General features: G+C 43.1%; 3 protein-coding genes across 3 annotated transcripts; 1 reads left to right on the top strand and 2 right to left on the bottom strand.

Annotated features, from left to right (window-relative positions):
* The first annotated feature begins 2,407 nt into the window (after positions 1 to 2,407).
* Positions 2,408 to 6,988, top strand: LOC136521598 (aspartyl protease APCB1-like). The gene is made up of 9 exons (XM_066515346.1): positions 2,408 to 3,112; positions 4,339 to 4,456; positions 4,676 to 4,884; positions 4,995 to 5,234; positions 5,669 to 5,813; positions 5,885 to 5,967; positions 6,033 to 6,144; positions 6,257 to 6,329; positions 6,413 to 6,988. Exons 1-9 carry the CDS (start codon positions 2,664 to 2,666, stop codon positions 6,553 to 6,555), a joined length of 1,572 nt encoding a protein of 523 aa, XP_066371443.1. The 5' UTR covers positions 2,408 to 2,663; the 3' UTR covers positions 6,556 to 6,988.
* Positions 6,989 to 7,127: 139 nt separating this feature from the next.
* Positions 7,128 to 14,759, bottom strand: LOC136520750 (aluminum-activated malate transporter 4-like). Its single transcript, XM_066514403.1, has 6 exons — positions 14,242 to 14,759; positions 9,188 to 9,325; positions 8,823 to 9,092; positions 8,492 to 8,628; positions 8,257 to 8,403; positions 7,128 to 8,177 (listed from the first exon to the last, which is right to left on the bottom strand). The coding sequence occupies exons 1-6, from the start codon at positions 14,672 to 14,674 to the stop codon at positions 7,440 to 7,442; spliced, it is 1,863 nt and encodes a 620-aa protein (XP_066370500.1). The 5' UTR covers positions 14,675 to 14,759; the 3' UTR covers positions 7,128 to 7,439.
* A 1,674-nt stretch (positions 14,760 to 16,433) lies between these two features.
* Positions 16,434 to 17,798, bottom strand: LOC136520110 (uncharacterized). The gene is made up of 4 exons (XM_066513511.1): positions 17,687 to 17,798; positions 17,361 to 17,454; positions 16,959 to 17,131; positions 16,434 to 16,736 (listed from the first exon to the last, which is right to left on the bottom strand). The coding sequence occupies exons 1-4, from the start codon at positions 17,690 to 17,692 to the stop codon at positions 16,434 to 16,436; spliced, it is 576 nt and encodes a 191-aa protein (XP_066369608.1). The 5' UTR covers positions 17,693 to 17,798.
* Between the last annotated feature and the right edge of the window lie 37,839 nt (positions 17,799 to 55,637).

Genomic DNA, 55,637 nt, shown 5'->3' with positions numbered 1-55,637 from the left:
ATCTATGATGTTTCTTTTACTTTAGCCCAGAAGGTTTGTACCCAAAATTAAGTTTCCTAACCACATTTATGTACTTTGATGTTTGTACAAATTTGTAATTAGTTGAAAAGTGGTTGCTCGTGAAAGAGGTATCCTAAGACTATCACCGGGCACAACGACATCAGAAATTTTGCTAGAAAATTTTGGTTCGTTTCACTACCTAGTAGGTCATATTTCCTTGCCTACCAGCCCTTGCCTTAGTAGGTCATATTTCCTTGCCTACCAACCCAAGCCTGCTCCTATGTAATCTATTAACGATTCTAGAAAATAAAGCAGATGAAAACTAAAATTTGAACTCATGATCTCTAGTCCCACATGACACATCTCTATCACTACAATATACAATTACTTGTGAGAATGAGCATAAGATGTTATAGCTTTATACTGCCATTTCCTAATGTTGTATTAAATTTTTCGACCGATGAATGATATCAAATGAAAAAAATCAACTATAAAATTTTACATATTGTCAAGCACTACGACTTATGTATAGGGCATGTCTCCATCTAAGATTATTTGAAAAATTAAGTAAAAATATGGGAAATTAAATTGAATATTTTGGATTCTAAATGACTTTAACTAAAGAAACTCGGTGACTACAAAGTTGTAGCTCACCATCAACCACTACAAATTTGGTACTAACCATGTCAATATTTGAGGTCGACATTTGGAAATTTTAAAACTTGAATATCAAAATCTATAGTTTTGAACAAATATTTGGTGTCGCAGAACCGACCAATTTATAAGAGTACAAGTACAATGGCAGCTTGCAAGCGGTCGCACTGTCATACTTGAACCCATATAAACCCGGTAGTCCGTCGAGTACCACGACGGGTCTCGATAAACGATTTACAACAGCCAAGATCGTATATGATTCAACATACATGTCACATATTACATAAAGTTCACAGATACATTTTCATCATCAGAGTATGAAACAAAGTTATTACAAACCAAGTTTGATAATCAAAAGCGGAAGAAAATTAAGTTTGAAAGCAAAGTGCCAAAATACGATCACAATCCACAAAAGCATGTAGAGGGGTTAATAAAGAAGCCTGCCCAAGGCTTACTCCTCATCCACAACGGGATAGAAGCAACTCTTGTAATAACCATGATACACAGTGCCATCTGCAACAATGGAAAATAAAACCCTGAGTACGAGAAGGTACTCAGCTAGACTTACCCGCCATAAACCAGAAATAAAATGACTCCAAGGATCATGCAAGGCTGTATAAGTGGAGATAGCTTGACAACATTTTGCATAAAAGCGATTAGCTCAGTTATACCATTATGATTCTGTTATCAAGTTAATTTTAACTATCCATCTCTAGATTAGCAACTACCCTGTGCCAAACATGTGGTATATCATTTTAAAAGCATACAATAGTAACCATAGCCAGTATTGTAATTCCATATTCATTTGAACCATCATGTTCCATAACACAGTTACTACGATGTTGGGGCTAGCCAAGTTTCTCACTATCCGGGAGAGACGGCGATTCGAATCGATTTCAACCAGCTATGAATTTATTCCTAATACAAACCCAAGCAGACCAGATCATTAGTCGTCTGAGGTCACCTTTGGTACAACTCAGGTCCACATTTTGCGGGTTCGTACCGCGCTGCACAATCGGGGACACCAAATGCCAGGACGTTCAGGCCTAGCCTGCCCTTGGGCTCAGTCTGGCTCCTTGCAAGGAGCGCACAACAGAACGGGGCCCGACCTAAGTTGAGCTACTCGGCTTCGCGGTCGGAACGAGTTATCCGGCCAGCTAAGTGATAGGCATGCGTTCAATCTTGTCAGAAGTGCCAACAACGGTACGGTCCTTAACCGACACAGACGGAATCACATGAGTCAACCTACACATAGACTCTGTCCGACCTCGATTTACATCACCCCATGGTTCTGTTCCATGGTAGCAAATATAGCCAACCGTGCTCTGGTATCCACCTATATCTCGCAGGTGACAGGAAATCACCCGACTTCTACCGGTCTAAGTATGGCTAAGCATATATTCGATCCTAGACCTACACAGGGTTAACGGTGTATATATCAAGGAATTTATATGCATCAGGTGGTTCCATTTAATTCTTATAACCTAATGCATCAATTATAAGGACTTAAGTAATCATTTGTAAAATACTAGAAGACTTAGAATGCTCCGGGGCTTGCCTTTCAGGAAGGACATGAGGACGATGATCAGGACACTCCAGAAGCCTGTCACGCCGTGAAAACAACCTATATAGCATTGATTGAATCTAGAAACGGACGCAGGTAGCCCACGAGTCCACGACTGGATTACCGCACCACCGTACCATCCAGCCAAGAGACGGCACCGTATCCCCTGCGTGTCATGCCAGTTACAGGTGGCCACGACAAAGACAGGCCACACCACACCGCCGTTGAATCTTTTGGGCAACTGATGGATGAATCGCGCGCCGAAATCCCCGTCCTGCCCCCACCTCCTTCGGGGGCGGACCGGTGATTCATATACCAAACCCAGTCCGCGAAACAAACCAGTCGCCGCCCTGCCTTCCTCCTTCCCTCGCAGGCAGAGGCACGCAGCTCGCGTGGCATTGCGTTTGCCGCGCGGCCTGCTTCTCTTCTCTCCAGCGACAGCGACATGGCCGCCACGCCGGTGACGTCGCCGTCGCCGGGTCCACCGCCGGAGGAGGACGAGGGGAGAAAGCAGCAGCACCAGCGGGTTCCCAACGGGTACGTTATGATCGTCGTCCCCAACGCCGGCCACGAGTTGCCCGCCTCCTCTCTTCCTCATGACGCCGACGCCCCAGAGGACGAGGAGGAGCGGCCGCGGCCGCCGGGGGCGACGTCCTCACTGTGGCTCGCGGCGGTGCTGGCGCTCGCGGCGGTGGCAGTGGCGGGCTACGTCTGCCTGTACGCGGGGCGGCTCTTGGAGACGCGGGAGGACGATGGCGGCGACGACGACCCGGTGGGCGGCCGCAGGTCCTTCCTGCTGCCGCTCTACCCGAAGCCACGCCGCGGCGGGGCTACGAAGCGGGCCAGCGGCGACGACTGGCCGCAGAATTCCACCGGCAACCTCTTCCCGGAAGGGTGCGTGTAGCCTCTTCAAGAATTCGGTTCCGTAGTTCTGTCCAACAGTATCTGTTCTTCGTCTTCCATTCCGTCTGCTGTTACATTCTCGAACAAGCTGGGTTTCTAGGAATTTGTTCGTTCCTTGTTGTTAATTGCTTTCTGTGGGGGAAAGGTCTGCTGCCTTCTTTCTCGTTCAATGCGCTTCTTGTAGTATGCGTTGGTCCTTGGGTTTATCACTTTATCGGCTCTCTCGTTCGCGGACACTCCTTGACAAATTCCGGTTTGTCGGCTCCAAATTGCGGACACTTTTTGCTCTATCTTCGATGATTTTGAGCTCGCCGCCTGATAATTGCCCGCATTTCTGTACACTTTCGCATGATTTCGAGTCTCTTGTCATTTCTCCCTTTCCATTCAGTTGGCTATACCATGTTTCAGGGGGCTCCACCAAGTTATTACAACGAAGTCTAATCGCTCTGCTGTTTGTTTTCGGGGAGTAGTTGGAACTATCATTTGTTTAGCGCTAGTTGCAGAGTTTGTACTCTAGTCGTTCCTTTACAGAATTGTGAAGTACGCTTGACCATCATTCCGAACCGTAACTGTAACACCCCAGACACGGCACACGGCCCACGGTCCACTCTATCGAGGGTGAGTCTCATCTACGTAGTAACCCGTTTATATTTTCATGCTCGCTTCGTGCAAAACAGTTAACCAAAGGTTACAACATGTTTTTGGCCTAGCTATTTAAGTCGATCCGGCAGGATTCAATGTTTGACTAAAGGCTGATGGCCGTCCTAAGATACAGTAACTCGCTTGATACAGTACCGTTTTTTGCCGCGCTACAGTGTCCCCAGCTACAGCCTCGGACCCGTGCAGTTACAGTGCCTCGGCCCAGCCAAAATTCTGCTCATTTAGGTGGGGATGTTACGGTAACTCTCTCAATTATTTGGGATTTCATTCAGTAGGGCCTACGCTCTCGAAGTTGTCTATACTCAGATGTACAACTGTTTTTAAATTTTGGATTAACAGTGCACTTTCCAATAAATTAGAGCGATACTGCTTTGCTGGCTTCGAAGTCAACACTCTTGCCAACAAACGGACATACTGTATAATAACTATTTGATGATTTAGATCGTCTTTTCTTGTTTATATATACATCCAACCGCTGTCGGTTGGCCCTGATCACCGCTGTTGTTAACATCGCATTATTTTCCTTCTAAATGTTAATGTCCTTATTACCTGTGCAGGCTATACTACACTACTATCTCATTGGGCAATCCTCCAAGGCCTTATTTTCTTGATGTTGATACTGGGAGCCATGCAACATGGATACAGTGCGACGCGCCATGCACAAGCTGTGCAAAGGTATGTACACACCATTTCAGCTACATGCTCCGTTTTACTACAATGTTGCTGCATGATGATCTTAATTAATAATTAGTGGTGAATTCCATGTGGCTTAGTGGTTGAGGGGCTGAAGTCATGGGTTCAAAGTCCCCATTTGAAGCTCTTCTTTTTCATGATTAGCTGGATTGTCCCAAGTTCACTGGATTCTGTAATAAACATTATTCAATCTTGTTACAGGGAGCTCACCCTGTATATAGGCCTGCGCGGACGAACCTAGTTCCTGCCAGTGATCCACTTTGTGATCGAGTCCAACATGACAACCCAAATCAGTGCGACTATGATATCAGTTATGCCGACGGAAGCTCCTCTATGGGCGTTCATGTAAGGGATAATATGCAGTTCATCAGTGAAGGTGGTGAAAGGGAAAATGCGGACATTGTGTTTGGGTATGAGTCCACCTTCCAATAACTGATAACATCATGACATGTATGTATAATGATGATTGTTGTTAGCACATTGTCTAAGAAACTAACTGCCATTTGTCCATCACATACAGGTGTGGATACGATCAGCAAGGAATTCTTCTGAACAGACTAGAAAATACTGATGGCATTCTCGGCCTGAGCAACCAGGCACTAAGCCTTCCTACACAGTTAGCCAGCCGAGGTACTATTTCCAATGCTTTCGGTCACTGTGTGACGAGAGATCCCAGTGGTGGTGGTTATTTGTTTCTTGGCGATGATTACATTCCCAGATGGGGTATGACTTGGGTCCCTATCCGAGATGGTCCAGCAGAGTAAGTTGCCTCTGTCTTATGGAAAATTATTTTAGTTCGTGTGGCTATCATTCTTTCCTTGGATGTCATGCATCATTTTTAGACATTGCGATATGCTGTGTTGCAACGTATCCTCAGCAATCTTACCAGTTCATGTCACTCTCTGAGACTGAAACCATAAAAGGGAAAAATTACTCAACTGCTTTTCTATAGCTCGTTACTCTCTCCCTATTATCACAGTCACCACATGCATCAGGAAATGCCATGAAACTGACCTGCATGCTATGTCTCTACTCAAATCACAAATATTTAGTTGCAAAAACAGCCATATATATATATATATATATACCCCTTTCCTATGAAATAAAATTGCACATGAATACGCTGTTATATAAAGTTGAAATAATAACAGTTAGGTATTATAACTGAAACTTTCTCTTTCTTGTGAGCTTCAGTGATATACGCAGAGCCCAAGTTCAGCAAGTAAACCACGGGGATCAGCAGCTCAATGTGCAAGGGAAGTTGACTCAAGTGATCTTTGACAGTGGGTCCACATATACATATTTCCCAAATGAGGCTCTTATAAATTTGATATCTTCGGTGAGTGTCAATTCTTCGATAGATGTAATCACAAAACAGGTCAATTCTTATGTTTTCTTTTAATTTAACAGCTGAAGGCTGCATCCCCGCGATTTGTACAAGATGACTCAGACAAAACACTTCCTTTCTGCATGAAAGCTGATTTTCCAGTGAGGTAACATGATTGAAATCTCTTAATTGAATATGCCTTTTTTGCTAAATTGACAGACATTTTTTCAGATCTGTGGATGATGTGAAATATTTTTTCAAGCCCTTGAGTCTGCAATTCGAGAAACGATTTTTCTTCTCCAGAACCTTCAACATTCGTCCTGAAGATTACTTGATCATCAGTGTAGGTTCCCATGTGATGTTTCTTACATCTGATTAACACTGTATACTCCATTTCCTATTTGAAGTACAGTAGTACACATACAACATCATGGTTTTCCTGGGATTCATTTCAGGATAAGGGCAATGTCTGCCTGGGGGTGCTCGATGGAACAACGATCGGTTATGATTCAGTAATAATAGTCGGAGGTATTCGGTGGTCATTTTCTTGACAAATTTCGACTTCCCAATCCATTCCTGCTAAATTTATCCTTATCTCATATTTGTTGCAGATGTTTCTCTTCGTGGAAAATTGATTGCTTATGACAATGATGAGAATGAGGTCGGGTGGATCGATTCAGACTGCACCAACCCTCGCAGACCAAGCAGAATTCCTTCCTTCCTGCGACGAGCGTTGCACAACCAACTTCTGTAAATACTACAAAGATGCTACTGTGAAATCAGCTGACCATGCTTGTTCTTACAGACGTGCAATCCTGCGTCTGAATTCTGAAACTGCCATGGAACCCTCCTCTTCTTTGGTTATAATCGTGTGGAGAAATGTAACTACGAGATAGAAAAACGGTTACAAGACGGGGAAATAGGAAGTAAAGGTAGATAAGCATAGCTAGCATATTGTACTTTGTATTCCCGCTGCCTGTATATAGTCAAAAGCAGCAGTCATGTTTGCTATGTTGTAGAGATCTCTCACTTTGTAAGATTAAAGTGGGGAAGCATAACATAATCGATAGCAGCAGTTGTGGTATTTCATTTTTTGAAAAGTTGGCAGGACCACTGCCATGTCATATAGGTTGGGACACTTGTGATATTTCTGATTGGTATTCAGTTTCATCAACAGTTTTCTGATCGATGGAATACTGTGAAAGGATTCTAATTCGCAAGACAGTCTACACAACTTTCATCAATAATACATTAAAGACAACCAAAACTAACAAATAACAAGAAATCACAGTGATACAAAAACCAAGATCAAATTTTCTGGTGAGTGCAAAAAAGAATGAAAAACAGGCAATTCACAAAATATACTTTGAACCCTTGTGCAACCAGCCAGGTGTAACATTATTTACAAGGCGCTGAAAACACAATACAGGAGATGCAGAGATCAGCATTTTACCATATATATATTGATGATTTCTGTGGCTGTAAACTGAACTCCAGCAATACAGCTTGCAATCATCTGGTTGCACATTTACAAGTTCAGTGTACATTCCGTACCCCCAAAAACAGAAACTGGGTGCCAAAACAGGATTGCATGGTCATCTGAAACTGAAGCCTTGCAGGTTGTCATCAGTGTCAACTCTAGAATCCTACCAATTTGAGTATTTTTTCAAAAAACCTAACATCACTTGTGCTAATTGCAGTAGGCTCCTCCACAGGATCCTTAAAGTTAGCCTTCTCACTCAACTCTTCAAATGCATTAACTACATTCTGTAGTCTGGCAACAAATTCAATCAGAAGTGATGCAAATGTAGCCAAGGACAAGGCACTTGCACTTTCATATGTTTGGGAATCCTCATCTTCAAGTGGTATGTTTGGATGGAATGATCTACGAGCAGGCCAAGAAAGTAGTGGCTTAAAACCGTCAATTGTTGATGCTGAATCAAATCTGCTCAGAAATGAATTTCCAAGAAAGCTCTTTGACTGATGCACTAAAGTTTGATCAACCATGGTAGGTTCCACCCCTCCATTGTTGTTTTCTTTGGCTTTGTTTTCTTTTTCCACAGCACTGGTGCCATCATTCTTGTTTTCTTTGTTCTTGTTTTCCTTTTCCACAGCACGGGTGCCATTTAAAACTTCTTTGATTCCTTGAGCTTGCTTGCTAGCATCCCATCTTTCAGTGTTCACCAGAAGATATGATGTCTCATCAATCTTTTTTTGCAACACTTCAGCTGCCATGTGAACTTCGAACAGAATATCTGAAGAACTCAGCTTGGTCATTGTCTTAACTCTGCTTCCAAGCTCGCGCAACACTTTAGCTCCTTCCTGTCCCACTCTTTGAATCTCTGCAGCAAATACCCTTCTACTTTCTGGTGGAGCCTAATGTCCATAATATATTTGTTTAGAAAAAAAAGATGCAGAGTCTCAACAGTTTGTTGTTGACATTAAATGGACAAACCTGAATTTCTGAAAGAATGCAACCATGTAATGCCATGACTGCAAAGGAACAGTGCCTCAATGCTCCACTAACTTTGGTGAAACTCCTCCAAGGATAGTTCATTGTTTTGTAAGGGCCATGGGGTGGCTCCCATATAGCAAAACCAAGCTGAAAACACACTAGAAATTACCTAACCAAAATTCACCAAAATACACATGGCAGACTGTTGATTGTTGAATATAGAGCAAGCACAAACCAGGGTTTCTTCCTGTGCTGATGCCTCAACAGCTGCCCTGTACCCACTATATAGAGGATCATCAGATGCTTGATACACAAGTATTTTTGAAGGAATCCTTTCATATTCCATGCATCTCAGATATCCATCAACGCAACCTAGAGCAAATGTACAATGAACAGTATCAATCATATAACTTGATGTCATTAATTTGGCAGATTTGGCAAGAAATAAACAAATCAGAAGCATATATAATCAATAGCTACTAGTTGACCAAGGACACGAAACACCATATTTTAACTTCTCCAGCATTGGAAATACTCTGAAGTTTGAGCAGCATGCAAGGTCATACCTTCCAAGGATTTTGCAACACCAGTGAAATTCTTTGCTATCAAGTTGTGCAAATCCTCTCCCGCCCAGATTGGGTAGATGCCTATATTGATTCCAAGACTGACAGCAGCACCAATAGCAATCAATATAAATCTGCTTGTAGCTGTATCAGTGAATTTCCCAGTGTTGTACCCAGAGACCATAACATAACAGAATGTCAACAAGAACACACGGAATCCATACTCATACGGCTTCATCTTCGGATGCAGCTTTGTCAAGGTTGTGACAAAGGCTACCAATATAAACAAGGAAAATTGCACTTTAGATATATTCATAGGCCCCATTGAGAAAAAAAAAATCGAATGCTCTCAGAATGTAAGTGCTCACCAACAATAAGGATGCTTGTTATAAGAATTACTTCCTCCAGTTTTCCCAGATGTTTGGACAATTCTGCAACTGCTAGAGCAAAAGCTCCTGCAGTTAGTGTCCCCAATCCCCGATTAAAACCTTTGCTTAAGGTTGCACCTGCATCAACACTGATTAAAATCAATTACAGAATATGAACAAATGAATTTGCAGGTGTGCACAGCCAGTGGACCCATCTTCTCCAAGTTGAAAATTTTCCATCTAAGCAAAAAATGAAAAAGAAAAAAAAAACAAGCACCTTAATAGACCAGTGACAAAAACGAAAGGTATAAAAAAGAACAGCTTTCTTAGTGGCAAATAAAAAACCTTCCCTCGTGGTTAATTAGAGGTACACTTATTTAAGTCCCAAGTACTCAACGAAGCATTTATCTATGTTTTTTTTAACTTTCTGCATCACAGAAACAATACCTACAATATTTAACAACCAATCTTACTTTTTCTTCCAAATTGTATTTGTTTAGTCCATTTGAGTAGCCATTATTCTCTGAGCTCTTACATTAGACCTACACAAAAAGGGTTTCCAAATAAATTTGATGATACCCATACTTTAATAAGCAATTGTGCCCGGATTAAATTTTAAGGTATGATAGTTTGGACTTTGAAGATGTCTCAAGAAGCATCTGGCCTAAATTTTAAGAAGTTGTGGTCCATCACCATTGTGAATATAGTTTTAATAAAGTTACACATCCCACTGCACACAGGTTGAAATAAAATATGCCAGCCAACAACATAAACTATGCAAGCACCATTTCTTAATCCATCTACCACCGGATCTTCAGCAATGTCAAAAGCCGCTCTATCACCAGGTCTTCGAACGATGCCAAAAGCAGGGGCACGTTCAACAGTAGGGATGAAAACGGTACGGAAATATTCCGAACCGAACCGCATCGTTTTCTACATTTGAACCAATCGATTTCGCATTTTTGGACAAATTCGAATTCGGTTCGAAATTCAGACTATCAAATTCGAAAATGGTTTAGCTTTTTTCCAACCGTTTTCTACTTTTCTACGTTTAATTCGGAGTGTACCGTTTTCTAAATTCGGTTTAAACCGAATTTGGTCCACTACGCAGTACGCACAGCACAGCCCACAAAGCCCACTCTACAGCCCAGCCCAATGACAACCCTAATCTCCTCAGTCCTCCACTCTTCCGACTCCTCCCTGGACCCTATTCCTCCCTGGCTCCCTGCCGGCGCCCCTAATCCCCCCGTATCCCCTATCCTCGCCGCGCGGCGCGAGTGGCGACAGGCGACGCGACCGCGAGTCCGCGACGGCCGCCCGCGTCCCTAGCCCACTCCCCAGTCCCCAGCCCGCCAGCGCCACCGGCCGCCACCCAGCCACGAGGCAGCGCCGCCACCCCGGCCATCGATGGCACCCACCGGAGCTAGAGAAGGGGGTTCTGCTCCTGGATCGAAGATCAAGGGCAAGTCCAAGACCAAGAGCGTGCGCCACCTTCTAGCGCCGCCGGCAGCATCAGCAGCGGCATCGGCACCGGCAGCAACGACTTCTCCAGCAGCAGGTACTAATTTAGGACCGATTGCTTGATTATTGCTTTTGCTATTGATGAAGCTTGGCTATTGTGGACCTTTTGCTTGATTATTTGGGACCGGCATGCACTGATTTAGCAATGTTTCACTTGGCTCTTGGCAGGATCAAGGAGTAAAAGGCCTTCATCTCAAAGTATTAGCTCTAGTGGAACTTGTGAAAGTCCAGCTACAGCAGCATCAGTGATGGGTTCTTCTGCTCCAAATGTTGACACCAGTTGCAGTGGTAGTGGCGCTGGCGCACCAGCAACAACCACAACTCCAGCGACCACAACTCCAATTAATGTCGATGATGATGACCAGGATGACGAGGATGAAGAGCAGGCTCACCTTTCTTGAAAGAGGTTCAAGAAATGCACATCGTCTGTCTGGAAGTATTTCACCAAGAAAAAGGAGGTTGTCGAGGTGGAGGGAAAGCAGTTTGAGCAGCTGTGGGGATACTGCAATTTCGCTAACTGCAATCAGAGGTATAGAGCTGAGGGCGTATGTGGGACGACTGCATTCAAGAACCATTTGAAGTCAAAACAAAGTATTGTGGAGGGACAACAACAGCTTAAAGTTGGTAAGAACCCTGGTAGTGAAAATGCTCATGTTCAGCCTTTCAAATATGACCAAGAAGCTAGCTTGAAGAAATTGAATTTGGCAATAACCATGCATGAATATCCTTTCAATATAGTTGAGCATGAGTATCTTGTTGATTTCATAAAATCTCTCCGTCCTAGCTTTTCAATAAAGTCCCGTGTCACTGTTAGGAAAGAAATAATGGACAAATATCTTGAAGAAAAGGAAATTTTGTATGCACACTTGAAAACTATCAAGTGCCGCTTTAGTGCAACAATGGATATGTGGACCTCATGCCAAAATAAAGGATACATGTGTGTTACTATTCATTGGATAGATGATAATTGGCGTATACAAAAGAGAATTATTGGTTTCTTCAATGTAAAAGGAAGGCATACTGGTGCAAAGTTGTCTGAGTCATTCACTGAAGTTATGGTTAAATGGTACATTGAAAATAGACTGTTTGCTTTGACTTTGGATAATGCTAGTTCAAATGAAGTGGCTGTCAACGATATAATTTCAGATCTGAAAGAGAATGCTAATAGTTCCCTAGTTTGTGATGGGATGTTTTTTCATGTTCGATGTGCCTGCCATATTCTCAATTTGGTTGCTAGAGATGGGTTGAAAGTTATTTCAGGAACAATCAGCAAGGTCAAATCACTTGTACTAGCTGTGAAAGGGTCTCCATTGCAGTGGGAAGAGCTTATGATGTGTGCCACCGAAGCTGGGTTGGATACAAAGAGGGGTATCTCGATGGATGTTTCAACTAGGTGGAATTCTACCTACCTAATGCGGAGAGATGTCTTGTACTACAACTACAAGGATGTATTTATTAGGCTGAAGTCTTCAAATCGCCGTAGGTATGCCAAGATTTCTCCATCTTCTGCTGAATGGGACAATGCATTGACAAATTATGGTTGCTTGAAGAAATTTTATGATCTCACTGAAATTCTATCTGGCACTTCATATCCTACTGCAAACTTATTTTATAGAGGTTTTTGTGATATAAAGCTCTTGCTTGGAGACTGGTGCTGTAGTGGAGATGCTACAATTAGAGATATGGCAATTGCTATGAACGACAAATTTGACAAATATTGGCAGCAGTCCAACATTGCTCTAGCTGTAGCCTGTTTTCTTGATCCTAGGTATAAGAAAAGGCTGATATAGTACTACATGAAGAAGTTCTATGGTGATCATTATCAAGTTGAACTTGATGAGTTTGTTACTGTGGTAAAGAATCTGTACAACTTTTATGTTAATTCTGCTCCTGCATCATCAAAGAAAAATAGTAAAGGGGCTGCACCTGGACCTAGTAACACAGCTGATATATTAATGGGAAATGTAGACCATGACCTAGAAGAATTCTTCTATGATGCAAGTGAACCTGCTATGGTTGAGTCAAATGAGTTGGAGAGGTATATTACAGAACCACTTCTGAAAATTGTTGGTGAGTTTGACATCTTAGCATGTTGGAAAAACAAGAGAGAACAATATCCTATCCTTTCGCAAATTGTTCGTGATGTAATGGCCATACAGGTATCAACAGTAGCATCTGAGTCTGCTTTTAGTGCTGCTGGTCGTGTTGTTGATCCCTATCGTAGTCGTGTTGATCCTGAGATGGTACATGCATTAATTTGCACAAAGGATTGGGTTGCTGCAGCAAGAAAAGGTGCTCATTTTATCTGTTTTTTTTAGTTAGACACACTTATAATTGCAGTAGAATAATGCATTGATTATTTTCCTTTCTCATTTTTTGTTCAGATTCTAAAATGGTTGGATCAATTGTGAGTGATCTTGAGGTTGAGGCTTTGGCTAATGTTGTGGCTAAACTGAAAATTGAGGTATGTTTATTGACTGCGTGCTCTGAAATATGCTAGTTGCTACATCTAATTTGAATTCACTTTGCAAACTTGTAGGAAAAGGACAAGGAGGGGGGTGAGGAAGCAAAAGACATGGAAAGTGATCCTGACCTCATGGATGATGCTGATGACTGTAGATGTTTTGTTATCTGTTAGTGTTAATTGCTTGTTCTAGACTTGTATTTGTGTGTCAGGCTGTCAGCTATTGTGTTAATACTTAAGACCAAGGGTCATGCACTTGTTAATTATTATATGCGCTTGAACTTGATCATGCACTTGGTAATTGTTATGTGCTTGGGTCATGCACTTGTTAATTGTTATGGACTCTACGGGGCGGTATTCCATATTGAATTTTCGTATACCGACCGTGTTCAACATAATTCTGTTCGAATTGGTTCGTTTTCGATATTCCGTAGGTTCGTGTTCGTTTTCGTGTCCGGCTTTACCGTTTTCGCTTTCGTTTTCGTATTCAAATGTAAATGTAGAAAACGGTCGAGGGGTTTTTCGACCGTTTTCATCCCTATTCAACAGATGGGCCAAATGGAAGAGTTTTCCTGTCTCTGCACGGAACAACTGATTCACTTGGTCACCTAAAAGTGGACCCGTGTGGTACATTGCTGGGAGTACAAACCTAACATCTCTTTATCATTGCCCAAAAGAAGAGATCTCATAATGACATTTTTAAGATCAGATGTGTCGGAACAGAGACATTTTTAAGATCACTCGGTCAACTGATCTCATAATAGCAGGCCCGAGTGATTTTGAATGCAACGGCAGTTGCTAATCTGCAGATCAGATGAACATTGGACGGAAGTGTTTATTCATCGCTTCGATTTAATACTATATATGTGGCCATGCTCCAAGAACTGATGTGTCGGAACAGAGACAAGGGCAGGGCAGCACAAAGATCCCAAAAGAAGATGAAGGCACGCAAGAGATTTGACAAACGAAGGAATTTCAATCAAGACTGAACAGTAGAGGGACCATAGCTAAAGATGACACCTTGAATTGAACGCAAGTAAACCCAGGGAAAGTCAAAGGCGGCGCGCACCGATGCTGAACTCGAAGACGACGACAACGGTGAGGATCGCCCAGACGGAGTGGCTGACGATGTCGCGCGGCTCCCGGAGGAAGACGAGCAGCGAGATGAGCGCGAGCGCGAGCGCGACCTTCCCCGCGAACACGGGCTTCCGCGGGTCGGCCCGCGCGAACGCCCACAGCTCCGCCACCGCGCCGCACGCCGCCCCCCACCAGCCGGCCACGGCGCCGCCGGCCCGGCGGAGAAGGCCCTCCTTGGGCCGCTGCTCCTCCCCGTCCCCGTCCTGGGAGGTGGTCGGCAGGGTCCAGGCCGAGGAGAGCAGCGGGACCGCCGCCCCGCGCTGGTCCTCCAGCGTCGACCACAGCGACCCCAGCCGCGCCGGCGGCGCCGGTGTTGGCGTTGGCGGCCGCGCGGCCGAGGCCACGGCCATGGAAGCGGTCGGCATGGGATTGTTTGCTCTGGGCGCTCGGGTTTGGCTGCCCTGTCGTGTCCGGGAGGGAGGATGTGCAGACTTCAGAGAAGAGAGAAGAGTGCAGTGCGCTGCTGTCTGTACAGTACGGAGTACTTTGTAGACGACGAGATCAGTTTTTTTTTTTATAACTGGCTATGACTTCCTTTTTTGAGTAAGAGTATATTACTCCCTTGTTCTTAAAACATTATACCACCCACTATCCCAAACATCGTTTAGGCTTTTCTAAGTAATTAGTTTTTTTCATGCACCTAGATATACACTATGTTTAGATACGTAATAAAAGTTGAGTATCTAGAAAAGCTAAAATAACCTATAAATTAGAATGAAGGGGGTACAATTCTAGTTTAGTTCCGAGTCAAATAGTCTCGGCGTCTCTCTCCCGCAGCGGTCACAGGGCCGGGTGCTGTTTGGTTCAAAAATGCAAATGGAAACGTCAATGTAATCAGTACACACCGTTACCGGTTCCAAACTGGATGATTCCATGTTTTGTTTGGTTCAGCGTGGGAATGGAATGAGCAGCAACATTAACAAATAACTCTAACAGGGGGGCTGTATATCGTTTCCACGCGTCCGTATCGGATATCACCGTAACTGACTGCGAGGCCGCTTGAAACAAACAAAAAGCAACGCAAATGGATAACGATGGAATCAGATTACGTTACAGAAGCTCCAACCAAACGCGTCGTAAAACCAGTCCTCTCTGTGTTGCTATGTTGCTATGTGGCCAAGAAAGCGAACGAAGAAGCTCACCAGGAGAACAAAGCAGTTATGGATCATCTCAACATTATTCCACACTCCATTCACCGTTAGACTCCCACGTCCTACAATCCATTTGAGGGTGATGAATGATGATGACAGCGGAGCTGCTAGCTATAATATATCGACTTAGTTAGTACTCCGTTAAACTACTAAACGCGCTCGCTTCCGTCAGCAAGGTCATGAATTAAAAACTACTACCAGATCTTCCAAGTTGAAACTACTCGTACGGGCATGTCATCCGTTTTTTTTCATAAGTAAATAAAAAGAAGTCCTGATGCTCACTTAATTACTTGTGGGTGAAGATTACTGTAACATCCCAGCTTAAATGGGCTGAATTCCGGTTGGGCCGAGAGGCACTGTAACTGCACGCGTGGATTACTGTAACATCACGAAACACTGTGCAACAAGGGGTTTAGTCCCAAACTGTGAATTCAAGAACGACCGAACTGACTTAAATAGCCATGCCAAGGACGCGTGGTAACCTTTGGTTAACCGTTTTGCATAAAGTGAGGACGAAAGCGCAAACATGTTTCTACGTAGGTGGGGTTGAGTAGGTCTATGCCGTTACAATTACACATGTTTGTTTGCACTCAGAATGTGCAAGCAAGGCAAAATAAAAGTAGAGTAAAGCGAATAAGTGTTTTAACGCTCCTGCTGGTGTTCCAGTTTTCCCTGTCACGAAATGTTTGGGTAATGAAGTCGCGTATGTATCCTCCATCAAGCACAACAAAATGTCCAAAAAAAAACATACTCAAGACTCAAGTAGCATTTACACACGCGCGCAATACAAATTAAACCGACGGCCATCGGACACACACACATGTCCAGAAAGATACATGCATCTACGTCTCGCATACAAAACTGAGCAAAATTTTGCTGGGAAGGGAACAGCTAGTAGCAACCTTTAAATTTGTTTGTATCGCAATATCGAGGCCATGCATGCCCTGATCTTGATCATGCAATGCAAGCTAGGTTATATTAGGTCGATAAGGCGGGTGAGCGTGGTCCTGATGCTGTCCGGGACCGGGAGCAGCTCGGCCACCATGGCCAGTATCATCCTTCCCTTGTTCATCTGCTGCATGGCGTCGAGCTGCTCCTTGTAGCGCTGGACCTCGAGCTTCAGCTCCGCCACCTCCTTCTTCAGCTTCCTGAGCAGCTTCTTGTCCCGGCTCATGGCCGCCTCGATTGTCCTGACCTGCTCCATGACCCAGCAGTAGTCGTAGCCACCCCTGTTGGCTCCTCCTCCATCCCATGACGCTGCCGTCAATGGCATCTTCTGCGTGTGCGCATCAATACAATAGTTAATAGTAATAGGTTAGTTTTGAATCTTCTTCGGTTGTTATTATATATGCATGGAAGACGACCAGGCTATTATTATCCAATAGCCTGCGAGAGAGGAAACCTAATTTAATTTTCACGATGCCAGGACCAGGACGAACTGTTTAGATAACTACCTAGGTCAAAATGGAAGGGGCATGCATGATCACGGATCACCTACCTGAGTATCCTCGGGATACATCTGGATGATCTGATCATGGCGACCAGCAGTAGCAGAAGGCGTCTCAGCAGGCTGAATCCCACCCGGCACCACCTCGTAGTAGATCGGGGTCACCCGCACCGTCTTCGACCTCCGGCGCAGATGCATGGAAGGGTCGTCGTCCAGAGCTACATCTACATAGATAGTTATCGAGAAAAGTAAACATGTACTCCATATTAGCGTTAGCCACACATGTCTTCTCTATTAATACATGCTCAGAGATTTTCTCGTCTGTGGCTTTTCGAAAAGAAAAAAATGTTATTAGCCGCATGAACATGGCAGGACATACATGTAATACCTCATTAATCAAATCAAACAATCGGTCGTACATTAGGTAAGAGAAACAAAATGACTATTTAGAACCTGATGGTGACAGTGTTTTCATCACGGTCTGCTCGATGCAGCAACCCCTGTGCTTAACCATTGTTCTTGTCTTGCTCTGGATCCCTTCCTCTTCCTGGGATGAAATGGATCGGATCAGGTGGACAAGGTGATTTTTATTGATGAAGAAATCTATAAAAATAATACTCCTAGAACAATAACAACTTAGTAATTAATAAACTACTAACCAACAAAGTAACAAGCATGAAAATAACTACTAATCAACAAAGTAAAAGCATGAAAATAAGATAGTCAAAATAGATCGGTAGAGAAGGAGAAAAACACAAAGACAACTGAAGTTTCCTCACCTCCATCACGGCCTGAGCAAGCAGCTATCTTGGTTTGGCGCAAACACCTGAGCAGAGAAGTACGGTCGCCTTCTGATTTCCAAGCAGACAGCAATAGTAGTAGTGAGTGCTAGTGGACGATGGAGAATGAAGGGACAAGACAACCTAATGGAGGTTTAAAGAAGGGAACACATGCATACTTTGCAATTGTGCCCCTCACCACCCCAGGCAAGTTTTTCCGTGATGGCCAGATCCGTCAGCAGGGAAGATCATCCGTGACGATTACATATATATCCAAGATATAGAAAGATTGGTTTAAGTACAACCGCTTGTTGAAAGATACTGCAGCTTCCATACTAAGCATTTGCTTAGATATGATGAAACAAGGTGATGTTACAGACTTGCAGTACACGCAACATCAAGCAGTGTGCAAGTCTATGGTCGTTAAGTAAATCGCTTTCTCAACGAATTTCCTCGTAACTAAGACACGGTATCCCTCGGAGAAAACTATATACTGCGCCCGTTGACATAGTAGGCAGGATTTGTTGTTTGATTGGTTATGTCAATACAAAAACATGCTTTTGTCCACTATAGCATCGGAGTATTGCAGACCGGTTCCGATGTCCCTTGTTTGTTTTCTCTATGAAAAGGACCTGCAAGATACACTACGTAAAAAACGATTTTTAGCAACGGTTCGTTTATTTATAGGGACGGCTGGTGATGGAGCCGCTTCTATAGTGACGTGCTTGGGTGCCCAAACACCAGCCACCCCTACAAATGGAACAGCAGGAGCGGCTGGTGATACGAGCCGCCCCTACAAATGGGGTCTGATTTGTAGAGGCGACTCAATCACCAGTCGCCTCTGGCGTTGCTATTTGTAGGGGGCGCGGCTCAATCACCAGCCGCCCCTACAAATGACTCCCGTATACATAGCTCCGATTTGTTGGGGCGGCTCAATCACCAGCCGTCCCTACAAATGACCTACATATAAAACAGCTGCAACACCTTCTTCCTCCTCGGGTCACTCACTTCAACCCGTGAAACAAAGGTGGGGAGGCCTTGGGCACCTCCCAAAAATTGCTCTACTAAGGGGGGAAGGTTTTGGTCTCAAATCTTTTGGTGGAGAGGTTGTAGAAGGTAAGAAAATACTATTCCACACTTTTTTGTAGTTTTAATGGTTGGTTAGTGAGTAATTAGAGTTTTGTTTTTCTCTCTCTTCTATGGTGCTTGAGCTACTTATGAAGCAAATTAGACCCAAGTTTTAAATATACTAGGGTAAATTAGGATGGGAACAAGATCGTACCCATGTTTCTTGATTTTAGTGAATAATTAGTTAGTTTTATGGATGTTTCATGTGCATGTGGATCTAGATCTAGGGTTTGGTTTTTTTATTAATTTCGTTTTTATAAATTTATGTTTGATGAAATTGGACTAGGGTTTGTATGAAAGATATTGGATAAAGTATAATTGTTGCTAATTGTTGTCTTTGAAATTGTTTATTGTAATTAATAAATATATATTTTAATTATTTATGGATAAATAGGCCATTAATTAATTTTCCTCTATCATGGTGTGTTTGTATGCTTCATGTAATTATATTAGATTTATATTCATATATATCTGAAGTATATACAATTATTCTCAAGTAATTATTAATTTGATTCATTTTTATATATATCTGAATAAGTAGTCCTTTAATGTTTGTTTTGTTGTTGTTGTAAAAGATGGAGTACAGGAACTCTGGGATGTATGGTTCGTTAAGGTTCAAGGCAGGTTTCCGTGAAGAGGTGGATAAATTTATTGAAGCCGCAAAGAAGCATGCAACGACATTGAAAGAGAATAAGGATACAATTATTTGCCCCTGTAAAGATTGCAAGAATCGTATGGCATGGACAGATGTGACTATCATCAGATCACATTTGATTATGCGAGGATTTGTTGAGGACTGCATAGTGTGGATTCATCATGGTGAAACGGTTATTGTTAACGACGAGGATGAGGAGGAATACGACGACAAAACCATAGAATCCCTGTCCCAATATTCAGCAGAGCTTGATGCACGAATGGATTTTGAGTTTGGCAATGAACAAGGTGGTGATGCTGGTGGTTGGGATGGTAACGACGAAGGTGGTGCCAATAATGATGGTGGAGCACGTGTCGGGGATGAAGATGATTTGGAGGACATGATTCGAGCCCTTGGACCAGAGATTTTACTAAATAGCCCGAAAGGTTTAGAAAATTTGGAAAGGGTGATAAAAGCATCGAAGGAGACTGTGTATGGTGTTGAAAAGGGTTGTCCAACACATTGGACATTGCTACGTTTTGTGCTTGAGCTGCTCATCCTGAAGGCTAAGTACGGCTGGTCAGACTGTAGTTTCAATGATCTATTGCATCTCCTGTCATGGGTGCTGCCACAACCAAACTCAGTTCCCGCCAACACATACCAAGCGAAGAAGGTCATAAGTCCATTGACAATGGGGGTTGAAAAAATCCATGCATGCCCCAACTACTGTATACTTTTTCGTGGCGAAACGTTCAAGTCACTGGATAAATGTCTCCGGTGTGGGGCCAGCCGGTACAAGAACAATGACCTTTATGGTGGGGACGAACCCTCCACGGGGGAAAAGAGGAATAAGAAGGGTACAAAAAAGGTGGTACAAGAATCTCAGCCCCCAGAGGACACTCCATTAGGCAACGATGCAAAGCAGAGAAGAATTCCTGCCTTGATAATGTGGTACCTGCCAGTGATCGACCGCTTGAGACGTATCTTCCTAAACCCTAAAGAAGCCGCACTCATGACATGGTGGGATGATGAGCGCAAGGTGGATGATGATAAGATTGCACACCCGGCTGATTGTAGTCTGTGGCAAAGGTTTGATGAGAAGCACAAATAATTCAGCGATTACCCAAGAAATGTACAGTTTGGCTTGAGCACCGATGGAATGAATCCCTTCAATGAGGGGATGAGCGACCACATCACATGGCCAGTGATCTTGACTATGTACAACATCCCAACATGGTTGTGTCAGAAGAGAAAGTACCTTCTCCTCACTATTCTTATTTCTGGCCCTAAACAACTAGGCATTGATATAGACGTGTTCCTCAAGCCTTTGATGCAATAAATGGAGAGGCTATGGAGGCATGGGGAGCAGATGTATGATGCGTTCCGAAAGGAGGACTTCATATGTAGAGCAATAATATTTGTTACTACCAATGATTACCCTGCGCTGTTTGCTTTGTCTGGACAGATCAAAGGGAAGACATGATGCTTGGTTTGCTTGGATGATACTACATGGGTGTACCTGGATGCATCCAAGAAGATAGTTTACCTAAGGAACCAACGCTTCTTAAAGACAAGTCACAAGTACCACAGCAAATTGTTCTTTAGATTTTATGACAACGCCCCAGAGATTGAACCCCCTCCGGAAAGACGTCATAACGGAGAACACATGTACAGAATGGTGAAAAACATACACGTCATCTATGGAAAGAAGAATCCGGATGGGACAAACAAAGATAGAAGCACACCTCCTGTCGAAGGCGTGCCTTTCAAGAAACAATTGATCTTCTTTCAGTATCTGCCTTATTGGCCAGACTTGGAGGTCCCCCATGCCATTGATGCTATGCACGTGCAGAAGAATGTCTTTGAGAGTCTCATTGCTACCTTGATGGACACAGGCAAGTCAAAGGATGGTCTAAAAGCACGGAAATACATGGTGCAGCTAAACGTGATGCCACAGTGTCGATGAAGGAAAATACACTCGGTACCTAAGGCTAATGGAAAATACACTCTGCCCACAGTGTGCTTCAACCTAACACCAGATGAGAAGAGAGCTATATGCACTTTCCTGAGGGGGGTCAAAGTCCCGACTGGGTTTTCAGCAAATGTGAAGAAGCTAGTGTCGATGAAGGACTTATCAATAACACACTACAAGGCTCACGATTGCCATGTGATGCTGACAGTGTTTCTACCTATTGCAATCAAGGCTATAAAGCCAAAGTTCTTGAAAATGGCCATCACCCGCATGTGCTACTTCTTTTCGAAGATCTCACAGAAGACGATTGGCAAGCAAGAGCTGAGTGACCTACATGAATTTGTGGTGGAGACACAAAACCAACTGGAGATGTGTTTACCTCCTGCTTTTTTTGATATAATGCCACATCTCATGATTCACATGGTTCATCAAATACAGGCGCTAGGCCCTTGCTACTTGCATGAAATGTGGTCCTACGAGCGGTTCATGTTGGTTCTAAGTCGATATGTGCATAATCAAGCATACCCAGAGGGCTCCATGATAGAGGGTTACAGTACTAAAGAAGTCGCCGAGTGCTGTCAAGAGTACCTAAAAGTACAGAAAGGAATTCGTAAACCCGATTCTCGTCACAAGGGTAGGCTGGCTGGGAAGGGCACCAGTGCTCCTACTACTACTCCTTCTCTATTTTTTGCTTATATACTGCTAGTGTGTAGTGGCTGCTACTGCTGCTACTACTACTACTACTACTCCTCCTCCTACCACTACTCCTACTACTCCTCCTCCTCCTACTACTCCTACTCCTCCTCCTCTTACTACTCCTATTACTCCTCCTCCCTGTACTTGCTACTCCTACTGCTGCTCTTCTTTCAGTGATGCTCCTACTACTACTCCTAAGTGGCTGCTGCTCTTACTCTACTACTACCACTCTACTGCTACACTTACTCTACTCTACTACTTTCTACTTACTACTACTATTTGCTACTCCTAAGTGGCTGCTGCTCTTACTCTACTACTACCACTCCTTCTCTGTTTTTTGCTTATATACTGCTGGTGTGTAGTGGCTGTTGCTACTACTACTACTACTACTTAACTACTACTACTACTACTCCTACTCCTACCCCTACTCCTACTAGTACTCCTCCTGCTCCTACTACTACTCCTCTATTTTTTTGCTTATATACTACTGGTGTGTAGTGGCTGCTACTACTACTACTACTCCTCCTCCTCCTCCTCCTCTTACTACTCCTACTACTCCTCCTCCTCCTCTTACTACTCCTACTACTCCTCTTACTACTCCTATTACTCCTCCTCCCTGTACTTGCTACTCCTACTGCTGCTCTTCTTTTAGTGATGCTCCTACTACTACTCCTAAGTGGCTGCTGCTCTTACTCTACTACTACCACTCTACTGCTACACTTACTCTACTCTACTACTTTCTACTTACTACTACTACTTGCTACTCCTAAGTGGCTGCTGCTCTTACTCTACTACGACCACTCCTCTGTTTTTTGCTTATATACTGCTAGTGTGTAGTGGTTGTTGCTACTACTACTACTTAACTACTACTACTACTCCTACTAGTACTCCTCCTGCTCCTACTACTACTCCTTCTCTGTTTTTTTTGCTTATATACTGCTGGTGTGTAGTGGTTGCTGCTACTACTACTACTACTACTACTCCTCCTCCTACCACTACTCCTACTACTCCTCCTCCTCCTCCTCTTACTACTCCTACTACTCCTCTTACTACTCCTATTACTCCTCCTCCCTATACTTGCTACTCATACTGCTGCTCTTCTTTCAGTGATGCTCCTACTACTACTCCTAAGTGGCTGCTGCTCTTACTCTACTCTACTACTTTCTACTTACTACTACTACTTGCTACTCCTAAGTGGTTGCTGCTCTTACTCTACTACTACCACTCCTTCTCTGTTTTTTGCTTATATACTGCTGGTGTGTAGTGGCTGTTGCTACTACTACTACTCCTACCACTACTCCTACTAGTACTCCTCTTGCTCCTAGTACTACTCCTTCTCTATTTTTTTTGCTTATATACTGCTGGTGTGTAGTGGCTGCTGCTGCTGCTGCTACTACTACTACTTCTACTACTCCTACCACTACTCCTACCACTACTCCTACTACTACTCCTCCTCCTCCTCCTCCTCCTCTTACTACTCCTCCTACTCCTACTCCTCCTCTTACTACTCCTACTACTCCTCTTACTACTCCTATTACTCCGCCTCCCTATACTTGCTACTCCTACTGCTGCTCTTCTTTTAGTGATGCTCCTACTACTACTCCTAAGTGGCTGCTGCTCTTACTCTACTACTACCACTCTACTGCTACACTTACTCTACTCTACTACTTTCTACTTACTACTACTACTTGCTACTCCTAAGTGGCTGCTGCTCTTACTCTACTACTACCACTCCTTCTCTGTTTTTTTGCTTATATATTGCTGGTGTGTAGTGGCTATTGCTACTACTACTACTCCTCCTCCTACCACTACTCCTACTAGTACTCCTCCTGCTCCTACCACTCCTCCTCCTCCTCCTACCACTATTTCAGTGCCTTGTCGAGCAAGAGGATCAGCTACTGCGGTTAGAAGAATTCTTGTGACATCACCTGAGTTTCTCACCATGATCACAGAGCTGTTCTAGTGTTTGCAAGGGTTAAAATATGTAGACATCTTTCCCTTGTTACTCTATCAAATGCTCATCGAGGGAAACCATAGACTTCTTTCCCATGGTTTCCCAGCCACTGAGAAATCGGTTGGATATATGGGCATCTTTTTAGCAGGCGGCCTTTTCTCTCCCCTGATGCCACTCCTATCAGCAGGCCGATATGACTTGGTCCATGATGACCTTTGGCCTTGTGGGGATCCAGACTCCCTTCAATCCAAAGAAGTCTTAGTGGGTTGATCATCGGTTAATGTAAACCTTTTGTATTAATACCACGATATCTTGTAATTATGGGAAGCAATAAGTCCAAATCTGTTGTCTTTTCATGATCCGTTCCTTGAATTTTTGGAGTGTTGATCCGTTTCCATGACTAACTTCAATTCCATAACCCCGATGAAGCCTATCTTCTCACCTCCCAGGCTATATATACGGGCCATGGCTGTGGATTGGAAAAACAACCTGCTTTGTCCCAAACCTTCTGTGTATTTGGTGCGATTTCGCTTTTCAATAGGTTCAAAGACATGGAAAACGACAAGAGGTCTACTGAAGAGGCCCTTGATGAGCCTGTGCCACCGCACCAGTGTCTTCATCATCAGGAGGATGCAACCCGTGATCTTGGGCGGACAGACCTTCATCTGAATGTGCTGTAGGATGCTCTCACCATCTCGGAACATAGGACCGACTCCACTCAAGCGAGACTGGCCGAGGCCAAGGCCAGGATCATAGGTGAGATATCCACCATAATTTTCTGTTTTCTTAGTTTTGTCTTCAAGATCTTGACTATCCCTTCCTTGAATCTTTTTAGACTTGTCAGCCCAGTTGGAAAGCCTTCGATCAGCTGTAGAGTATGCGATAGGATTCGTCAATGCCAGGGGCGTCGTGCTGGTGGTTCGCCTGTATGACATCCCAAACCGCGTCAGAGAGGTTGCCCTTCACGGTGTTTGTCATGGTGCTACCATGGCATTGGCTGTTGCGCAAGCTCGCTCTGGCCATGAGCTTTGACTTCTTCCCCATGGTTTCCCAGCCACCGAACACCCTGAGGACCACGAGCGTCTAGTCAGGGACTTCTTCAACATCGCCAACTCCGTAGCCCTTGCTTCCTAGGCCGAAGACATAGTGAACAAAGTGTTCTTCGACCCTTAGTTTGTAATATGATAAGTTAGCAAACAATTTCTTCATTTTAAGTGACTCCTCTTTTACCCTGTGCTCATGTCCCATGTACCAATTTGTAAGCAGTTATCTGGCCTATTGCGTGTCTCCTTGAGGCTCAGTAGAATAGCCGTTTCAGATTAGCTGATTTTGACTTGTGATTTGATCTGACTCGATTAAATCTGAAATGGCTCTCATGGTAAAACTCTTCAAATTCCTCCCTGGTCATTAACCGCCGCATTTTTCCTCGGTACTGGTAGAACGATGCTCCCTCTTCCATTAATTGGGCTTGCCTTTGTATGTTCCGAGATATCAACCATCCCGTCTCCATGGCTATAAACACCGGCTAAGGGCTTTGGCTTCTAGCACATCTACACCTACAATTGCCTTTGCTCTCTATACTTCTTCGCCTTCACAAACCCCATAGCAATTTCCTTTTTTCTTCTACGATCTAGGCTAGCATCCATGGCAGGAGAAGACCACTGTAGCAAGCGCACAGCGGAAGATCTCCCGGTGGAGGAGGCCCTGGTCAGCTAGTGGCTTCGCCACCTGAGGTAAGACTGAACGCTCCTGTCCATAGCGAGAATCATCTACTAGTGCATTTGTAGGCTCGTCCTCAATGACATCCTCTGGCCGCTGCCTCTTAGGACCGGTGTGTCTTCTACCGCCGCATCTGCTGCTGCCACGCTGGACTCGTCATCGGACTCCTTCGGCTCCTACAACAGCGATGACACCTGGTGTTTCCTTCAGGAGTGGAGGGCAGCCAAGGACCGTTACTCTGAGGTAACTTGGGAGAACAGTCAGTTTGAGAGTTGTCTCAAGGCTTCTCAAGCCACACTTCTCGCCACCGAGGAAGAAGCCAATGCTGGTTGGGTGCGGTTGGCTGAGTCGGACGCCATGGTGGCGGGTAAGAGGAACTCCAAGAAAACCTTCATTTCAACTTCCATTGTCTTTGTCTTGATAGCTCCTTTGTTTCCATGATTTCCAGCCTTGATGGTGCAGTTGGAGAACCTCCAACTAGCGGTAAACGCGACCACGGTGGTCGTCATTGCCTAGGGCCCTCTCCTCAGCAACCGCCTGTAGGATGTCCTGGTGCGCATTCAGGAGACTGCCCTACACGGCGTTCACCGCGGCGCGGTGATGGCTCTGGCAGCGGCATAGGTCTAGACCGGGCATGATTTCCTCACCATGGAGCCAGGTTTTCTGGTGGCCGATGACCCCAGCACGTATGAGGACCTAATCGAGGACTTCGAAGATGCCACAGCGGCCATCGTGGATATTGCTTCAGCTTAGGACATTGTAAACCGGGTGTTCGATTAGCTTGTACCCAGTACAAACTGATCAATGAATGAAATCACGCCTCAATGAACTTCCTGCAATATTTTTGTGTACATCATGATTGTCTCCATGTTTGTTTTTGCTCTATAGGCGATACACATCGTATCGGCTTTTACCCCTTTAGGTCTATTTTTTGAACTAGAGGCGATACCCTTCCGATATCGGCTATTAGAGCCGATGACTGAACAAACCGGCTGTCAAGTATTAGTCCAAACGCTAGGATAATATTTCTTTAGATACTTTCCATTGATCGCTCTGTCAAATTCTTCTTATCCTTCTAGCGTTTCCAAAATATAAGCATTGCCAAGCGCACAATGTTTAATCCGATAAGGTCCTTCCCAATTAGGTGACCATTTGCCGAACTTGCCATCTCTTGACCCGATCGGTAATTTTACCTTCCAGATCAGGTCTCCTTCATAAAATTGTTTGCTCTTGACCTTCTTATATTAATACTTCGCAATCCTTAGCTTATTGGCTTTGATATTCTCAAGAGCACATAGCTGATGGCAACTTAAGTCTTCTAAGTCATCTATCATAAGATTCTTGTAAACTTCGACTGACAAATCATTTTGCAACGTGACATGCCTCGATCTAGTTTGAATCTCCCAAGGAAGGACTGCATTATGACCATACACAAGTTCATAAGGTGACGCTTTAATCGATCCATGATAGGCCATCCTATATGCCCATAATGCCTCATTAAGCGTTGAATACCACTTCCTTGGCTGCTCTTCGATCTTTTTCTTGATCAGCTTAATCATAATTTGATTAGACGCCTCTGCCTGGCCATTGGCTTAGCATAGTAAGGAGAAGAATTTAATAACTTAATTCTTATACTGGCAACAAAATCCCTGAACTCTTCTGATGTGAACATTGTCCCCTGATCAGTAGTGATAGTTTGAGGAATCCCAAAATAATACACAATATGCTCCTTGACAAAATCAATCATGTTCTTTGAGGTTACCATCTTCAAAGGAATTGTCTCAACCCACTTAGTGAAGTAATCTGTTGGTACCAATATAAACTTATGTCCTTTACTTGAAGGTGGAAAAATCTAGCCAATTAAATCAATTCCCTAACCTCAAAACGACCATGGTTTGATTTTTGGATTCATAGCCGATACGGGCGATTTCTGAACATTACCAAAATGTTGACAATCCTGACACCCCTTATAATATTCAAAACAATATTCTAGTATTGTTGGCAAGAAATATCTTGTCCTGCGAATAATCCATTTCATCTTATAAGCCAATTGATGAGCTCCACATATCCCTTCATGTACTTTACCCATCAACACCTTAGCTTCTTCTTGATTTAAGCATTTAAACAACACCCCATCGACTGTCTTGTAATATAGCTGATCATCTAGCAAAACATACTTAATCGATTTATACCTTAGCTTTCTGGTAACCTTCTATGATGGATTCTTAAGGTAATCAGATATTTCAACTCTTGAATCATTAGTCAAGGTTTTACTACTTAAGATCTCTTGAAACACTCGATAACCTGACGCAGTTTGAGCTAAACGATTAGCCTCTTGATTCTATGCTCTTGAAATATGCTGAAGAGAAATATGAGGAAACTCCTTGAGTAACCTCTGGCATTCATCATAGTATCCCCTCAGAATATCGTCTTTACATTCATATAGACCAATCAACTAATTAATAATTAACTGTACTTCAATTGCCGCAGCCTTTACTTCATGAAGAAGTTGAAGCCCCTTAAGAATAGCTTCATATTCTGCTTGATTGTTGGTAGTCATTGGTTCAGTCGGAAAAGCAAACTCAAAACTTGCCCTAGGAGGTGAAATAATAACAATACCAATGCTACCACCTTGCTTGCATGATGATCCATCAAACAATAACGTCCAAGGTATCATCTCTACATAGCCAATGCTCGGTTTATGATGCTGAGTGACAAAATCGGCTATTACTTTCCATTTGACTGCTTTAGCTGATTCGTATCTCAAGTCAAATTCCAACAATGCGAGAATCCACTTTCCCATTCTCCCATTTAATATCGGCATTGATAGCATGTGCTTGATCACATCGGCCTTGGAAGCAACTGTACAGTCAGCCGATAACAAGTAATGCCACAACTTAGTGCAAGAGAAATATAAGCACAAGCACAACTTTTCAATAGGAGAATATCTTGTTTCTGGATCCAAAAGCCTTCTGCTTAGATAGAAAATAACTCGTTCTTTTCCTTCAAACTCTTGCATTAAGGCTGGTCCAATCGTTTGGTCATTGGCCGACAAGTACAACTTAAAAGGTTTACCTTGCTAAGGAGGGACCAACATGGGTGGACATTTCATATATTCTTTTATCTCCTTAAACGTCTTTTGTTGCACATCACCCCATTTAAACTCTTGATCATTCTTCAACTTCAACAAGGGAGAAAACGACAGAACCTTTTCTGACAAATTTGAAATAAACCTATTTACACCAAAATTTGGAAGAAGAATTGTAGGGACTCGAAAGCTCCCAAGATCATGTCATCAAGGAATCAATTGCGTGTAGGACAGTATCAGCTGATTCGAATGCAACATTGGAATCGACTTTCTTCAGATAGCGCCAGCAGATAACGACAAAGGCTACGATCGGCGCCGAGACAAGGCATGTTGGACTCTGCAAAAAGGGAAAGATTAGAGTCCAAGTTATCTTAATTTCGGAATGTTTTCTCTAGGGCTTAAGAAAGAGTCATGCGTAGGTTCCGGTTATAAATATTAGACCCTGGCTATTGTAAAAAACACACAATCAATCAAATACAAGTTACTTACTTTTTTTGGCTCTAGCCACCCCTTAGGAGTAGGAGTAGAGTAGATTTCAGTGAGTTCTTCAGCAAGTACGGTTGCATCGATCCGGTCGACCTCCACTGTGACTCTGGTATAAGCTAGTTATCGACTCTTGTCTAGTTCAAGTAAGGCTGCATCGATCAGGTCGACCTCCACTGCTTGAACTAGATTAAGGTCAAGTTATCAGCTCTATCTAAGGGTGGCGCTCCTTTGGATAGATTCATTAAGTTACTGATATTGCTTATTGCTTCCATTATTTATTTAATTACAACAATATCACTTCGCCCGATTGGGATTGATCTAGATCAGCCTTATATCTTTCTTACCCCATCGTTTGTTAATCTGAATTTGATCTAATCTGCATCCTGAATGATGAGTTATGTTTTATCAGACGTTTTATGTCAATCTTGATTATGCATAGTGTGCAGTTAAGGCATGTTTTTGTCTTGAATAGATCTGTTGGCTAACGAAAACTGTTTCATGGCCTGTTATCACGGCCTGTGTGATTTTGCCTCACACCCCACTGTTAGCACCGTGGAGTGGGGATCGTTACTTTGTAGATTTATTCCTGATAGGGCATGATCTTAACTGTACACTATGCCTGAATCGGCTGTTTTAGCCGATATTGAGTGCTTTCATGAATAGTTCACGTCACGAGATCGTTGAAGTAAAGATAGATAGAAAGATGTGTTAGCCCCATGATCTTATTATTGTATTACGGCATGCATGATTCTGCCTCATGCCCCACTGATATTAGTAATAAGTTAGGGTCGTCGAATCTATTGTTGTTTCTATGGCCTGCATGATTCTGCCTCATTCCCCACTGGTCATAGCGATAGATGAGATCTAATATGTTCATTAGATTTATCTTTATTAAATGTTTAAGTGATGATGAGCTGTTTCATTCATACAAAAGGGATTCGGTTACTTGCAGTCATCGGCTTAGCATAAATTAATAATTGTTGACATCCTCTTGCCATTGACTAATATTTGTCTAGATAATGGGATCTATCCTGAACGATAACCGATTTACCTTCCATAATTCTATGACCTTTAATCGATTTATCTTTATGAGTATGCTGGAATCGACTATTTAGTCGATTTCCTTCCATATCGGCTCTCAGAGACGCACATTCGGGACTGTCTAGCAACACCAGCATGTTCCGCCTTAAATTACTGATTAGCTTTCTCTCCTTATCAATTATAGGGTCAAATTGACTGGCACGCATCGGGAGGAGTATGTAGGATCGACCATCCCTGCATTGAAGCTAGGCAGATCTCTAGCTCCATCGAGCGGACCCTTCCGGCTTGCTCGTGTGTCCTCGGCACGAGATGAAATTTCGTGCCGACAAAACCTCCTGATAAAATTAATCTTACCAAGCAAAGATTGTAATTCTATTTTAGTAGTCGGAGGCACTACCTCATCAATTGCTTTCATATTTTTTTGACCAATTTTGATTCCTCTCTCGTGGACCATAAAACCCAAAAATTATCCAGCTGATACTCTAAAGGCACACTTATTGGGATTCATCTTTAAACCATGTTTTCTTGTGCACTCCAAAGTCTCCCGCAAATCAGCTAGATGTTCCTTGTCCCCTTTAGATTTTACCATCACATCATCAATGTAGATTTCAACAACCCTGCCGATCAACTTATAAAAAATATAATTCATCGCCCTCTGATAAGTTGCACCGGCATTCTTCAAACCAAAGGTCATCACAACCCATTCAAATAAACCAATTGCGCTAGGGCACCTAAAAGTTGTTTTTGCTATGTCTTCCTCAGCCATAAAAATTTGATTGTATCCTGCGTTGCCGTCCATAAAATTAATAACCCTGTGCCCGGCTGTTGCATCTACCAACATATCGGCTATCGGCATCGGATAACCCTCCATAGGTGTAGCCTTGTTTAGATCTCTGAAATCGATGCAACTCTTAACTTTCCATTTTTCTTATACACAGGAACAACATTCGATATCCACTCTGCATAACGGCACAGTCTGATAAATTTCGCTTCTAGTAATCTTTCAGTCTCCTTTTTGATATCATCAAGAACATTTGGGTTAAATCTCCTTGGAGCTTGTTTAAATGGCCGATATCCAGGTTTGATTGGCAACCGATGTTCAACAATTGATCGATCCCGACCAGGCATCTCATAGTATTCCCAAGCAAAATAATCTTTAAATTCCTTAAATAAATCCATCAACTCTTGCTTATACTCAGGATCCAACTTAGCATTCACATACATCGGCCTAGGCCTATCTCTAGGACCAATGTCTATCTCCTCTAATTCATCGACCGACGTGAAGCCATGCCCTAGCTTAGCACCTGTACCATCTATTGGATTATCCATTAAAACAAACTCTTAGAGCCGATTGCTTGGATCGGCTATTGGCTTTCATCATTGATCTTAATGAAGCCTCCTTCCCATAGCTTGCCAAAAAACACTCGAAGTCTTCCCGTTTCCAATACATTAGATCAGCTATTGCGATACTTACAGAATCATCAGCATGAACCAGCTCAACATCATCTCCATGCCACCGAATCAAGCATTGATGCATAGTCGATGGTACACAATAATTTGCATGAATCCAATCATGACCAAGGAGTAAACTATATGATCCTTTTCCATCAATGACGAAGAATGTAGTGAGCAAAGTTTTACTTCCGATTGTCAATTCGATGTTCATTGCCCCCCTGATCTTGGATGCATTACCCCCAAAATCCTTAAGCATCATGTCGGTCTCAATCAAATCTCCTGGTCCCTTGCCAAGTTTACGAAAATTAGTATAAGACATAAGATTGACAGAAGCACCTCCATCCACCAATATTTTGCTCATCGGCTTCCCTTCAGCAAAACCTTTTACATATAAAGCTTTTAAGTGCCGATACTTGACTGGTTTATCGAATATAGCTTGATGTACAACTGTCAACTTGGCAACTATCTCCTCATATTCTGATTCGTCAAAATCAGAATGGACTTCTTGATCTACTGGAGCTCTGAATTCTAACGGCAACAGAAAAGCCATTTGAATATTAGCCGATGGTTGACCCCTATTGGCTGTTTGTTTAGCACGCCACACTTGAGGTCTACCAGATTCCTGAGCCTGTTCCAGCTCTCTGTTCCTTAGGCGTTGCACCCTTCTTTTCTGGCTTCTTGTCAAACCTCTTGGACACCATTGCCCTTCTTGCCAAATATACTCTTCCCCATTACCTTCTTCTTCATAATTAGCCCAATTTTGATCAACAACACGCTTCCTGAGCCGATCATGGACACTTCTATTTTTAAGCGCCGATCCATATTATTATGATGATACTCATCTCAAGCATGGATAGACTGACGGTTGGCTTGAGATTGCCTAAACTCCCAATATTGCTCATTGCACTCTGGGTAAGTATTTCTAGTAGGCAATTTCAAACCTTAATTCCAACAATGTCTAAAGAAAGGACAATTTCAGTGTGATTCAACTTATTTTCTTTCATACCTCTCTTTCTCCTATTGACGCTAGTATTCTTTCTCTTCTAACCAAAGCTGATAATCTTTTTCCTTCTGCCTTTGCCATTTATTCAACAAAACCCAAGATGTGACACGCGGCCTTATCTCCCCGTTCCTTGACATCTCTCCCTACTCATATTGGCTCTTTTGTTGGTCGCGATGCCTCTTAATTTCTCTATATTCATCAGCCGATATTTGCATCTCTGGATCGACTGTTACGGTTTCTTTGGCCCTAGTTGATGTTAGGACTCTAGTCTTCCCATTGAGTAATTTAGCATCAACCATGTTCTGATCTATTGGGAAAGGATTATCATCAACTTTCATCTTCCGAGGTGTATCAAATTTAAGCTTCCCTTGCTGAATAGCCCTATGTATATGTTGCCGGAAAATCCCGCACTCGTTAGTAGAAAAAGAAGTGGCGTTATGAAACTTGCAGAACTTCTTATTCTTCAACTGATCAGGAGGTAACATAACATGATTGTCAGACAACTTGATCTGTCCTCTCTCAAGCAAGAAATCGAAGAGCTTGTCCAATTTTGTGACTTCAAAATCATAGCTCTCTTCAACCCCTTTTCCCCAAGGATTTGGCATCATTACTGTCTTCTTACCCCAATTCCATTTAGCTGTAGCAATCTTTTCTTCTTTATCGTCCTCATTGCTGTCATCAACTAAATATGGATTATAGGCTTCGGCAATTATGTCGCTCTTCTAGAATCAGGTATCTCTGTGCATATTCTAGAATTGACTATTGAGTGCTACCACTCGTTGAGCCAACTGACCTAAATTGTCAAACTCTTGCCCATGCAGCTTCTCCCTCCATGTTAACAACATTCTTTGAATGGCCAAAGCAGCTAGCTGATCATCAGTCAGGTTCAATGAAAAGCACAAATTCCTGGTTTCTCAGAACCTCTAAAGAAACTCGGCACCCGATTCATTAGTTCTTTGCCTTATGGTCGTCAAATCTATGATTTTCTTTTCTCCTGTCCCAGTATAGAAATATGTATGAAACTTCTTCTCTAGGTCCGTCCAATTAGCAATGGAATTAACTGGCAACGATGAAAACCAAGTCAAGGCTGGTCCTGACAGGGACAAGGAGAAGAAACGAACTCGATGAGCCTCTTCAATAGATGCTTCGCCCAACTATGTAAGATACCGACTAACATGTTCTATTGTGCTTGTGCTATCTTGGCCAGTGAACTTAGCAAACTCCGGGAGCCTGTAATTTATAGGAAGGGTGACCAAATCATACCACTCTGGATATGGACATTTGTACGAAAAGGTCTGCCCTTTTGGCTTCAAACCGAACTGATTCTTCATCATCTCGGTCACTCTGAGCAACAACTCATCAGTATTTGAATCTAGATTTCTTTGCAATTGCTGACCCATCTGCGGATTAAAATTTCGGGTACCTTGGTACCCCGGTTTTGGAATCATATGAAGAGTATTGTAATCTGTGCCATAATGGTATCCTTGTAGAATCTCTATCTGTTGGGTCCTTTGCTGGTTTGCTGCTTGAAGTCTCTAGTTGTAGATGCTAGGATCTGTATCTCTACGAATCCTTTAGACTGATGGTGCTATTTTTTGAGCCGATGACGGTATTTGGCCTAATGTGCCAAAATTAACCATTTGATTCTGAACTTGCCCCATCGGCTGTTGCACATACTATATTGATAATCCAGGATTATTTTGTATTTGATTAGTAGTGGTACCTTAAACTTGCTCAGATGAGCTCTGAACTACCTAGACATCATCATTACCAATTAGTGCTGCTTCTTGATGGCTAGTATCGGCTTGATTAGTCCCCTGAGTCGATGGATGTGGAATATTGTAATAAGCCGGTCCAACCTAATCAATTGGATATCCATAAAACACCTCCTTCATGGTATTATGGAATATGTTCAGGAAAGCTATATTATGGTTCATCATGGCATCATGAACAGATTTGTTTACAACATCTATGAAGAAACATCTACTATCAGCTTCATCTGTATCTGACTACCCATGCAACAAAACTCTTTGTAGTGGATATTTCTGAACAACTTTATTGTCGCGTGTCTTGGTGTAGAACAACAAACACTTGTTCTAAAATTCTTCTATAGCTTTACTGATGACATCTTTATCCTCATCAGGTAGGTCTTTATAAGGCACCATAAGGATGTTCCTATTGTTGTGAGCTGCCATGATGATTGTCGTGTCCCACTGGGCGTGCCAGAACGCGTGTCGGTACGAAAAAGTGTCAACACGCAGCAAGCCGAAAGGATCTGCTTGGGATGAGCCCGGAGATCCGCTTGGCTTCATCGCAGGACCAGTCGATCCTGTGAATTCCTGACGGCGTGCCAGTCAATTTGACCTGCAACTGACAAGGAGAGAAAGTTTATCAGTAATTTAGGGAGGAACATGCCGGTTTTGCCCAGACAGTTCCAAGTGTGCCGCTTCGGGAGCAGTCAGACGGGAAAATCGACTAAATAGCCGATACGAGAAGAAATTGACTGTTAGGGGGTGTAAAGCTCGCAGTCATGATTGATTTTATAGTAACGAATACAATGCACCCAGATATAAATAACATCATCAGCTAGATAAATATAACCAGTGTAAAGCTTTGAGCCGATAAGTTCAACAAGAAAGGATGTAACATGCGAACAAATCGACTGTCTAGTATAAATGGGTCTACAAATGCTCTGAATCTAATCTGTTACCATCAACAGTGAGGTTCAATCGGATCGATGCAACTATGATGATAACAACAAACTAAAGCCAAAGAATCCATAAAACCATCTATATATTGACAGGTTTATGAAAGACATGGTATATGTGTGAAAGCACAGGCGAATCGACTAAAGAGCCGATTCAGGTCGAAAAAGGGTCATAGCATGAGAACAATCGACTATTCAATATGAGCAGACCTATAAACTCCTCAAATCTAGCCTATTATCTTTCACAGTGGGGTTCGACCAGATCGATGACAGCCATAATAAAGATAATAGATTAAACCTTTAAAGTAAACAGATCTATTCACATTTAACAGGATCATGAAAACACACTATGAGCGTTAAAGTGCGGGCGATTGGCTATTTAGCCGATGCAGGCATAGCAAACAACCAAGATCACGCCTGGTCGAAAGCAAGTCTACCAGCTAGCATACTCCAATCTAAAGTACTGGCAGTGGGGATCGACCGGATTGTTACATCCATAATAACGAGCTATAGACCAGATTCAACTAGCTAGTAAACCTTCTCAAGATCAGACATGCCTTAACCGCATACTATGCACGATCAAGATCGAAGTAGAACAGCCGATGAAACATAATCCGTCGTTTAAAATAAGAACAATCGCAATCTAACAAAATAAACGATGGACTAAAAGGATGTGATGCTGATCTAGATCGATCTCGATTGGGCAGGTTGATATTGCTGAAATTGATGACAATAGAAACATCAGCAAGATCAGTAACTTAATAAATCTACCCAAAGGATGCTACCCTTAGGTAGAGCCGATAATTTGACCTTAATCTAATTCGAGCAGTGGAGGTCGAACTTAACCGATGCAGTCGTACTTGAACTAGATAAGGATCGATAACTAGCTTATACTAGACCTCGCAAGAGGTCGGCCGGACCGATGCAGCCTTACAAATAGAAGTATAAGCCATGACGATACTTACAAACAAGCCGGAGGTCGGCCGGACCGATTCAGCCCTGCTTGTTGAAGAACTCGTTGAGATCTACACTACTCCTACTCCTAAGGGTTGGCGTGAAGCCGAAAAAAGTAATTGGTATTGATTGATTGGATGTTTCTTTTACAATAGCTAGTGTCTAATATTTATACCCAGAACCTAAGCATGAATCCTACTCAAGTATGATTCATTACAATATTTAGTATAAGAGAAAATATTCCTAACTTAAGATAACTTGGACCCTAGTCTTTTCCTTTTTGTAGAGTCCAACATGTCTTTCTGTTTTACACCAAAATTTGGAAGGAGTCTCGTAGAGACTTAAAAGCTTCTAAGATCATGTCATCAAGGAAGCAATTGCATGCAGATCAAAATTAGCTGATTCGAATGCAGCACCGGAATCGGCTTTCTTCAGGCAACACTGGCAGATAATGACAAAGACTACGATCGGCGCCAGGATGAAACATGATGGACTCTACAAAAGGGAAAAGATTAGGGTCCAAGTTATCTTAAATTAGGAATGTTTTCTTTTATGCCAGAAAATTGTAACGAATCGTGCTCGAGTAGGATTCATGTTTAGACTTCGGGTATAAATACAAAACTCCGGCTATTGTAAGGAACAACAATCAATCTAATATACAAGTCATTTACTTTTTTAGCTCCGGCCACCCCTTAGGAGTAGAAGTAGAGTAGATCTCGGCGAGTTCTTCAGTAAGTACGGCTGCATCGATCCGGTCGACCTCCACTGCTTGTTGTAAGTACCGTCATGGCTTATACCTCTATTCGTATGGCTGCATCGATCTGGTCGACCTCCACTATGACTCTGGTATAAGTTAGTTATCGATTCTTGCCTAGTTCAAGTATGGCTGCATCGATCCGGTTGACCCCCACTGCATGAACTAGATCAAGGTCAAGTTATTGGCTCTACCTTAGAATGACAGTCTTTGGTAGATTCATTAAGTTACCGATATTGCTTATTGCTTTTATTATTCATCTAAATTACAGCAATATCACTCTGCCCGATTATGATTGATCTAGATTGACCTTATATCCTGTTTAGCCCATCGTTTGTTAATCTAAAACTGATTTAATCTATACATTAAACGATGAGTTATGTTTTATCGGCTGTTTTACATCAATCTTGATCGTGCATAGCATGCGGTTAAAGCATGTTGCATCTTGAGTAGATTTATTGGCTAGCGAAAACCGTTCCATGGTCTGTCATCACGGCCTATGTGATTCTGCCTCACACCCCACTGTTAGCACCGTGAAGTGGGGATCGCTATTCGGTAGATCTATTCCTGATAAGGCATGACTTTAACTGTGCGCTATGCCTGAATCGGCTGTTTTAGCCGATATCGAGTGCTTTCACGAGCAGTTCGCATCACGAAACAGTTGAAGTAAAGATAGGTTGAAAGATGTGTTAGCCCCATGATCTTATTATTGTATTATGGCCTGCATGATTCTGCCTTATGCCCCACTGATATTAGTAATGAGTTAGGGTCGTTGAGTCTATTGTTATTTCTACGGCCTGCATGATTCTGCCTCATGCCCCACTGGTCATAGCGATAGATGAAATCTAACATGTTTATTAGATTTATCTTTATTAAACGGTTAAATGACGTTGAATTGTTTCTTTATATAAAAATGGGTTCGGTTGCTTGTAATCATTGGCTCAGCATAAACCAATCATTGTTGATATCTTATTGCCAATGATTAATATCTGCTCAAATAACGACTTTATCTTGAATGATAACCGATTCTTCTTATACAACCCAATGAGTTTTAGCCGATTTATTCTCATGAATATACTGGAATCGACTATTTAGTCGATCTCCTTTCATATCGGCTCTCAGAGCCACACATTCGGGACTGTTTGGCAACACCGACAAGTTCCGTCCTTAATTACTGATAAGCTTTCTCTCCTTGTCAATTACAGGGTCAAATTGACTGGCACGTCTCGGGAGGAGTGTGCAGGATCGACCATCCCTGCGCTGAAGCTAGGCGGATCTACAGCTCCATCGAGCAGACCCTTCTGGCTTGCTGCGTGTGTCCTCGGCACGGGACGAAAATTCTGTGTCGACACTTTCCCGACGCCAACCGTAGCTCATCGACGTTATCTGCTGATGTCATCTGAAGAGAGCCGATCCCTGTGTCGTATCTGAATCAGCTGATATTGATCCTTATGCAATCGATTCCTTGATGATTTAATCCTGAAAGCTTCGAGTTCCCGCGTTCTTCTTTCCAAATTTTGGTGTAAACAAAACTATTCTAAATTTTGTGGTCAATGAGCATTTGATTTAAATACTATACAGTTTCATTCCGTTAGTACTTATATCTCTAGATAAAATGGATTGACCTAACAACTTAAGTTATAATTAAGGTCGTTGGGGTGGGTTGCTTGCGGTTGCGGCAATGAAGAAAATACATGACGTTTATAAACTCATACAGTAGGCATCACTAGGAAAATGCAGGATTGTGTTAATTACCTTGACCCTTGGTCGCCGTCTCCCACGCGGCAATACGTACGTCAGCGCCGTCTCCAAATGTGACACCTGCATGGCTGCATGAGGAGAGGATATACCAAAAGATCTCATAGTATTGTGTTTATTTTTGCTCTGAATTCTAGTCCATCTATGATAGGACTAACTAGTGCTAGTCATGTGCACGGATTTTTTTTCTTGATGTCTTACAAAAAAGCCTAATCCTACAAGGGGCTAGTAGCCCTTTGTAGGGTCAAACACGGTAAGTCAAGGCAGGCATCAAAGCTAGCGATAGTCACCGTCGTCGTCGTCGGCTTATGTACGCTGCCGGTCGTTGGCAAGGGACAAAGCCACCAATCTAGGGAGTTTTTCTCTCTTTTTTTTCCAAACAACTCGGGAAGTCGGAAGCATTTTCTGGTCTAGTAAAACAACCATGCAATAAAAAAAGGCCACCAAATGCAAGCAACCCACACATACATGTTGCATGCAATTCGACACCAAACGAGAGCAGCTACCTAGGTCGTGTGCCGGCCGTGTCCCGTGTCCGTACGGATTGATGGTCGGATCACTCGTCGAGAATGAGGTTGAGGAGATTCCTGACGCCGCGAAGCTTGCTCCTGAGGCCATCCGAGAGGAGCACCCCGCTGGCGACGGCGACCGTCCTGCTCAGCGTCTTCGCCCAGGGCCAGCGGTCCTGCCCGTGGCGCTCCAGCTCGCACTTCAGTTCCGCCAGCCCCTTCTCCAGCTTCTCAACCCAATCGTCGATCTGCTTGAAGTTGACCTGCGCCATGACCACTTCCATCGCCGTGACCTGCTCCGCCACCAAATCATAGTCGCTGTCGTCGATCTGCCGCAGCGCAGCCGCGACCAGGTGTCCGAGTTTCTGCACACTAGTAGAGAAACGACTTTTGATCCACTTTGAAATTTGACTTTAGTCCCGGTATTTTTCACGCTCGGGACTAGAGAAACCTTTAGTCCCAGTTGGTAGCTCCAACCGGGACTAAAGGTCCCTGCCCAACGGCTACTGCGGCAGGCTTTTGCTGCAGGGGACCTTTAGTCCCGGTTGAAGCTACCAACCGGGACTAAAGGTTAACTTTTACTTCTGGTTGGTCCCTCCAACCGGGAGTAAAAGTCTACTCCCAGTTGGAGGCTCCGTCCGGAACTAGAAAACCCTAGATTATATTACCCATTCCTCTCTCTCTCCCTAACTTCCCTCTCCCGCCCTCGGCCGCACAACTCTCTCTCTCTCTCTCTCGCGAGCGTGCGTGGATCAAGCGCGGGGGCGCGGCACCTCCGACGGCGCACGAGGGCACGGCACATCCAGCGGCGGTGCAGGGCCTAGAGCCCGGATGGACGCGGGCGTGGCACCTCAGGCGGCGGCACGGCGACAAGGGGTCCCTCCGGCGGCAGCGCGGTTGCGTAGGGTTCCTCCAACAGCGGCGCGGTTGCGCAGGGTTCCTCCGGCGGCGGTGCGGGTCTTAGAGCCCGGATGGACGCGGTCGTCTGCGGTAAGTCAGCTGCTGCGGCCATCCCATCTGCTGCTGTAGGCTACTCGTTGTTGTTGCCCTGTTGGTGCGCTTAGGTTGCTGGGTTAGCGGCTGGTGTTTGAAGGTGCTCCAGTTAATCTGTTATAGCCACGCTTAGCAGTGAGTTGGACCTCTTAATTTACAGTAGTTCTCAGTCAATCGATTAGAGAATTTTGTTTAGCAGTGAGTCCCTCTGTAGGCAGGTTGCCTTAGCGCTCAAATTTACAGAGAGGGAGACAATAAGTTGGCAGAATTCGAGATGTGGTCTGATTTTTTTTTCTTTTTTCATCAGTTAAAGGATCACACTGTATAGCTCTACATATCCTAGTCATTACCATCTTTTCCACATCCGAAGTTGATTCACTTTGATCTGTTCAAAGAACAGAAATAAATAAATAAAATTATAGGCTGCAGCAACAGCTTTCGCATAAATTATTAAATATATGTTTGAGCCACTTTCGGCTCAAAATTCTTTCTAGCAGTTTTTTAGAGTGAACATGGTTATTCAGATGGCAGTGAACAAGCGAGCATATAACCCAATCTTCAACTCGACGCGCTGCCATTGGCGACCTCAGTGGCCAGGGAGCTCCTCCGGCTGTGGCCAGGGAGCTCCTCTGGATGTGTTAGGGCATGAATGTACTTTAGATATGTCAGGTACTTGGATTTATACTTGAGTTCCTAATTTTTATTGATCCTGTTCTTAGAACTTTTTACTTTTAACTATATTCATAGTTGAAATTGTTATTATGGGATGTTTCAGTTCTATTTAGCTACAATATTTGTTCCGTTTCTATAGAAGACACTTTTGGTGCTTAAAGAAATTAGGTGACTTTTGATTAGTAGGGCCGCTGCGAAGCACACTTTATTTTCTAGTGTGTGTAAAGAGATGGCTGAATCTGTCATATTCTATCGTCTCTGTTCTATCCATGTGCTGCAAATATTAAGAGGAGCTGATCAGATGCTACATCTGAAATAAATTTCACGTGTACTATTTTCAGAAAATGGTGATAGTTTCTGAAGCATATACATAAGCATTATTCATGACTAATTTTTCTGGAGTTGCATTATTCATGATAGTTTCTGAAGCATTTACAGAAATTGCACGTGTTCTATCCATGTGCGTGTTACTGGATTATTCTTGTGGTAGCTCTACTGTTGATTTTTTCTAGCCTCAGATTCAATGATTATTCTGAATCTGTAGCTATTCAAAAGATTTAGTGATTAAATGGGCAACATATAGAAGCAAATGTTAGTATATTATTCCATTATTTAGCAGTTCGCACTATATATTATTCTCATTTTTCAAGCGGGGAGGCGAGAACATCTTCTGGCCTTCTGCTAGTAGCTCTGAGATGTCTCCTAGTAGCGGCTGGCGTTGGAAAGGATTCCTGTGTCGCTTGCTATTCCTCCCTGCTTGTCAATGATCATAACAAAGCTGGTTCATTAACGATAGAACAAGGTGTAGAATTGAAAATAGAAACAAAAAAAAGAAAAAAAAAGAAAACCTTTAGTCCCGGTTGGTAATAATACCAACCGGGACTAAAAGGGCCGGCCCACGTGGCCAGACCGGGAGGCCTCTTTAGTCCCGGTTGGTATTACCAACCGGGATTAAAGGTGGACCTTTAGTCCCGGACGAGAAACCGGGACTAAAGAATGAGCCCTTTAGTCCTGGATTCGTGCTCCCGGTTGGGAAACCGGGACTGAAGGGGTTTTTCAACCGGGAGTACAGCTTGTTTCTGTACTAGTGGCATGCATGAGCGCGAAATCAACTTGCATGGTTAACTTGTGGAGATCTAGCTGGTGCTAACCATATACTACTAACACACAAGTATATGCATATGATGAGATATAAAAGCCAGAAATCAAACCAAATTTCATTTTTATAAGACGGCACGAACCTGGTCAGTCTGTACCAGTACCAGTCGTCGTGTTGTCATCAAGGTTTGATGGATGCAGCAGCCACCCCTGCGCTGAGAAACACTACTCACGGTCTCCACGTTCCGGATCTCGTAGTCCTGCCAAAGAACCAAAACAAATCCACGCCAAACTAGTTATCACTCCTGATCAAGCAGGTATATATATATAGGTTCACGAAATGAAACTGATCAACTACAGTAGGTAATTAACAAGGGCATGCAATATCTATCTATATAACAATGGCACAATAGATATATAACTAAATTCAAACTAAAAAAACAAAGGCATGCAAAAATTCAGAGTGGATAGGATCGACGACAGATCTACGTAGGCAGCATAGATGAAAAGATCTGATATATATGCTCACCTCCATGGCGGAACTTCTAGCTAGCTGCCTAGCTAGCTTAGGAGAGGTGGAGAAGAAAAGGCGCGCGGGGGTTAATTAAGGCTAGGGCCTGCTTATATATGTCCGGAACAACATTTATCTGAACTTACTTCGCAGCTAATCAAGGAGTCCCATTACACGTTTGACAGATAATATATACTGCAAGAGTAGTTACTATTCAATTTCCTAGTACGACGACCCAACGCGCTATGTGCCGTGTGGAACAACGAAAGGCAACTACTGCTTCCAAACATTCTCACTTCTAAATTTCCTGACAATGTGCTTTGCCTGAATTACCTGCTTTTGTCCACTACTGTAAGACCATTTCCAGGGGGTATTTGACGACCTTATTTTATGTTTGAGAAGACCAAAGATAATTATTTTTCATATCTGTATCTATAGCAACATATGTTCTAGTAAAGTAGTGACCTTTATATATAAGAATTGTGTCTGTATGGTAAGGTACTAATATCTGTCCATAGTATAGCTGATAAGTCCAAATTGAACATGCACATACTCGCTCTGTCCTATAATAAAGCGCGTACAAGCATTCAGAAATTATACCCAAATATGAGAGATTTTAGAGGACAAAAAACAATTTTGCATTAAATACTTACCATTTATCAACCAATCACCATTAATCATTAGTGATAGCGTCTGATTAAGAAATAAGGTGATGATACATACATCTTTTATGTTCTCTATTAATTTGTCCTTAACTCTCTAGATTTCACTATACTATAGAACAGAGGGAGTATCAAGTAAGCACATACATGTTCTAGATATATATGAGACTACACATAGACAAGGTAACAATATAATAAGCGTGGGCCTGACTGCTAATTGTGATTATATATAGACTCCTTGAGGATGATACATACATTCCAATTGATCATTTTTTGAATATAGAAGTAAAAAAGTTGTTCTTGTCTATGGGTTTCAAACTCTTTTTAATTTCACTCCTATTATATATATAGACTCCTCGAAGATGATACATACATTCCCATAGACAAGAATAGCCTTTTCTTTCATTTTTTGCGAGACAACATTGGTTGTTGATCTAGTCTTCTGGTCCTTTGTAAAGTCTATTCAGCAATGCTTCCTGACATTTGAAAAGTTTGATGTCTTCTATCTATGATCAGGTGCGGAGTTTCATACACCTTTTCATCCATTGCTTGGACGGCGCCCAAAAGAAAATATACCTTAACAATTGACGCCCTCTTTGCATACGACATTCTTTTGTAACTCGACTGCCTCCCTTCCTCAGTTATGACCTGGATGCTTATCAAACACACCATGCAGAGAGTTGGATCATCCAAGCCGGAGCAACGATGTTGAGTTGTCTTCTTTGTGAGTAGTTTCCAGTCGGCGGTCCTTAACTCACACTTTTAACCGCCAACATTTATATAAAATCTATCCAAATGAACACCAAACTTAGAAATATGGCTCATATCTAACAAAGTTCCACAAGTTTTGGTGATCCATCAATTGCAGGACATGTCAGGATAACACAAGAAACGTGTCAAAAGTACACAAAGAACAAGGCGTAACATCTCCCGACATGAGCCCAAGAGGAGAAGGCCCAATAAACCAGCAAATCAGGGCCCAGTCAGGTGGAGAAAAAAGGGCCAAAACCCATATCAAATCAACTCCAAATGACCCACCTAGAGGCCCAAAGGAAGCATCCCACCGAAGATGGGGCCATTTGGGTCCAGTTGAGGTGCCGCCGTGTTGACGGTAGTTAACAATCATCATAAACCGTCAATATAACCTGCATATATACTTAATTCTATCACCAAACATAGGTCTATGAGTTTAAATTAATAAATTCTATGAGTTTTGGTGAATCTGTGAATGCAGGAGGATTTAATCAGAAAACTGTCAAGGAGGACCTATTCGTCAAAGCAAATCATGTTTATCCGTGACGGTACCAACTTGGAAAGACTCTAGAACACTCCAAAAGACTCTCCACTGAAGATGGGGCCCACCTATCATAGAGATAGGCCGGCCGGCCCCACCTGTAGGCCGGCCGGCCTATGGGGCCCACGTGTCGGTCTCTCCTTTCTACGTCGGTTTCCCACAGCCTTAAAGATCAAATATACGCTGTTGTTTCAAGTCGGTTTGATCCGAGGGTCCAGAATTGATGCTACCCCCTATATATAGCAGCCCCTACCCCCTCCCTGAGGCCATCCTGAAACCTGAATTCATATCCTCATCTTAGGATCAGGGCATCGCATTCAAGAGAGATTAGTCCTCTAGTTAGGATATATTCTTTGTACACAATAGCAAGAGAGTAAGGGAAGAGTTTGGAGGAAGTATCGGCCTATCGGTGCAACATCTACGGCTTGTACTTTGGCGGATCTAGGCTTCTCCAAGTCTACATCTAAGATATTTCTGGTAATTGATTTTTGTTTAAAGTAAGTATTGTGCTTTTTTGTTCACGGGTTCACAGTTCTTTTGAATACTCTAGTTCTTGCTAGCTGGATTAGAGTAGTAATCGTTAGCATAAGCATGGTGCTTGGGCTATCGGCTACCTGTGTTTGCTCCCTGCTCCTTGGTTGCATGGTAGTAGTGGGTGGTGACTGCCCCATCTATCCTCCATAGTCCACTCCGAATTGAGCAGGTTCTTAAATTAGTAGGACTGTAGTCACATCGGTAGAGTTATCTATTAGCGGTGCTATACCATCTAAGCGGCGTCCCGAAGTGAACACTAGAATCATAAGCCTTGCTCTATATAGGGTCATAACCATAGGAATCATATCTACTCATACCTTAAACCTTGATTGCTATCCCTAGATAAACTAATTGTTAAAGAACACACACACGTTTCCCCGTGGATACGATACTCGATAATATTCCGGGTGAAAAGTACTTCGATACCCGTGCGCTTGCGGATTTTGTCTCTATGTGCCACCACAGGTGTCAACAAGTTTTCTAGCGCTGTTGCCTTGGAAACGGTTACTGTGATTTCGTCGAACTAGGTTTGTCCTTGTATCTTTTATTTTATTTCTTTTTAAGGATGGATAACATCACACCTATCAATCAATTTGTTGCTTCTATGTGCGCACAACTAGGCCACCGGAATCTTTGAAACCTATTCTTACATCTAGCTATGAGTTGCGTCCGAGTTTAATAAATTTGGTCCAGGAACAATCGTTCTTAGGAGAAGGCGATGAAAACCCATATATCCACCTATGAGGGTTTGAGCAAACTTGTGCATGCTTGCATATCGCGGGCATGTCACATGAAACGATAAAGTGGAAGCTATTTCCGTTTTCTTTAATGGGAACAACTAAACAGTGGTATACACAAATCGTAGGGAGTGTACAAGGAGATTGGGAAGCCTTATGCTCTAGCTTTTGCTTATCTTTCTTTCCCATCTCAGGAGTGGTTAGCCTTCGAAGAGAGGTTCTATATTTTAAATAGAAAGAAAAAGAATCTCTTGGTGCGGCATGGGCGTGTTTTAATGACCTAGTCAATTCTAGCCCTGACCTTGCCATTCAAGACCCTATGCTTTTACAACACTTTTATATGGGTCTTAGTGGGGAGACGGCATATTTTCTTGATACAGCTTCTAGAGGTGCTTTCTTGCATAGTTCCTCTAGTGAAGGGATAAAAATCCTAGATAACACCCTCTACACCAGCGTTCATGACGATAGCCCAGAAGATGTAGTTAAGAAAACTCCTAAGGAAGAACTTGTGATAGTTGAGCTAGAGCCTTTAGCTACTTCACATGAAGCCTCAACTGTCCTCCAAGTTCCCAAACCACCGAAGGAGGAAGAAATTCCACCTTTGGAAAATATGTTTGAATTAGAGGAAGATTTTTTCTCCGACTTTGGAAACACCTCGAATTATTATGCAATAAAGGAAATCTTTGGCACCATCAGCACCTAACCAACATCTTCCTAACCCAACCGAAGAGAAGTTCCTTAAAAAGGCTGTGAAGGAGTTGATGATGATCATAAGCAATGAGTGGTTGAGAGAATCCAAGCTTTCTCCTGAAGTTATTCAATTAGATTCTCCCTCACCTCTATTCGTTGTCAGATTCGTAAAACCTCCTTCGATGCTTTTTATAATCCGGTTGTAGGAGTAAATCTTATGTCTAAATCTTTTGCACATATCCTTCCTAGAAATATGCAATTAACTCCAACAACCAAGCTATTAAAAAGTCTCTTAGGACAAATCCTTCCTAGTGAAGGAATATTTCACTTCATCCCTATCAATGTAGACGAAACCAAGGTGTATCTTAGTTTTTATGTTTTCGATATTTGGGATTCGATCTTTTGATAGGGCAACCAATAGAGAGACTCCTCCATGAAGGAAGAAAGGGGAGTATAAATGTAAGTCTCGGGAAAAGCATAAATCTTTCTATTCCAATCACTCGCTCATTACATGTGAAGACAGAGTTGAGTTCTGAGCAAGATCCAATGGAGGAGATTATGGTAGCATCTCTCCTAGAAGCCTCCAACAAAGATCTCGAAGAAGTCACCTAGGATTTCATCAAAGATGAAGAAGAACCACAAGATCCTTTTCCTCTAGATGAAACTCAAGAGCCGCCAACCCCCCCCCCCATTGTGCTCAAACCCCTTCCTTCAGGTTTGAAATATGCTTTTCTAAACAATGATAGGGAGTCACATGTGATTATTAGCGATAAACTCTTTGAGGACGAGACCCTCTGGCTCCTTACCATTTTAGAAAAGCATTGCTCTGCTTTTGGCTACTCACTCGAAGACCTCAAGGGGATTAGTCCTACCCTTTGCACCCATCGCATTCCCACAGATCTAGCATATACACCTTCTAGGGAGCCCCAACGTAGGCTTAACAATGCGATGAGAGAAGTTGTTAAAACAGAGGTTATGAAACTTTTGCATGCAGGGATAATCTTTCTTGTGCCATATAGTGAGTGGGTAAGCCTGGTACAAGTTGTACCGAAGAAAGGGGGCATGACTGTGGTAAAAATGAAAAAGATGAATTAATTCCACAACGAACAGTCATAGGATGGCGGATGTGTATTGATTACCAAAAACTTAACAAGGCAACAAAGAAAGATCACTTCCTGTTACCCTTCATCGATGAGATGTTGGAATGGCTTACACAACATTCTTTCTTTTGTTTCCTTGATGGGTATTCTAGCTATCATCAAATCCCGATCCATCTCGATGACCAAAGCAAAACTACTTTTACTTGTCCCTATGGAACTTATGCTTCTTACAGGATGTCCTTCTGTTTGTGCAATGCTCCAGCTTCATTCCAAAGGTGCATGATGTCTATTTTTTATATGATAGAAGAAATCATGGAAGTTTTTATGGATGATCTTTCTGTTTATGGAAAAACTTCAATCATTGCTTAGAAAATTTAGACAAAGTTTTGCAAAGATGTGAAGAAAAGTACTTAGTCCTTAATTGGGAAAATGTCATTTCATGGTTAGAAAAGGCATAGTGCTTGGACACTTGGTGTCCGAACGTGGGATTGAGGTAGATCGAGCTAAGATAGAAGTAACAGAACAACTACCTCCTCCTACAAACATCATTTTATAATAGAACAACTACCCCTTACAAATTTGTTAGCCAAGGATGCTCCCTTTGAGTTTGATGATGGAGTGTTTAAGTGCTTTTCAAATCCTTAAGAAAGCACTCATATTTGCACCAATCATTCAACCCCCTGATTGGTCGCTGCCTTTTGAAATCATGTGTGATGCTAGTGATTATGCTGTGGGGGCAGTTTTGGGTCAAACGAAAGATAGAAAGTGTAACACCCTCGGTGTTACACCCTAAACAAACCACAAAACCATGTCATGAGCATCATGTTTATGTGATAAAGCATGTGATAAAGTGTGTAGATTAATTTCTTGTAACCTAAAATGACTAATAAAAATGTTAAATAAAAGTTGACTCAATAGCTCATGTATATCAAGTAGGGTTGAAAACCAATTTTTATTAAGCAAAAGTATTATAGAACATGTGTGTGACACCTAAATAAGGTTTGAAGTACAAACTTTGTAGATGACAATGCAACTCTTGCTGTAGAAAAAGAGCATTGTTAGCTAGTATTTCTAATGGCCTAAAAATGGAACCTAAAACTGAATCCAGCTCAAGACAGAATATTTTCAAGTTTGAAAATAGGGTGACGACGTTATATTGGTGAATTAATTATGTGCGATTTAGCTAGGCAGTGGAGTCATGTTTTAGCTCATGTTGGTAGTCTGATATGCCCGCTTTAGCATAGTGATGGTGGTTTGGTCTAGACTTCCATAGTCCGGTTGTTATTGATGCTTTAAAATTCGTGCACATCACCTGCTCGGTCTGTGTGCGTGGTCACCATGCGCCTGTGCTTGCCATGGTCATCCTGGCTAGGCCACGAGTGCGGGACCGCATTGCTGGGCTAGGGTTTCCCTCGGCCGGTCGTGGCTTGGATGTGGCATGTCCGCCACTGGCCGCTGTCGCGTGGAGCCACCGTTGCTGCTGGCCTAGCCGTGCGGTGCTGCTGGCTGCCCCGCCGCTCCTGCCGCACTGCTGCCCATGCCCCATGCCGTGGCATAGCTACTACCAGTGCTGTCGCCTCACCATCACGTCCGCACCCCCTGCATCTCTATGCCGCTGCTGGCCCGGTTCGATGCCTGCCACTACTACGCGCATATGGATGGGCTCGCCGCTGTCTTACCATTTATGGCACTACGGCCAGTGGGCCGTGCTCGGTCGTGGACGCTCGTGTTTGGTCCATAGTGTCTGCACGCGTGTCTCCTCGATCATGTCGGCCACATCTTACGAAGATAAGGTCGAGCTGAGCTCCACCTACCTCGCTCTTTCTCTCTCTCTCTCTCTCTCTCTCTGCTTCCATGGCCGGCTGGGCCGCGCCATTAAATCCATTAGGGAGAGATCATCTTGAGCCGATTCATCATGTCGTTGGTTTTGCCATCAAGTCACCTAGCCACTTGACCCCACCTCGTCTTGGACCGAGCCCAGCCAAGCTTCAATTTTGGCATTTCCTCGCCACCGGGCCGATAAGGCCGTGTGCTTCAAAAGCCGATGGCAGTTCCCTATTGAACCCCCCTATAGCCAATTCGTCAGCACCACTAGCCTCGCCTTGACTCCCTCTCCACCCCACGGATGCCAACAGAACTGCTACCACCTCCCTAGCACCGCTGACGTGGCCGTGTCTGCCATGGCTCATCGCTGAGCTTGCCGCACGCATGTGGCCAGCCCATCCCCGACCTCCTCCGCTACAACCACCATACCGGTCAAGCCTACAGTAAGTCCCTGGTGCTCGCTCGCTAGCCGGTTAGGTCCTTAGGTGCTCTGGTTCGCTAGAACAGTCGCGCCACCATTGCGGATGGCCGTGCATCGCCGCACTTGCTCCAGTGAGTCCTGCCACCCCATGTTGCTGCTTAGCGTAGGTGTTTAGGATGTAGTTGGAGGTTGGCCTGACCAATGGGCCTGTGTGAGCCTCTGGTGGCCAGCGTAGCCACCCAATGCCAATGCTTGTCGCGCTGCCATGCACAGGTTAGCCGAGGGTGTGTGTGGGGAAATTAGAGGAAGGCCAGGGGGTTAAGTGAAGAGGTCAGAGAGAGAAAGAATTAGTAAACGGATGGCGACGTAGTTTCGGAAAAGATCAGGGTCTCTGTTGCAAAAGTGCTGCACCCGCGTGGGTTTCCCTCTTGGGCTACGTTGATGGGCCGGCCGACGCGTGCGGTCCGCGCGTTTGTGGGCCGCGAGGTCGGTTTCATTTTTTTATTTTTTTCTTAGAAATAGGTAATAGCCTTCTATTTTAATTTCTGAGCTAGATTTGTAGAATTAATATAAATTTGTATAGGTGTCCAAAAATTGTGAAACTAATTTTGTTAGGTTCCTAAAATCATTGTCTACCTGATAGTGTAGTTAGTTCATACATATCTCTATTGATACTAAAGGCTATTAAATCATTTGAAAGTGCTTAATATTATTAAGGTAATTATTGTAGGAATTTTTGTGGTAATTTGGTGATAGCTTTAATCCTAAAATTTTTATAGTAGCTTCATTGTATTATTATGTGCTCACTGTAATTTTTGTAGCCATAGGCTGGACTAAACATTAGGGTAGTTAAATGTTCTATGTTTAAATATACATTAAATCTTTAATAGAAATAAAGGCATCCCATTGAATTGTGAAACTAGATGCTTGTTAGTTGAACTCAATATCTTGCTAGATGAAGATGATAGTTAGCTTAGTATCTTAGTCATTAGAGCTAGCTTAGTAGCTTAACATGTGTATTCTTATTTTAAGAGTTGTTGTTGCCTAAATACTAAATTGTTGCATTACCATCATTGCATGCATATAGAGAACAAGTTGGCGGAGATCGTGACCATCGGCGAGCCTGAGTTCAAGGAGATCATTATGGAGTATGAGGAGGAGATTCTCTTGCAGGAGGAGGTCTTGGAGCCCTCACTGACTGACTCAGCTAACACCGCACCTGCCCAAGCAAGCCCCAGTGCATAATCCTTATTTTTTATAATCACCGTAAATATATGTGATGTGCATTTACGTTACAGGAATTCTATGGAAACCACATGCATATATATATCCATCCTAAGAGTCCTACTAGTGCAGGTTCGAGTAGCTATTATGCTTTGGTTGTCGATAGCGTGAGTAACCTACCGTTACTCACAATAGGTGATTATTATTACTTTCATAATAAAAATGATGAAGAGAAAATGGAGATCGGGCAGGGATATGGCACGGGTTATTGGTGGGTGTAACAAGTTGTGTCCCGTGGCCATGGGGCTTAGCTTAGTTACACTATTTTCCCTGTCCGTGTCGATTGAGGACCGTTCATTGATGTGGATGGTAGTCAGGTCACAGACTTATTATCTTGAGCACATACTTGCTTATAGGAGCGGGAAGGCTTGTTGAGCTCTTATCGTGGGTTCCGGCTCTTTTTGGACCAATTGATTGGAGGTGGGGAAATGTGGAGGTCTAAGCACCATGTTGAGATCGGGTCTCAAGTGTGGGGCTTGGAGTCCAAGTTTGGACGGAGACCTAGACCCCTCGACAGGAGTGGAGTGGGTTGGTCTCGTTTGTGCCTAGGGTACAAGCAAGGCGTGTGTTTCAAGGTACCTAGCTAGGATACATTGGTTCACGAATCACCGTTTCTGTGAGACGGTACAACTTGGTTATGGTCTAGCACCATAGTAAAAACTGAAAGATGAAAGATGGTGAAATGGTTCTGATTGATCAACCCTTTCTGTAAAGTAGAACATGTGCTTACCTAGAATGGTTAGCTAATTAAGTAATCATGATTGCTAATAAAACTAGACCCTAAGGACATACTTTTAGTAATGCTTTTTTGCAAACAAAAGAAAATAGCAGACCATATTGCCTATCATGTTCCTTGTGAGTCGGGAAACTATTTCTACTAGTCAGGTAAGTCTTGTGAGTATTTTGTGTACTCAGGGTTTATTTGACCCTGTTGCAGGTGCAGCTTGTGGAGTTAGCTCTTGTGTGGAGGATTCTTCTAGTGGGCACAAATGAATCCGTGTATCGTTTCTGCTAGATGATTATTACATTTTTGTTGTTTAATTATCGCACTCTGAACTTTGGTATTATAATAAATAATTTCCAAGACTCTAGGTTGTATGAAATGGACTAAGTATTGTAAGGTCGTACTCATTATTGGATTTTGGATGTAAAACATGGATTGTTTCGAGTTCTCCCTTGGGGGTGTGCTCAACGGAACTATCCGGTATAGTCCACTTTTGGGGTGCTTAGTGTCTAGTGGAAGACAAGCTTCTCCAAAAGTGTGTTATTCCAGGTGGTTCTGCCACAGGTGGTATCAGAGCCAATAATGATTATGCGGGTTTAAGAACTCTTTTCAAAAACCTAAAATTTGACCAACAAAAGATTTATGAAAAATATGATGCGATAAATGTACATAAGTAAATATAAGCCCTAGCAATATGGTCTATCTAGGATAGTGGTACCGGTTTTATCTAATCAATTTCTGTAGGTACACTAACTTACGCTGCGTAAGAATCGTTAATGTATAGGAAGTGAGTGTGCGTTTGCCAAAATTTTATGCGAATGTCGCTATATTATGGCTTGAGCGAATGAATAGGTCTATGCATTCATCATAAAAAGAGAATCTTGTTTAAGCTAAACTCCCCTTCATGTATAATTTTTGGGTAGTTAATATGATAGGCTAATAAATAAAAAGAAATGCTTCCCCTCTTAATGAAAAGTCTTATCATTCCACAACTTATCAAGCCCTATCATTATCTTTTGTTCCTAATTTGGGGCCTTGTCCCTAACGGTGGGTTCCTATCTATTTATAGATGAACCTGAGGTCTGGTCGCGGGAGCACCAGTGCTGGGACATGCCATGGTCTTATTGAAGATCAAGGCGAAAATGGTCATGGCGAGGATAACGGCAATGCCAATGGAGAGAGCCATGAGGCCCCACTCCTTGGTCCTCCTACTCCACCACCACCACCGCCTTTGATGACTCATGCAGAGATTATGGCCAAGATGTTGGCTGCTCGTCACGAGTCGGCCTGTGCCTTGGAGATGCTGGCACATGCAATTGGTGGCTTCGTTCGTGGAGGCCCTAGTGGCAATGTAGGAACGAGGCTGGTGCTCGTGGTCCCGAGAGGCCCTGTTCCTACTAGGACTTCTTGGGAACACACCTGCCCATGTTCATGCCGACTGTTGAGCCTCTCGACATGGAGCATTGGCTTCGTATTATGGAGCAGAAGTTTTAGCTACTCACTGTGACTAATGAGCAGAAGGTGCGCTTTGGGGATCTGCTAGTGCTTGGTAGGACACTTTCAACATCATGCAACATGTGGACCACCATGTGACTTGGCGGGAGTTTACCACTGCTTTTCGTTAGTATTATATTCCTGCTAGTTTGCTGAATAGGAAGTTGTCTGAGTTTCTAGAGCTAAAACAAGGAAATATGACTATGATGGAGTATGTGAACAAGTTCAACCATCTTGCACAATATACTGGGACTCATGTGGACACTGATGAGAATAAGATGGACCATTTCAATCGTGGTCTCTCTTGTATCTTGCAAGAGAAGTTGTATACAGGAGTCTATCAGACCTTTGGAGCATTGATGAATGCTACTGTTGCTATGGAGGGACTTCATGGTGACTCTTAGGCTGAGTGGAAGCGCAAGAGGGTGATCTCTAGATCTTCTAGTCACCCACAGTCTCAGAAGGTATGGGTTGTGAGGAGGGTGTCCTATCACTCTCCAGGAGTACAGTCGTCCTGTTAGACTCAGCAGATTCACCAGGCACCACCCACTCTGCACCATGCACCTACTCAATAGGTGCAGCAGCCTTAGGGACAATAGGTTCTGCCTTGTCAGGGACAGGGGAACAAGCTTGGTGCCTATTTCAAGTGTGGCAAGGAAGGTCACTATGCCTGGGAGTGCCCCCAGAACCAGCCTCCCTAGTCTTCTCAGCCTTCGGCCAACTCTCGTCTGGTTAAGAGGACTATCATAAGGAAGAAGGTGCCCGTGAGCCGCTCTGGATAGGTTAACTTCACCGAGTTCTCTCTTAGGGGTGTGCTCAACGGAACTATCCGGTATAGTTCACTTTCGGGGTGCTTAGTGTCTAGTGGAAGACAACCTCCTCTGAAAGTATGTTATTCCAGGTGGTTCCACCACAGAAAGCATCATGCAATTTCTTATGCTAGTAAAACTTTGTCAGGACCTCAACTGAATTATGCAACAACTAAAAAAGAGCTTCTGGCTGTTGTTTTTGCTATTGACAAGTTTAGATCTTACTTAGTAGGAGCAAAGGTTATTGTTTACACTGATCATGCTGCTCTTAAATATCTCCTTACTAAGAAAGATGCTAAGCCTCAGCTTATAAGATGGATCCTTTTCCTTCAAGAATTTGATTTAGAAATTAAAGATAAGAAAGGAATAGAAAATTCTATAGCCGATCACTTATCAAGAATGCAGTTCGAGAATCCACAGGAGTTGCCCATCAACGATTTTCTATGGGACAACATGCTCTTGAAGGTCGCAGGATCCGACCCCTGGTATGCAAATATTGTTAATTTTATGGTTGCAGGTTATGTACCACCAGGGGAGAATAGGCGCAAGCTCATCTATGAAAATCGCCTCCACCTATGGGATGAATCGTACCTCTACTAAGTTTGCTTTGATGGACTACTCAGGAGGTGTGTTTCGGCTAAGGAAGCAACCAAGATCATCGAGAGATGTCACTCGGCACCATATGGAGGACATTATGGGGGCATTCACACACATTCCAAGATTTGGCAAAGTGGATTCTTCTAGCCAACCATGTACGACGACACCAAAGACTTCATACGGAGGTGTACTCTATGTTAGAAACATGGGAGTATTAATGCAAGAGATGCTATGCCACTCGCCACCATCCTCCACTTAGAAGTCTTTGATGTCTGGGGAATTGACTACATGGGACCATTTCCAAAATCCTGGCAGTGTGAATACATCCTGGTGGCAGTCGACTTTGTTTCAAAATGGGTTGAAACTCTACCATGTCGAGCTACAGACTCCAATAATGCCAAGAGGATGTTTTTAGAGACCGTCTTTCCATGCATGTAATTAGTGATGGAGGTCCTCACTTCATTGATAGAAAGTTCCGATGCTTCTTATCTGATCATGGGGTCCATCATAACATCGCGACACCATACCATCCTTAAACTAGCGGACAAGCAGAAATGTCAAACAAGCAAATGAAGAACATTCTGCAGAAGACCATTAATGAGATGGGGACAGCATGGAAGGACAAGTTACACAGAGTACTATGGGCTTA

The sequence above is a fragment of the Miscanthus floridulus genome, chromosome 18 (assembly GCF_019320115.1).
Source record: "Miscanthus floridulus cultivar M001 chromosome 18, ASM1932011v1, whole genome shotgun sequence".
Lineage (NCBI taxonomy): Eukaryota > Viridiplantae > Streptophyta > Magnoliopsida > Poales > Poaceae > Miscanthus > Miscanthus floridulus.
Note: the sequence above shows the minus strand (reverse complement) of the source record. Positions and strands in the feature narration are given on the sequence as shown.

Bases quoted from the DNA above. Each gene is read 5' to 3' on its own strand.
- LOC136521598 (XM_066515346.1), top strand. From the start codon at position 2,664: ATGGCCGCCACGCCGGTGACGTCGCCGTCGCCGGGTCCACCGCCGGAG. The intron at 3,113-4,338 runs GTGCGTGTAGCC...TTACCTGTGCAG, and splicing joins GGCAACCTCTTCCCGGAAGG to GCTATACTACACTACTATCT. The intron at 5,968-6,032 runs GTAACATGATTG...ACATTTTTTCAG, and splicing joins AAAGCTGATTTTCCAGTGAG to ATCTGTGGATGATGTGAAAT.
- LOC136520750 (XM_066514403.1), bottom strand. From the start codon at position 14,674: ATGCCGACCGCTTCCATGGCCGTGGCCTCGGCCGCGCGGCCGCCAACG. The intron at 9,326-14,241 runs GTGCGCGCCGCC...GTGTTGATGCAG, and splicing joins CGTCTTCGAGTTCAGCATCG to GTGCAACCTTAAGCAAAGGT. The intron at 8,629-8,822 runs GTATGACCTTGC...CATTTGCTCTAG, and splicing joins TGTTGCAAAATCCTTGGAAG to GTTGCGTTGATGGATATCTG.
- LOC136520110 (XM_066513511.1), bottom strand. The intron at 17,132-17,360 runs GTTCTAAATAGT...CTATCTATGTAG, and splicing joins GAAAACACTGTCACCATCAG to ATGTAGCTCTGGACGACGAC. The intron at 16,737-16,958 runs GTAGGTGATCCG...GCGCACACGCAG, and splicing joins TGTATCCCGAGGATACTCAG to AAGATGCCATTGACGGCAGC.